This window comes from Crinia signifera, chromosome 1 (genome assembly GCF_055691185.1).
Source record: "Crinia signifera chromosome 1, ASM5569118v1, whole genome shotgun sequence".
Taxonomy (NCBI): domain Eukaryota; kingdom Metazoa; phylum Chordata; class Amphibia; order Anura; family Myobatrachidae; genus Crinia; species Crinia signifera.
In genome coordinates this window covers 304,938,720-305,010,808 of record NC_139217.1, presented here as the reverse complement: position 1 = coordinate 305,010,808, position 72,089 = coordinate 304,938,720, and the positions used below count along the sequence as shown (strand labels likewise).

At 45.7% G+C, this 72,089-nt stretch overlaps 1 protein-coding gene and 1 pseudogene across 1 annotated transcript in view; both read left to right on the top strand.

Annotated features, from left to right (window-relative positions):
- The first annotated feature begins 36,898 nt into the window (after positions 1 to 36,898).
- Positions 36,899 to 40,921, top strand: LOC146075526 (dual specificity testis-specific protein kinase 2 pseudogene; annotated as a pseudogene).
- Positions 40,922 to 58,279: 17,358 nt separating this feature from the next.
- ZFAND5 (zinc finger AN1-type containing 5) overlaps positions 58,280 to 72,089 on the top strand; it is a 15,020-nt gene continuing 1,210 nt past the window's right edge. The window contains exons 1-6 of the mRNA XM_083186096.1: positions 58,280 to 58,672; positions 62,674 to 62,830; positions 68,358 to 68,469; positions 68,942 to 69,039; positions 70,921 to 71,046; positions 71,247 to 72,089. The exon at positions 71,247 to 72,089 is cut by the window's right edge and continues 1,210 nt beyond it. Coding sequence (XP_083042222.1) covers positions 62,683 to 62,830; positions 68,358 to 68,469; positions 68,942 to 69,039; positions 70,921 to 71,046; positions 71,247 to 71,395 — 633 coding nt within the window. The 5' untranslated portion in view covers positions 58,280 to 58,672; positions 62,674 to 62,682 and the 3' untranslated portion in view covers positions 71,396 to 72,089. The remainder of the gene's footprint in view (positions 58,673 to 62,673; positions 62,831 to 68,357; positions 68,470 to 68,941; positions 69,040 to 70,920; positions 71,047 to 71,246) is intronic.

The following is a 72,089-nucleotide window of genomic DNA, read 5'->3' as shown; positions in this document are numbered from 1 at the left end:
TATAGCGCAGCAGATTCGTCTACAGTGTCTTATATATTTCAAATGTAACATGCCAACACATGTTAGCCACGCCCCCAATTCATTTCCGGGGGGGGGGGGGGGGGCGCGAAATATGCCCTTGCTCCGGGCACCATGGCACCTAGCTACACCGCTGCAAGTGCCAATCTAATCAAGCTCCCCCGGGGAGCAGCCGGGGAAGCTCAGGGGGAAGTCGGGGGCGACTTGTCCTAAGGACAAGTCGCCCTTGTGTATGGGGGCCTAAACAGCTCCATCTCTGGAGTCCCAGCCTGATGTTGATCGACATCAGCCAAATCCGATTGTTCACAATGTCCAGTCTGCAGGTGAGATATCACACTGTTACACAAACACATTGCACATTTCACACATGGCTGGCCCCACCACAGTAGCCTGTGCCAATGCATGCATAATGCATGAGCAACACCTCACCATTCCAACTAAGGTATCATAGCCCACCATACAGCAATCTGCATAGCATACTTACCACTGTTATCTCATTTGTAGGACCTTCACAACCGATACCAGAACCCACGGATCTCATGCAAAATATGGACGACATGAGTGAAATCATCCTAGAGATGGTGCCATCGTTGGAACCTGCACAAAACCAATCACACCCAGTCAATGAGGCCCCCTGTATGCAGTCACATAGGCAGCAGCCCCCAATCATTGCAGCCACCAACGCTCCCACTAGTGCGGAGGAGTTGGCGCAATCCATTCATCTTTTCAAGGTGAAACAAATATCTTTTATGGAGGTGCAGACCACCCAACTAGAAACCATTAAGGGGTATGTGCGTAACATAGCTCTGCAAATTAGACGAATTTCCCAAAGTGTGCGGGCTAATGTAGGGACACAAATTCGTCTTGTCTCCACATTAGACACACGCTTATCAGAAGTTGGCCAAGCCATTCAGGGCCAAACTACTAATTTTAGAGCACTAAATGCCAATATGGTTGAACAGACCCAAGCTATTAATGGCCAAACAACTGCGTTGATGTCCCTACAAACGCAACTCAGCCTCAGTGCAACTAGTTTGTTAGGTCAGCACCAAACCACATCTACGCAAAGTAGTAGTGTGTCCTCCACACCCATGAGTGGGTCCCCCACTACTCCTCCACGGCGTAGTATCCGTACTAGGGGTGGTGGTGCCACCAGTGGTAAGGGTGCTAATACCCCAGCGCTAGCCAAAAATTATTAATGTTGTGTGCATTTACATGTGTATCATGTGCTGTTTTTTTTCATTCACTCATGCATGTTCATGTGAAATTTTTATATGGTATGGGCTATGCCTAAATGTTTCAGCAAGTAAAAATTATTTGCATCCAGCAAACTTGTTGTCATTCTTTACAAATGATTACCCACACTGTTCTTTTATGTAGTGTCAAATAGTGCCATTTTAGCAGACACGGGGCTTTGGGTTGTGTGTGCTTATTTGTCATGGAATTGTCCGGAAATAGTGAAATTTGAGGGGGATAAGCATTGAGAATTGCATACTGTACGTAGGCGCCACTTGTTTTGGAAAATTTCAACCACATCAGATCAATGATCCATGTCACCTCCATCAAGTAAGCCTATGTTAATTAGCATTTGCAAACATTTGTAGAAACAGAAAAGTACAGTACTTACTTGACATTGTTATAGGTGTTATCATGTTGCCAGGCATAAAGTATGCTGTGGTATTGCAGCTTGCAGGTGTTGCCCATTATTGTGCTGTTACAGGTGTCCTAATTAGTTTTTTTTTTTTTTAAATCACTTTCTGGAATGTATGGTTTTCTGAATAATTTGGATAATGGATATTGGGATAAGGGATACTCAACCGGTATTATGTAGTCATTTAATAGTAAATTGCAGTGATAGCTGTCATCTATTTGGCAAAAGAAGTGTAGGTAACTTGGTATCTGGACTCAGTAGGTCGACACCTATGAATGGTCGACATACCCATGGTCGACATACCCATGGTCAACAGGGTCCTCGGGTCGACACATGCTTTAGGTTGACCATGGGAAGGTCAACAATCAAAAAGTCGACACAAGTTTATCACTTTTCTTTAGCCAACATGTGCCGACAGGCAGAGACAGATTAAGGTCGAAATGGGCCTGGAGCTGAAAATAATCAAGGGCCTATTATGCGCAATAATAGGGGTTGCGGCCAGCACCTAATAATGTGGGAGGCGTGACCAGTGATCTGGTTGGGTGGTCTGCTCATGGGTGTGTCTCTATTTGTGTAAATACTTTCAAATAATTATATATGCCTGGAAAAGGCAGGGGGCTGGCATAAGAAAAATGCAGGGAGATATATTGGTGGGTGCACTCCAAAGGTGCACCCGCAGGATGCCGATGTCCTAAAATACTAGCGGGGTGAGGCGGCACTCCAGTCATAAATAAAATACTGAAAACCGAAACTTGGTAGACAATATGTCAGCACCTTTTATGTGGTAACCTAAGTTTACCACACCATATACCCCTTTTACAAATCATGCAACACAATAGTAACCCCTTATACTGTACTTGCTTCTTACACATTATGCCACATGGAATGAGACAAAATTCACACAGATTGAGCAAAAATTCACACTATGGCACACAGATTGAGTCAAAATTCACGTTATGCCACACAGATTAAGGCAAAATTCACATTTGGCCACATGGATTGAGCCAAAATACACACTATACCAGGCATGTCCAAACAGTGGCCCTCCAGCTGTTGTGAAACTACATGTCCCAGCATGCCTGTGGCAATACATGATGGGACTTGTAGTTTCACAGCTGGAGGGCCATAGTTTGGACATGCCTGCACTATACCAAACAGATTGAGCAATAATGCACAATATGCTTCATAAATAGGGGCATTGCACGCCAAAGGCGCACATTAAAAATTTACACCATAATGCGCATTACATGTTAAGCCTCACACCATAATCTCCTTTAAGTATTATGCCAAACACCATAATGCCTATTAAAAATTGTGCTACATAAGTGTTGCTTACCTACATGTTCATTGCCAGGGGTTCCATGTTCATTGCCAGGGGTTCCATGCTCATTGCCAGGGGTTCCATGCTCGTTGCCATGTGTGATTACATGCTCATTGCCAAGGGGGAATACATGTTCGCGGTAACTGGGGGACAGTCGCCGCCGGGCAGAAATGACAGCCATTAACAGCCGGGGGGCTGCCCGGCTGTATTCAGAGCACTGCATGTCTTGGCTATTTGAAATAATACCTCTTTCATACCAGAAAATGCAGGGAATATGGTCCCAGGATCATGCAGGGACATTCTCGGACAGGCCCCTTTTACACCAGCCTAGTCCCTGCATTTTCTGCCCCCCTTTAAACAATCAGCTATAATTTTGGAACCAGCTAACCCATTTACATGTAGCCTTCAAATGATTTTGGTCCCGTGAAACTGGGCCGTTTGGTTCCAGAGAAATCTGTCCTCAAACAACATGAACAGCCATGAAATTACATTTCAGAAATGAAAAAATAAAAATAGTTTTACCTGCAATATCTCTAGAACCAATGAACCCATATGGACCAGGTATCAGATTGAAGGCCCAGCGATTTGGGTTCGAATGAAATCAACCTCGAGTTTCTGTGATGCCGGAGGGGGAACTGGCAGCCGGGGGGGGAACCGGGTGGAGGTCGAAATTAGCGGGTCCCATGTTATCCTTTGGGGAAAACCTTCCAGGTTTGCCTGGCGGTATCTCCGGTTCCCGGGGGGCTAGCGACGCGGGGCTGGACTCGTTGGAAAGCGCTGATCCTCAGCTACAAAATGGGCCTATTTGGAGAGTGGGCCTCGAGCTATAGCTCCATCAGGCCCATTGTTAATCCGGCTCTGCCGACAGGCGGTATTTAATGCCCTGCCATCCACTAGGGCGTGGTGGGAGAATAAAAGGTGGTGCACTTAGATGGTGTCCATGTCAACTGTGTCGACACTTGGAACAAAAAAATACGGAATAAAATTCATGTCAACCTTTTTACCGTTGACCTTCCCATGGTCTACCTAAAGCTTGTGTTGACCTTAGGACCCTATCGACCATTGGTACGTCCACCTATTCACTGTCAACCATTGGGTGTCGACCTAGATATGGTTGACCTAATATACCATAACCAGTAACTTAAGGTGTAGGAAAATCTTTATTGGAATGTGGTAAAGTGTAGTTAGCTTTAATTGTTTTCTGATTGTTTCAGGCAAGGAGACCAGTAATAACAACATAAACATGTTTGGTAAATTTAGTTCCACTTTAAAAATAAAAAATAAATATTTTGCTTATTTAATATATTAAAATTGTGAATCATTCAAAATGGGAGCAGGGCCCTGTGTACTGAAATAAATGTGTGTTGCTGGAACATTATCATTTTTAAATTTAGATGGAACTTTCTATTTGGAGCCAGTTTAAAGTTTATTTACATATCAACAAGAGTATGATCTCAGGCCACAGATTTGAAAGTGCTCATGAACACACCTGGTTTTGTACTCTGTAAAGCCTGCTTTCTGCTGCAGTGCACTGTAGATAATGTATTGCCCTAGAGTCAGGGCTGCTCCAAATAACACAATGCAGCTTTATTCTGCTGGTTTAAAGTGTCCTTTCATTACAAGGCATTGCTTGAGACTGACAACAGGAGGTGATTAGGCCATTTCTCGGGCGTGTTGACCTTGTTGGAACATGAATGAATACAAAATAAATATCCCAAACTCCTTTTTTTCCTTCTGCTACTTGCTCTCACACTGAAGGTGCCCACACACTAGAACGATTAATCGTCCGATTTCATTGTTTTTGCTCGTTTGGACGATTAATCGTTCGATTTGTGTGTGCACATCGTTCAGTATTTTTTATACTTACCTTCCGATGCGCGTCCCCGTGTGTCTTCTGCGGCGTCGGCTCATCTTCCCTTCTTCTGACCAATTTCTGGTCATGTGTTGGGGGCGTGGCTTGGACGCGGCATGTAAAGCCGGAAGCTGTGTTCCCCCGGCAGCTGACAGCCCGACACGTGCCAGAGCCGGCGGGGACCGAGCAGGAGAAGCGCCAGGTGAATCCCCGGCAAGAGAGGTAGCAGGGAAGGCAGTTGCGGGACCCAGCAGGAGACACAGCGGGAACTGAGCACAGGAGCACGGAGCACAGCAGGGCATATCTGGCGCACTGTGGGGGTCATATGTTTGGCATTGGGGGCATATCTGTGGCACTGGGGGAATATCTTTGGCACTGTGGGGGCATATGTTTGGCACTGTGGGGGCATATGTTTGGCACTGTGGGGGCATATCTGTGGCACTGTGGGCATATCTGTGGCACTGGAGGCATATCTGTGGCACTGTGGGGGCATATCTGTGGCACTGGGGGCATATCTGTATATCTGTGGCACTGTGGGGGCATATATTTTTAGACTGTGGGGGCATATATTTGGCATTGTGGGGGCATATCTGTGGCACTGTGGGGGCATATCTGTGGCACTGTGGGGGCATATCTGTGGCACTGTGGAGAGCTCCAGAAATGGACATTCTTGGACATCATACAAAGCAGGTTCATTGTGACAGAGCAGAATGTGCACTGAGCTGTCAATACCTTCTACATAGCCCAGCCCATTACCTTCTACATAGCCCAGCCCATTATTATAATTTTTCTGAAATCTTAAGATAAATCTTTTGTCAAAATGTACTCTTTTGAACGAAATCTTTTGTGTTGGGCAGATGGGGAGTTCAAGGGAAATCTTAAGATCACAGATCTTTCTAGTGTGTGGGCACCTTGAAACATTGGGGGTATTTAGACCCTGACAGCTGTTACGAGCTGCCTCCGGAGGGTCGGTGTCATTCATGTTCTGTTTGGAGTTATATGTTCTCTCTGGCTCAGCACTCTGGGTTTTGCTGATCCACCTTGCCTGGTTTTCCTGCATACCTTAGCCTGTAGGTGTGGCTGTCTCCTAAACGACTTGGTATTTAGGTATGCTCCCAGCACTGAGAACCTAACGGTTATAGTCCTGGTATAGTCTTGTTAAAGTCCTTGGTATTCCTGTGTTACTCTTAGTATTCTGCTGTTTACTGGTTATTTCCATGTTTCTAGACATTCGCAGATTCCTAGCAAACAACTACCTGTGTATACATACCTGCCGTGTGGGATTAGTGGCTCTGAGGTCACAATAGAAGCGCTAATCTTGTTAAAACCTATTCACACAGATAAATAGATATTTAACTGAGCAGGGATTGCTGCTTCTAAAGGTGTGTACATGGGGGAGATATATTGCTCAGCAATATATTGCTCAGTGTCTCCTTTTCATCAGCGACCAGAGATGGTCGCTGATGAAAGGGAACCTCTGCCGGGGGAGCCCCAGAGGGAATCAGCTGGTTGCAGGAGCAAGCCCCTTCGACCAGCGTTTATAACGGGGCGGAAAACGGGAGCGAGCACTCTGCAATTTATCGCTGGGGCACACTACCATCACTGGCATTATGGTCGCCAGCGACCATATTGCCAGCGATATCAGCCCATATTGCTGCCGTGTGTACACAGCTTTACACAGGGTGTGTACCCTTAAATTGCAAAGAATGGAGACTGTGACAGTGACAAAAAATTGTAGATATCACTTTAAGAAGCGCAGTCCTACTCAGTAAATTATTCGCACAATATGGACACCAATCATATATTATATTTATTAACTTTTCACTTTTGTATTTATATCTATTTTTATTTTTATTTTATTATTTTTTTTTGTATATATCTTTTTTGTATATGTATTTTTATTTAAACATTTTTATATTTATTTTTATATTTGTTTTTATTTTTTTATGTTAAATTAACATTATAGTTAATTTCAGTTTTTCATTTATCTTTATATTGTATTTTTATTTTATTTGTATTAATTTTTTGATATATGTGTATTGCTATACATTTATATGTTGGAATGAAATCAATTAAGAGGTTTATTAGGTAAATACTATCAAGGCTTGTGGTGTTACTAAAGGAGGCGAGTGCAATAAAAAGCAAAAAACAGAATGAGTTAAATATGGCCGCGGATAACCAGAAAGAGGCTTGGTTTTGAGAGGATTATGACGTCGTAATGACCGCGGGTGTTACATATACCAAAATGAGGCTTGACACACAAAAAAGAAATTGGCCGTGGAAATCTATAAATATAAGGAAACGAGAATGAGGCTTGGACCGCAAACACGGAAGTGCGGTTTAAACTAGAAGCGCGAATGATCGCAGTATAAAAGACACTCACAGAGGTACTGGGGCTTTAACTGAGGAAGCCGCCGAGTTGTGGCACAGACGGAGAAACGCGTTTTTAGTAGAGATGAGCGGGTCCGCATCTCTGGGATCCGACAGATCCGAACATCGCGATCCGAGTCAGGATCCGAGCCGGCTCGGGAGTTCCCGCCTGAATTCCGGACCGAAAACGAGGCAAAACGTCATCATCATGCTGTCGGATTCTCGCGGGATTGGGATGTTATATAAGACACACGCGCGCCCCGCCATCTTCACTCCATTATAGGAGAGGGAAGAGGGTGGGTGGGAGATCTGTGCTCCGTCCTCTCTGCTCTTTGCTCCGTGCTCCGTGCCCTGTGCTGTGATTTATTTTGTGTGATTTTTTATTTTGTTGTACTGTAAACTAGGTGCTGCAGTGCTCACACGCAGGGGCTGCAGTGCTGCTGACTGGACACTCAGTGTACAGGGGCTGCAGTGTCCATAATACAAGGGGCTGTGTCCAGTGTGTCAGGGGCTGTGTCCAGTGTACAGGGGCTGTGTCCAGTGTAAAGGGGCTGTGTCCAGTGTAAAGGGGCTGTGTCCACTGTCCAGGGGCTGTGTCCACTGTCCAGGGGCTGTGTCCAGGGGCTGTGTCCATTGTCCAGGGGCTGTGTCCATTGTCCAGGGACTGTGTCCAGGGTGACGGCTGTATCCAGTGTCCTGTGTAATGGGCTGTGTCCCATGTGATGGACTGTATCTAGTGTCCAGTGTGACGGCCTATATCCAGTGTCCATTGTGACGGTCTATATCCAGTGTCCAGTGTGACGGGCTATATCCAGTGTCCAGTGTAACGGGCTGTGTCCAGTGTAAAGTAAGAGAAATAAATAAAAGTAATAAATAAAATAAAAACACATTATTAAACTGCCACCCTGTCTGCCCCTGCAGTGCCTCTCTGCTTCCAAGATGTGCCAGGTAGGAAGTGTAAGGTCCACATTTATTGTGATGCCCACTGCTGTCGCTTAGCTTAGTCATCCAGCTACATAGGTATAACCTTTTGGCCCAACTACAGTAAATGAAAACAATTTTGTGAGCTGTGAAGTGATCAAAATTGACTATAAATGAGTGGAAACTAATGTTATTGAGGTCAATAATACTTTAGGGGCAAAAACAGGCCCAAATTCTGTTATTTTAGCCATTTTTAGCATTTTTTCATAAAAATCCAGATCCAAAACCAAAACCCGCAAGGGTGGTTTTGCCAAAACCAATCCAGATCCAAAAGAGGAAGGGAGATCCAGATCCAAAACCAAAACCCGAAAAAGTGGCCGCCACACATCTCTAGTTTTTAGTGAGAGCCTCTGTTACTAGATCCTGTGGACGAACTGTTCTGAACAAGCTTCTGTAAGGAAAACGCCCTGAGGTCTGCCCACAGCACTACATTTGCACCTTGGAATTATCCTGAGTACATTTCCGGTAAATAGTGAAGAGACTGACCTAATAAGACAAACAAAAAGGCGCAAAATCTTGACAGCTAATTGGATTTACAACTATGCGGGACTGGTAACTATAATATTGCCATTGCCTCTTGAGGAACTTTTCAGTAATTCAAAGCCTCATATATCTATCTAGCCAACAAGCCGCAATTAGCCTCTATTAATTCATTAATGGTACTTGTTTCCTAGCAGGGAGCCCGTCGGGTCCCATTGCATACCTTAACGCGTCCTCCGACCTTTTCATACCCCCACTACCCACGTCAGCGCAGAGTTGATTTTATATTATGTGGCGAGCCCAAAGCGTGGCAAGCGCAGTGAGCCCCGCGAGTGGACGCGTAATACGTCTGAAGTAATGTGCTTCCCCTCGTGGGGCTCGCTGCGCTCGCTACGCTTTGGGCTCGGTGGCTCACTGCGCTCGCCACACTACATAAAATCATCTCCACGCCGACGTGGATAGTGGGGGTATGAAAAGGTCGGAGAACGCGTACCACCGCCCCTCGCAGGCTCGCTGCGCTCGCCACGCTTGGGGGGCATACAATGAAAAATGGGGTCTGGGGGGCATTTAACATTGGGGCCAATGTAAAATCGGGTCTCAGGGACCATTTAACATTGGTTCCAATGTAAAAAATCCGGTCGGTCGGGTCGATCGCATCGCATGCGATTTGGTTGCATGTGATGCGCTCGACCCGATTTTTGCGACCCGATTTCATACAATTAAAATCTGTGGCGCCGTGCTAGGAAACAAGTACCTAATTAATTTTTATTATATATGTTGTATGTCTTGTTTGTCCATTTATTGTGCACTTTGAAAAATTGAAGCTTCATATGAATTGTTTTTTAATAAATATAATATATGATTGATGTCCATATTGTATGAATAATTTACTGAGTACTGTATTGCGCTTCTTAAAGTGATAGCTACAATTTTTTGTCGCTATCACAGTCTCCATACCTGCCGTCTTAGTCTGCAAGGTTGCATATTTTAGTTCACGTTTATGCTCAGAGCCTAGTTTATATTTTGTTTGTCTAGTTAGTTTTTTCCTCTCACTAGTACTCTGAATCAGTTGGGACTTTGTCACTGCGAAAGACCAGGTGGCATGGGACTACAGGGTGGAGCTAGTCTGCCCTGGAACGGCGGCTATTGGTGGTGAAACCCAGTGCTTAACCCCTTCCCGACATATGACGTACATATGGCTTGAAAGAGAGCAGGTAATGGCTGTATATTACAGCCAGGTACCTGCTCTCATGGCCACGAGCGGCGAGTTCGCCGATCGTGGCCGTTTAACCCTTTAAGCATCGCGGGCAAAGCGCCCGCAGTGCTTTAATAGCTGATCGGAGGGGGGGCGCCCCCCTCCGGCACCGATCGGGGCCCCCCGCGGCGAGATCGGAGGGTGCCGATCGGTTGCCATGGTAGCCAGGGGTCTAATGTAGACCCCTGTGCTGGCCATGTCAGCATTCCTATTACATCCTGCCTGAGGCAGGATGTAATAGGAAGTGCTGAAAATCACTATGTTCAGCCATAGAGCTCTATGGCTGAACCTAGTACAGGCGATCGCGCCCCCTAGTGGTCAAGTACACTAGGGGGCCTTGTAGTAAAAGTAAAAAAAAAAAAAAAATATTAAAAGTTCAAATCCCCCCCTTTCCCCATTTCACAAATAAAAATAAATAAAAAAAAAAAAATACACATATTTGGTATCGCCGCATTCCTAAAAGTCCGATCTATTAAAATATAACATTAGTTATCCCGCACGGTTAAAGGCGTAAACGGAAAATAATTCCCAACGCCAAAACTACGTTTTTTGGTCGCATCGCCTACCCAAAAAAATGTAACGTCGCACATATCCCATAATGGTATTAATTAAAAATTACACTTCAGCCCGCAAAAAATGAGCCCTCACCCAGGTTCGTAGGTGGAAAAATAAAAAAGTTATAAGCCGCAGAACATGGCGACGCGACGCAAATTAGAAAAACCGTAAAATTTTCTATTTTTTTTTTAGTGCTAAAACGTAACGAAAACTATATAAGTTTGGTATCACCGGAATCGTAACGACCCATAGAATAAAGATAACCCATCATTTTAAACGAACTATGAACTCCAAAAAAACCGTAACCAGCGCAAAATTGTGGAATGGCGTTTTTTTTTTTTTTACCCCACATTGAATTATTTCCTGATTCCCCAGAATATTATACGGTATAGTAAATGGTACCATTAAAAAGTACAACTTGTCCCGCAAAAAAAAAGCCCTCATGTGTCTATATAGCCGGAAAATTAAAAAAGTTACGCTTATTTGAACGCAAGGAGGAAAAAAAAAATTAACAAAAAAGGCCTCGTCGGGAAGGGGTTAAAGTGGTCCAAGGGAGGTGGTGGAACTCACCCCTCTACACCCACCCTTGCGGACCGCACCCCTAGCACCTCCCACTTGGCAGAAGCCACACCCCTAACGCCACCCTTACATGGTACCAAGGGTATTCAGTTGCGGGGCGGGGGGCAGGTATTCGGGGGTGGTGAGAGACACTGACTACACTGTGTACGGCTGACGGTGGTAGCTTTACACAGTCTGCTGGGCTGCCACCTGTCAGGAGCTTAGTGCTGACTATGCTGCTGATGAGAGGATGAATCAATGCTGAGAGGAAGACAGTGAGTCACGCTGTCTGCCTCTCAGCATCATCCTTCCTCTCATCAGCTGCAATTCTCATTGGCAGCAGGCTGCAGCATTCTAGAGACTGTGACAGTCTGTCATTGTAGGGAGTGGGCAGGCTGCAGGGCGACACTCAAAGCCGGCCCTAAACAATTTGATGCCCTAGGCAAGATTTTGGCTGGTGCCCCTGGCGCTACTTCCACCACTAACCCAGCACAGCTCCCATCACCCAGTAGTACAGATCACAGCAGCAGCCAGCAACCACCCATCACCCACCACCCACAGTCCTGTGCCGGCTACAGCAATGGCACCCCCATCCGCATATTTTAAAAATGGGCTGCAGGCTGGTGGTTTAGGCTTAGATGGTGGGGTATGAGGTTTAAGGTTAGGCACTACCAGGTAAGGGGTTAGGTACTAGCAGGGAGGGTTAGGTTGTGGGGAAGGTTAGGGTTAGGTACTAGCAGGGAAGGTTAGGCTGTGGGGTGGGGGAGGTTCGGCTGTGTGGGGGCGAGGTTAGGTACTAGCAGGGATGGTTAGGCTGTGGGGGAAGGTTAGGGATAGTTACTATCAGGGAGTGTTCGGCTGCAGGGGGGAAGGTTAGTTACTAGAGACTGTAGAGGGAAGCAATTGTGTCTGCAGTATATGTAAATGACTTGTATATTAGTTATAAAAAATCTGCACCCTAACCCCCCTTTTCTTTGGAAACCTCTGTGGCAAAATAACTAACCTTATTTTCCCTGCTTGCTTGAGAAGCTCCTCTGGTCTCCGGGTGTCCCCTCCCAGTGTCCAATCTATATTACACATACAGTGCTGCGATGTCCCTGACGTTTAGAGACGTGGGAAGCCATACACCTCTACTGTAAATTGCTGCCTGGTCCCTGCATCCCTTTCAGATCTTCTGGGGACCTGTCTACCAATCTGACACTAATAAGGTGGCTGGGCTGAAAAGGGTACCTTCCGTGCAGTTAATTTTTTCTAACGGGGCACACAGAGCTGTGAGGCTGTTATCAGGAGAAGAGATGGACCCAAACAGAGGCACTTAGAGGGAAGGAAAGGGAAGCAGCAGCTCCGCGGCACAGTGTCACATCAGCCGCTTTCCTGCAAACACATATTTTACACTGGGTGCAGGGCAGATCTGTAACTGGCATCTGGGAGACAGATGGACCCTGCGCGGCTTCAGTAACTATACTTGCCGGACACGTGGCCCAAAAAAACAATCAAATTATTGCAGCCTGGGGGGCAGGTGGAACCCTGTCCAGCCGCCACTGCTGCAAAACCCTTACACATATTAATGCCTTTGCTGCCTACTCACCCCAGCCTCCTCTGTGTTTGTCCAGCAGGAGCAGGGCTGGACCTCCGTACACTTTCCCTCATGACAGCTGCGTCCCATAATGAGGTGCGCACCATTGACGATGATGTGGTGCGACGTCAGCATGCCCGGCAGTAGCATTGGGTGACACTGGGCGGGCTGCGGAGGCGGGCAGTGCTCTAATACGGCTTAATACAGCCTGAGCCAGCCGCCTGTTGGTCCGCTGGACTCGCTGGGGAAAGTCTTAATGATATTGTGGGCAGGCATGGTGAAGCTGAAGGAGGCGGAACTGAGTTCCGGCTTCAATATGAACTGCCGGAACTCAGTTCCGCCCCGTTCCGGCCCACTTTAACCCCTGGTGAAACCTAAGACTTGCACAGGTGCCAGTTGAATCAGGGTATAGTGATAGAGTCAGGGTCAGGTTATAGGTGCTCTGTGGCTACACCATTTTGGCCACAGAGGCACATTTCTGGCTTTAAACCCGAGTGCACCACAGAGTATCCTAACAACAGCATTTTAGGCATTACTCATTTCTCCTCATTTGGCTGAGGGGTTGCTCAATTAAACTCCTCTGGACCCCCTGCTGTAATTAATGTAAAACACAACCTCTTCTCTCCCCAACTTCACTTTTTTAACACACCACTGCTCTGGTAGAACTACAAGTCTCAGCATGGCAGACCCTCTTATTATATTTAGAATCAGGGTGTGCAGTCCAAGCTTCCCCCCACATCTTCCTGTGAGAGGATAGCAGTGTCAGAATTTGGCATGATGTTCAACAGTCAGTAGATCGACAGTTAAATATGAGTATGAAGTGCCCATCAGAAAATGTAGCAAAAGGGACCAAAGCTTTAGAGGACATGGCCAACAATTAGAGAGGACCAAAAAAGAACCATGTGTGTGTCAAGATTACCCACTTTGATTGGAAGGAGGGCTAATCTGATGCTGCTTTCACACTGCCAATATATTTTGGTCAGCTATAAATGTGTCATAAAGCACTAAAGCTTATACAAAATGTAAATTTTGACAATAACATACAGTTGTGCTCATAAGTTTACATACCCTAGCAGAATTTGTGATTTTCTGGCCATTTGTCAGAGAATATGAATGATAACTCACAAACTTTTCTTTCACTCATGGTTAGTGGTTGGGTGAAGCCATTTATTGTCAAAGAACTGTGTTTACTCTTTTTAAATCATAAATACAACAGAAACTACCCAAATAACCCTGATGAAAAGTTTACATACCCTTGAGATTTTGGACTGATAACATGCACACAAGTTGACGCAAACGGGTTTGAATGGCTACTAAAGGCAGCCATCCTCACGTGTTATCTGTTTGCTTGTAATCAGTGTGTATGTGTGTGTGTGTGTGTGTGTGTGTGTGTGTGTGTGTGTGAAAGGTCAGTGAGTTTCTGGTCTCCTGAAAGACCCTTGCATTTTTTATCCAGTGCTATTGACGTGTCTGGATAAAGAGTAATGGGGAAAGCAAAAGAATTGTCAAAGGATCTGCGGGAAAAGGTAATTGAACTGTATAAATCAGGAAAGGGATATAAAAAGATATCCAAGCAATTGAGAATGCCAATCAGCAGTGTTCAAACTCTAATTAAGAAATGGAAAATGAGGGATTCTGTGGAAACCAAATCACGGTCAGGTAGACCAACAAAAATTTCAGCCACAACTGCCAGGAAAATTGTTCGGGATGGAAAAATCCACAAATAACTTCAGCTGAAATACAGGACTCTCTGAAAAAAAGTGGTGTGGTTGTTTCAAGATGCACAATAAGGAGGCATTTGAAGAAAAATGGGCTGCATGGTCGAGTCGCCAGAAGAAAGACATTTCTACGCAAATGCCACAAAGCATCCCGCTTACAATACTCCAAACAGCACAGAGACAAGCCTCAAAACTTCTGGAACAAAGTCATTTGGAGTGATGAGACCAAAATTTTACTTTTTGGCCACAACCATAAACGTTACTTTTGTAGAGGAGTCAACAAGTCCTATGATGAAAGGTACACCATTCCTACTGTGAAACACGGAGGTGGATTGCTGATGTTTTGGGGATGTGTGAGCTACAAAGGTACTGGAAACTTGGTAAAAATTTATGGCAAAATGAATGCAGCATGTTATCAAACAATACTGGAGGACTATTTGCACTCATCAGCCAAGAGGCTGCGCATGGGACGTACTTGAACATTCCAACATGACAGTGATCCAAAACACAAGGCCAAGTCGAATAAAGTGAAGGTTCTGTAGTGGCCATCTCAGTCTCCTGACCTCAATATCATTGATCAACTCTGGGGAGATCTCAAACTGGAGGCTTTTTGCCAAGAAGAATGGGCAGCTTTACCATCTGAGAAAATAAAGAGCCACGTCCACAACTACCCCAAAAGATATCATTCATTTTAAAGGGGGCAATACACGGTATTAAAAACTGGGGTATGTAAACTTTTGATCAGGGTCATTTAGGTAGTTTCTGTTGTCATTATGATTTAAAAAGAGTAAACACAGTTGTTTGACAATAAATGGCTTTACCCAACCATTAACCATGAGTGAAAGAAAATGTTGTTAGTTATCATTCATATTCTGTGACAAAGAACCAGAAAATCACAAATTCTGCTAGGGTATGTAAACTTATGAGCACAACTGTATATGAAAATAAATAGGAACAAATGCATCCACATATGTGCTCATGGCCACTACAGTTACACAGATCATTGTTGTCCATGTGCTTGGAGTAAAACAAACAAACCCCTCAAATCTTTGGTGCAGCACTTCATATTAATTGTATTAACCCTTTAAGTGCCAAGGTTGCAGTGAGAGATCCTCAGAATACTCGCTAAAATATTTTGAGACAGCAATGTTGGGTTTCAAAGAGTTAATATATATGCTAAATGTATTTGACCAGATTGTTATATTTGCTTTATGTTATATAGTACAGGTTCAATTCACTAGAAGAAACAAGAACTGTGGGACAAATGCTTCTCATCGGTTTTCAAAACACTTCATATTGAGCTACCCTCCAAGCCAACTTAGGTCAGGTAGTAAAGGGTAACTTGTCTCTTGGTTGTACGGGTTATTCATAATGTCTACAGAATCAAAGACAACCGATTAGTGAAAATTCATTCACTGACTGAACAGAGCAAGCCACCCTCTCAGGAGAGAGCCTTTACCCAAAGGGGTAAGATTGGTGAAGAGCAACTTCAAAGCACTTCAATTCTCAGAAACAGAAAATGCTCAGGAATAATAACATTTCAAAATAAGTGTTTTTCATTTCTAAGCTTCTTCTAAGTGTGCATTAAAACACAGATGAAACAGTATGAAACAGAAAAATATATAAAATGTTGCTTCAATAAGCAGTCAACTTAAATTCTGATTTTAGCAAATCTATGTTTATTAATACAATTAATATGTGTTTGCATTATAGGTTTCAAGGTTAAAATTACACATGAATGGTATACATTCTTTATGGTTAGTACATCTTAATTTGTTTGTGAGCATCATCTAGCAAAAAATATTATGATATTTGTCCAGAATTTGTCCTAAATATGAGTCATTTTAGGAAGACTGATTTTGATATTTATGCACATTTGAATGTTTAAATTGACCTATATTTTCAGATTTGTCTTCATGTATGAGAAAAACAAAGAGAACAATACAAAATACATGTATGTGTTCTTTGCACTAATTTTGTGTGCACATGAAAGTGGAAGAAATGTGGATATAAACATCTAGAGATAACTCTCTATCAAACCCAGAGGTCAGCATCCCTGTGACTGGATGGGACCTCGCTGCCTGCGCCAACCAATCACAGACTGGGTTCGGGTTTCCTGGGTCCTCACCAATAGGAGATTCCCTCTTACCATCAGTAACCACCTGTTACTGATTCCACCTACTGTGCAGTGGGCAGGTATGTTGTTGCTACCACAAGCATTCTACCATGTGGCACCTGGGAACACATTACTGCTCAGGCTCCTACGACTGACACTTGAATACTACTTACTGCTGTGCATGCATGGAGACGCTGATACACCTCCTGATGTGTTGGTTGTTCCCCACTGTCCACTGGCCATTGACCAGAGCGGAGATCCAGAGCAGAGATGCTGGGTTCACTCCAGTTAGTTTATTTGTATTCCTGCTGGTTGCAAGATGAATGCAGTTGTCTTGAAGGCAAATGGGGATTTCCAATTAGCTCGCATGTCGATGTCTGTATCTCTTGATACCTTCCAACATGGCCGATTCCAGGAGGGACAAAATGCTCTGTTCGTGGACTTCCTTGCCAGTGGCAGTTGCAGATGAAAGGCTGGAGCCACACCAACTGCCAGAGAGTCCCAGTCTGTGGTGTTTGGCAGATTATTGAATTGGTGTAGCTCCCCTAATTAATATTTTGGACTTTGCTACAGCCCCACATCGGCAGCTGCCACTGGCAAGGAAGTCCAGAAATAAAGTCTGTCACTGCTGGAATGGGTCATGTTGGGAGGTATGGATAATACATGGGATCAGGGACTTATTTATGATCCCATGTGTTTTGATGCAATCTGCCATTTTTGCCCATTAAAACAGACTCTAACTGGATACCTCTAACAAAAACCTAACAATACTGTCTACTCCTGTATGTCTCTGTTTAGCAGATAATTAGCAATATAACATCCTATGTGACATTGTCCAATGAACTGTCTCCAAAACACCTTTCTCATAAGTATACATACATTTTAAAAGTAAAATGCTACAACCATTTACAGTATTTTACTCCTAGTGGCGATTCATCAATTCAAAATATGGTGAATGCTCTACAAGTTTAACATTAGTACCTCTTAAGATCAGTGGTCATTATACCCCCCTACAATGGTGGTCTGCACATAATCCAACATTGATTGGGATAGTAAAGTGTCCGGAGTTCAGCGGTAGCGTAGCAATGCACTCGCCATGCAAGGGTAAGAGTTACACTAATTGGGCATCCACGTGTTCAGGTGACTACGTTGACTCCAAATAAACCTGAAAAATTAATGTTGACATTTTCATGTGTCTACTATCTCTATGTCGGCCATTTGCTCTTATTGACCTTTTGTCAATGTTGATCTTATTCATATAGACCTTTTGTCAATGTCAGTATTGTGTATGTCAACCTTTTGTCACTGTTGACTTTTGGTGTCAACCTAAGGACTCTCTAACTAGTGTGAGATCTTGCAAAAAAGAAGGGAGGGGGGGAAGGGAGAGGCCGAGGGCACTGGGCTATAATGACGGGGGGTGAGAAGGCATACTCCAGTCAATGTGATAAAGTATAAGTTATATAATAAACTTGTGGAGGTGCTCCCAGGGAGTGGGGTAATTGCAGTCAAAAAGTTTAGATATCCAAGGGAGGATATCAGAAAAAGACTCCCGGGTGGGGCACAGCCTTCTAATGAAAATAAGTAACTGTTAATACAAGCTTTATTAGTTAAAACATGGCCCTAGTTATGGGTCAAGAGAAGACAAAAAGTAAAGACAAACAGATAACACTTATGGACAAAAATACGTGAGAAAGTAGTGAAATATTATTTCAGAGTAAGTCTGTCTGGGGATTCGGCGGAGGAAACACTCCAATAAATCACAGTGTGTACATATACACGTATGGAATCCTACTAGACAGTGGTAAGCCTCAAATACCAATCAATATTGGGAATAAGTGTCAGATTAAGCTTAATAAAGTTTGTAATCGTATTCCTGTAGGTGACAGTCTGGACTGGATGGGTCTGAGTTGCTGGCAGTATAGTGTAGATATAGAGACACCTGAGTATGGGTATGCTTAGGGAGTCGCTGCTGCCTGTGCATGTGACGTAAATCAGTGAATGCGCAGTTGAGCGGACTCCAAGAGCGTCACAGGTGTCAGAATATAGATGAGGGAGTTTCTGCTGTTTCCAGGGGTGACCTGTCTGGCTCTGTTATACGATGTACAGCGCAGAGTCGGATCCAGGGTCCCCCAGAAATGAGAGAACCCTGAATAGAAATAAGGTATAAGGTACCCCTTCACCCTATCCCTGGTGTTTGCTGCTATCTTCTGTGTACAGAAAATATGTAGTGAACAGAAGTTGAGCGATACCACCAGGGTGGTGAAGTGTAGAAGGAAGTAAAGTTTGCACTTCAATGGGTGGTAGCACGGTTGCTTGTGCAGGACAAAAATAAGAGCAGAAGTAGTTTTATGAGGAAAAGGATGTCCAGTGACCTTAGACTGATGGTCAGTAATACAATAACGGTTGCAGGTGACTGCAGATTTTGTCTTTACTTAATCAGTTAGTTAATATCACTTAGGGTTATGTAGGGTGATGGTAACTTGGGTGAATATAGCTAAAATTGGCAAAGATTAGCAATCACAGTAAATACCAATTATTAGTGGGCTAGGGTCGCCAGTAACGCTATCACAGCTACTCAGGACAGCTGATTTGAAATATTGGTAACGTCCCTTACACAATATAATAATAGGAATACAGATGCTAAATTAGCAGAGGGTGTAGAAACCAGCAATTGTAAGTTTAATGAGAGAACATGCCAGTTATCAATTCCAACAAAGTGTGCGATACCTGTAACAGTTAGTTAGTGCTCAATGTATCATATTTGACCTGTGATTAGTTACACTGAGAAAATGTAACAGAAAACAGGTAAATGCAAAGCTAGATTCAGCGCAGGAGACACAAATGGTTACAATGTTATTAACAGTGCTAGGATTAGAGCATGCAGAAAGGTGATTACCACATATCTTCCTGGTATGATGTCCTGTGGTGTTGTATAAGTGATAATTTAACAACCACCAGTGATTAAGGCAAGCACAGATTCTGCAATATGAACAAGCTGGAAATGATGTGTGAGATCTTGGCTCCAATACAGGTAGGCTCAAATGAAATAGGTTGCAGCAAGTCAGGGTTTTATTAATAAGCAAATTAACACGAGGCTTATCAGCAGCACATTAAGTCCAAAACAAAACCAGCTTTTCTTCAGCAGCACTAATTAAACTTATTTCCATTCAATTTGAACAGCTTCAGAACAGGCAGGCATAGACCAAGGCACTCACCCTGTCTCTGTATTAACAGGTCCCAGACAGACCCTAGCAGTCTCTCTCTCTCTCAGGGGCGTAACTATAGCACCACAGCCCCCGCGACCGCGGGGGGGCGCTATGCATGTGCGGGCGCCGGGTGCTGCAGTGCTATAGTTACGTTACACCCCGCCGCCCGCCGCACCAACCCCCCCATCCCCAGTCTTTACCTGTGTTTAGTATGCGCTGGTCCGGTCCCGGTTCCCTTCTTCTGCTGAGGACCACCACAAAATGGCCGCCCCCATATAGCACACAGTTCTCTGAAACTGTCTGCTGTATGGGGGCGGACATTTTGTGGTGGTCCTCATAGCAGAAGAAGGGAGCCGGGACCAGCGCATACTGACTGAACCTAGGTAAGACTGCGGGGGTTGGTGCGGCGGGCGGAGGGGCGGGTGAGTGGCTGGGCGCCCTCCCTTAAACGGCGGGGGGGCGCCCAAAATGTAGTTACGCCACTGCTCTCTCTCTCTCTCTCTCTCTCTCTCTCTCTGGCTTGCTTTCTTCAACACACACAGTCCTAACACTGCTTACAGGCAGCTTCCCCTATTAATCAACTCCAGAACTGCACCGGAACTCCCAGCTCAGGAGATGATTAATCTGGTGTGTAGTATGGGAATGCCTAGTAGAAAACCAACAAAAGCATACCAAAACCCAGACTGTACCACCCATTTCAACCCTGTCTGGGATTTATACCACTGAGATCAGCAGTCTCAGTGGCACATACCGGCCATCAAGCAATTTTCCTGCTGACTTCCTACACTAGACATTGTAGACCTTTTTAATCTGGAACCAATTTGCCCTGTTTTTAATCTGGCAATGGCCAGCTGTGAGGCTAAACAATATGCAACTTTTTAAGGGCGCATTATAGGCATGTGATTTAAACATATATACTATAAGGTCTACATGAGTTCCAGTATGCTGGAGACTTCAAAAGCTTAACATATATAACGTAGAGGAGATCAAGACAGAGCAATACAATAGAAACAATCAAATATATTAAATGTATTAATAGAGTTTAGTAATACCCCGTTTGCTCTGCCTGAAATATCCTGGGGTTTTGGCATGGGAGAGCGCAAAACCTGGGATTACAGACAGTGTAAACGCTCCCAGTTGAAATGACACCGGTTGATCGACCTCGCATTGTAGTGAGCAATGTTAAACCTGGGTTAATGTGACCCAGGACTGCAGTGAAATAGCAAGTGCCGGAAGATCCTCTCATCTCCCAGTGCCGGCTCAGGACCCGCATCTGCTGACATCATCCACATGGCATTATGCCCGGTGGGGACAGCAGTGAAAAAGGGGTTACAGGCCTGGTCTCACCTAGCATGCAGCCGCATCCAAAATTTCGGGTGGGACCCTGATTTCTAGTGTAAAGCTAGATAATGCAGTATTTACTACACAATGTGTGTGCTCGGCCACATTGCCTGTGGGGCAGATGGATTTGGCAAGTGCATATACCCTTGCTGATGCAGGCAGTGATGACTTTCCACATGCAGGGCCAGTAGAGCATGACACTGACTACTTGCAGGAGCAGCCACCCCCTTACTTGCTTTTCACAGTCAGGGCCTACAAAATTTCTAAATGCCCATAGAACACAGATGATTACAGATGCATGGAACAGTCTCCCAGCTGTTAGCAACAAAGATATTGTTGTAGTTGTAGTAGTAGTAATAGTAGTAGTAATAATAATAATAAATTCCCCAAAAAAAACAATCACCTTAAATCTAAAACTATAAAACACCATCTTACCAAAACAAAATAATCCCAAAAAAGACAAAAAAGTGCAGAGGTATTTGGACCTGTATGTCCTTTTTTTTTAAGTAAAATTTTATTAGGTGTGTTCAATGCAAGGCGAGGGGGTTCCCCCAAACAGCAAGGCTCGCAGCTAATGCAGGGTGCCCACTGCATTTAGGCACAAGCCCTGCTGTTTTAGTGGCCGCATATGCAGATTCCCCCTCGCTGTAATTTTATAGACTTTGTTATACTGTATAACTTAAATCACAGCTACTGTAGAAGCAGCTTCTCCACTTTATCTCACTCACTCGCAGCCTTGATATATCTCCACTTCGGTGTCGTTGTGATTAGATCCAACTTTTTATCCACTTCAGCAAGCACTGCAGATTGTAATTTCCATCAAGAATCCTCCTGGCCTAGTGGAAGCAAGTTCTACTGGAGGAACTCCCACTATTTGGTATGTAAGAGGTGGCTGGTGAGTAATCTATATTTTCTAAATTTTACAATTTTACAACACTAAGTTATATCACATGAGTTACACTTTTTATTAGGGATGTGCACCGGCCACTTTTCGTGTTTTGGGTTTTGGGTTCTGATTACCTTCAGGTTTTGGGTTCTAATGGGTTTTGCCAAAACACCCCCTAAACGTTTTGTGTTTGGATTTATGGGTTTTGGGTTCTGATTTAAAAAAAAAAAAAGCATAAAAACATGCAAAAAATCGCAGAATTTGGGTTTATTTTGCTCCTACGCTATTATTGACCTCAATAACATTCATTTCCACTCATTACCAGTCTATTCTGAACACCTCACACTTCACAATATTGTTTTTAGGGCAAAAGTTTGCACCGAGGTAGCTGGATAACTATGATAAGCCACACTAGTGTGCTGCACAAACACGTGGCTCATGTAAGAGTGGCACTGCAGCGGCAGACAGGATGGCAGTTTAAAAAACTAGGCCCCAAAAAGACCCCATATCTGGCTTGATTGTGCACTGTTTACCATGTGCAGCCAAGGGCATTTCGTACAGCACAGAGTTTGTCTGCAAGTGTGTAACTGTTTCGATCATTTTAACATCCAACAAGACTGATTTGAGACTGATTTGACTCTGGCTTGATTGTGTGATTATGATTATTATTAATTAATGTAATCTGATTGTTTAATTTTGTGATTATTATTCATTTATTAGCAGTCGTCTCTAAAATCATTGCCTAATGGGTGGAGGGGAGGGTGCTAATCTATTTTAAGGTGGCAGATGGAAGAGTTCCTCCACCTCTCTAGGACCCATGGGTTGGAGATGTATCGCTTTTCAGCAACCAGTGTCTTACTACCTAACCATACATGTATGGGTAAGCAGCCAACAAGACCCCTATCTGGTATGTGAGGGCTATCTGGCTGCTACTTCTCTCACTCGATTGATCGCTAGGGTGGATTCAGCTATCTGGCTCGCAAGGCGGGTGTTTCCTTTCCTCCCTCACCGCTTCACATGCATCAGGTTCAGCCCCGCTCCTCTGCCTATGTTGTAGATAGCCGTGTAAGCTTCAATGGCCTTTTGCTGCTCCTCCATCCTCTGCAGCATATTAGAGGGTGGAGTTCCAGCGCGTCACCACTTCTTGTTTAAGCTGATGGCAGGGCAGGGCAGGATGGCAGCCTCTATTCAGGGCAGGCAGCACTAGTGGACTATATATAATTAAATTAATTAAATATGAATGTAGCAGCCTAGTAGGTAAAGAAACTACTAGGTAGGAAGGCAGTAGCACTGCCAGTGGTCACCACAAAAGGTATTAACACAGCACCCGTAGCAGACTACTATATGTACCAGCAGAATTTATAATAATTAATTTTATTAGGTACTGGTTGGCACTCAGTGGCACACATCAGTGCACCAGCAGCATGGAATTATTTTTTACAGTTCCACGCAGCACTGCAGGACAGGTATTATTTTTTTATTAAATTATATATAGCAGCCTAGTATGTACTAGGTAGGTACACTTAAGGCCCCCATACACTAGGGCGACTTGTCCTTAGGACAAGTCGCCCCCGACTTCCCCCTGAGCTTCCCCGGCTGCTCCCCGGGGGAGCTTGATTAGATTGGCACTTAATGTGCCATTTTTTACATGTGATAAATCGTCTCGATTTATCACATGTAAAAAACCCGGGGAGCAGGGGGGGGGGCTACAGAGGTGGGAGCAGGGGGGCTGGGTACGCTGCGGGGGACACGTCTGTGTCCCCCGCTGCTGGGGACGCTGCGGGGGACCGCGTCTGTGCGGCGAGGCGGTAGAGGGAGCAGGGGGGCTGGGGACGCTGCGGGGGACACGTCTGTGTCCCCCGCTGCTGGGGACGCTGCGGGGGACAGCGTCTGTGCGGCGAGGCGGTAGAGGGAGCAGGGGGGGCTGGGGACGCTGCAGGGGACACAGGCGGCATAGAGCCGGGCAGGGGGAGCCGGCGGGAGCTGTCAGTGCTAGAAAAAAAAAGCCTATACAATGAATGGGCAGCCTGTGATTGGCTGAGCGCTCTCTCAGCCAATTGCTGACTGGCTGAGAGAGCGCTCAGCCAATCACAGGCCGCCCATGCATTGTATGGGCTTTTTTTTTTTTATTCAATACTGACAGCTCCCGCCGGCTCCCCCTGCCCGGCTCTATGCCGCCTGTGTCCCCCGCAGCGTCCCCAGCCCCCCCTGCTCCCTCTACCGCCTCGCCGCCCCACTAGGTCCCAAGTCGGGTGGTCGGACGTGCAGCAGGTCCGACCACCCGACGCAGATCCGATGCGCACGGGACCGCGCATCGGATCTGAGGGGACATCAAAACTAGCCGATTTTGGTCCGATTTCGGCCAGATCCGACTGATCTGGCTGAAATCTGACCAAAATCGGCTAGTGTATGTGGGCCTTTAGGCAGTAGCACTGCCAGTGGCAACAGTGGACTGAGTAAATAATACTGGCAGCCTCTATTCAGTGCAGTCAGCTCCAGTGGACTATATATAATTAAATTAATTAAATATTAATATAGCAGCCTAGTAGGTCGAGAAACTACTAGGTAGGTAGGCGGTAGCACTGCCTGTGGCCACCACAAAAGGTAGTTACAGCAGTAGCAGACTATTATGCACCAGCAGAATTTATAATAATTAATTATATATGTTATATATATTATTGTAGTAGGTACTGGTTGGCAGTGGCACACGTCAGTGCACCAGCAGCATTGAATTATTTATTACAGTTCCACGCAGCACTGTAGGACAGGTATTATTTTTAATTAAATTATATATAGCAGCCTAGTAGGTAGGAAGTACTACTAGGTTGGTACACTTAGGCAGTAGCACTGCCAGTGGCCTGAGTAAATAATACTGGCAGCCTCTATTCAGTGCAGGCAGCACCAGTGGACTATATATATATAATTCATTATTAATATAATATATAATATTAGGTACAGCACAACACCATAGGTAGACCCCAGCACAGAGGAGACAGTAGTACTACAAGTACACAGTTAGACTGTCCTCCTTGCTAGGGTGATCCCACCCTAAGCAGAGAGGAGAACAGAGTACACAGCAGCACTGAGGGAGACAGCCCCAGCGAATAAAATATTGCATTCAAGGTCAAGCTCAAGCTCAAGTTTAAGCCCCAGCAGCAGCACCAACAGACCCTCTCCCAGCCCACTACTAGACTGGAGTGAAGATGGTGGGCGCGGGAGCCGCTATTTAAAGCCTCGCGAAATCCGGCGCCAGGCGATGACGTTTTGCCCATGCGACCGGACCCGAGTCAGGTGGGAATCTCCGAGCGCTGCTCGGGACCGTGCTCGGATTGATGACGTTCGTGGGGGCTCGGATTTCCGGAATTCGAGTCCGCACATCTCTACTTTTTATTGACTTATATTTACAGGCACTGCAAAATCCAACATACTGTAATATATGTATGATTAAATGAAAACAGTATTCCTCATTATCATACAGAGATTGCATATCACTAACAGTTATCATCAACTGCCAGCCTTGCATGACCTACATCTGCTCCCGAGGACTGACCTAATTATGTTTAATCAAAACCTAGATACTAAAATAAAATGCTGTAACATATAAGTTGAAATAAAATTACAGTGAGGCTAGTGCCCAATTACAGGGGCATAAGTTCAAAGCAGATAACTTGAGGTGAATTAGACAATGGTATGCCCCCAAGTGTGCACACACATCCTCATATGCACATGCACAGACACACAAATAGTGACATGCAAACATAGCCAGATACAGAGTTAGTCACATTTACACACAACGGCACATACACACTTATAGCCAGGGTCAATCTACCATTAGAAAGCTTTAGGCAGCTACCTAAGGTGATGAGATCAGGGGGTACCACTGAGTCTACCTATAACAAGATTAAGGATGTCTATAAGTAAGACATCCTTGTAAAGAGTTTAACTAATGGGCAGTGGTGTAGCTAGGTGCCACGGCGCCCGGAGCAAGGGCATGTTTCACGCCCCCCCAATATGTAGTAGGTGAGGCTCCTGCTCAGTGAAAAGTGGGCACGGACCAACGTTATACCACACACCGTAATGCCCATTGCACATTTTAGTGAACTTTGTAATTCCAATTACACATAAGCCCACACATGATGCCCATGACATACTATATAACACTCCGCAATGCCCATAACATACTATATAACACTCCGCAATGCCCATAACATACTATATAACACTCCGCAATGCCCATAACATACTATATAACACTCCGCAATGCCAATGACATACTATATAACACTCCGCAATGCCCATGACATACTATATAACACTCCGCAATGCCCATCACATACTATATAACACACAGCAATGCCCATGGCATACTATATAATGCTCCGCAATGCCCATGACATACTATATAACACTCCGCAATGCCCATGACATACTATATAACACCGTAATGCCCATTACATACTATATAACACTCCGCAATGCCCATGACATACTATATAACACTCCGCAATGCCCGTGACATACTATATAACACACAGCAATGCCCATGGCACACTATAGAACACTCCGCAATGCCCATGACATACTATATAACACTCCGCAATGCACATGACATACTATATAACACTCTGCAATGCCCATGTCATACTATATAACACCGTAATGCCCATTACATACTATATAACACTCTGCAACGCCCATGACATACTATATAACACACCGCAATGCCCATTACATACTATATAACACTCCGCAATGCCCATGACATACTATATAACACTCTGTAATGCCCATGACATACTATATAACACTCTGCAATGCCCATGTCATACTATATAACACCGTAATGCCCATTACATACTATATAACACTCCGCAATGCCCATTACACATTTGACACAAAAGTGCCACTTACCTACATGCTCAATGCCAGGGGCTTCATGCTCAATGCCAAGGTGCTTCATGCTCAATGCCAAGGGGCTTCATGCTCAATGCCAAGGGGCTTCATGCTCAATGCAGAGGGTCTTCATGCTCAATGCCAAGGTGCTTCATACAGTCACTAATCCCACATGGATGCGCTGCTGCCCTCCACATACAAAGTATTCGCATTGGTGGGGGGTGAGCAGCATATAACTTATATGAAGTTCGCATTCATAAATGAAAATAGGCGGCTATGGTTATAAACAGACTGCTGCAGGATCCCCTGTCAGTGATAACGGCTGCTCACACTCTGCGGCAGTCTGTTTATAACCATAGCCGCCTATTTTCATTCATGAATGTGGACTCCATATACCGTTTTTAGCTAATGCCGGGTGAGGGAACACACAGTGATGGTCGGGCGGCCAGGGCTGAGGGCTGTGGGGTCAGGAGCGGCCGCTGCTGCGGCGTGATGACCATTGACCTGCAATATGAAAATGACGCGGCGGGGAGGCGCACAGTGATTGACAGGGAGGCAGCGCGCTCAGGTGCACAAAAAAGGCCATCCGTCCTGTCCTGTCCTGTGCACCCATCCCCCCGCTGTGTCCGGGTGAGAGCCGTGCTGGCTGCTTTGTAAAATTCACATCTCCCGCTGGCTGGACCGCTAGCTAATAGGCGCTCGCGGTCCAGCAGCCACCAGTTGATTGGCTGCTGGACCGCAAGCGCCCATTGGCTAGCGGTCCAGCATGAGACGTGAAATTTACATAGCAGCGCGTCTCTAGTCTCTCCCGGACACAGCGGGAATGGGAGCGGGGGAATGGGGGAGCGGGGGAGAGGGCGAACGAGCTGGCGGTGCCGGTGCCAGCACAGCTCCGGCGCCATGCTATCTACCGGCGCCTGGAGCAAGTGCTCCATCGGCTCCGCCCTCGCTACGCCTCTGCTAATGGGTAAATACATGTGGTGACTGTCGGACTTCTAAGGTACCACCTTCACACTTTAACTTGAGTGGCTGTGTGATAAATTCATATATATGTGCATGTAGTGATTTATAGGCATACAATGCCATACTAGTTATTATTAATATAAGATATATTGTGCTATAAACATATGCTATCCCCACAGGGGACATTGTCTGAGAAATGAACAATTCCCAGCAGTCTCTGCAACTGTTGAAGAGGTCAGGAGTTGGTCACATGACCAGGGTCAGGAAAGACAGTTGAGAGTGAGGAACAGTTGTGCTGTGCAGTCTGTGAGGGGAAGATGGAGAGTCCCTGAGGAGATTTGTAAAAGGCAGAGCTACACAGCAGGCAGGGCGGATAGCGGTGCTGACAGGCGGTCTCTGAGGTGGAGAATCAGCAGTGACGCAGCATCCGGAGGGCAGTCCCGGCCAGAGTCAAAGGAGAATACTAATCCGCAGTCATAAGAGAGGTGTGGTGAGTCCCGCCCTGACACCCATATATAGCAAAGGAGGGGAATGGCTAACTATCTAATAGTATCAAGCTGCAGGAATTGATATTCAGGGAGCCAGCACAGTTTTCTATGCGTGATATACCTAGTGCTATACTGCTGGAACATCACACAGCCAGGGGCGGAACTACCGCCGGTGCAGACGGTGCACTGCACCGGGGCCCAAGGCATTAAAGGGGCCCACTGGCCAGCGCTGCCATGTGCCTGAAATTTTTTTTTTTTTTTTTTAATGTGCAGCGCATGTCCACGGGCCCCGGTCTCAGTTAAACTCAGTGGTGCCCCTACCATACCCCCCTCTGCCGAGCTCAGCTGACCTGGCTGCTGCCATGCCGGACATCCTAGCGCAGCAGCGCTGCTGGTTGCCGCACTTCCGGGTTCGGCATTCAGCACTATGGAGCTCAGGGACAGGCTGGACAGGTCCACGGCTGAGGAGGGCACCGTCACCATCACTGCCCCGCTTTCCTCCCAAGCCGGGCTGAAGGCTGTCAGTACAGCGGCGTGGCTGTGATCATTCCCGGCTGCTCTCACTGTCATAGCTGGACAGCTGTGCCTTTTTTGAGCTCCTCAGCTGCTCAAGGAGGTGGAGCTGATCGTCTCTGACGGTGAGAGCGGCCGGGATCCATATGACAGAAGGCAGCGTTTGTGATCTTTTGCTGCCACTGCCGAGGGGACTGCTGTGGGGGGACAATCAAATTGCTGGATGACCTCACGAGGCGCTGCCGCACCCAGGGCCTGCCCAGTGGGTAAAGGCGCCATTAGCCTGACGAAGCTGCCGCTCTGCATCAGTCCACCTGCCAGCTGTCCTGCGCTATCCTCCCATGGTCCCCAGCCCGGCACATAGCGCTCACTGCAGCTTCTATTGCACCCGCACCTTGCAGCGCTCAGCTCGAAGAGGAAGGCCAAGAAGGTGCGCTTCTACCGCAATGGGGACCGCTACTTCAAGAGGCTGCCCTACGCCGCGGAGCGCTTCAGGCCCTTTGACGGGCTGCTGATGTAGCTGACCCGCTCCCTGTGACAATGTCAGTCTCCCAAAGGGTGCGCTGCATCTACACGCTGGATGGCACCTGGAAGATCACCAGCCTGGAGGAGCTGCAGGAGGGTAAGGTCACAGCCTGACTACTAGCACCACTTACTCACTAGAATAATAATATCTATATTGTGATGTACATAATATGCTGTGTCTGCAGAATAACCTCTAATCACTTATCATTCCTGCATATCCAATCAGGTGCCCAGCTGAAGGTGTTCTCTCAGCAAAATGGCTATGCCTTGGCTTTAGAGTTGTAAGCATTAGTAGTCTGGCACTTGCTTCTGGCAGGAGTGTGTGACAGGCCAGGGAGGGAATACAGTATGCATGGCCACATGATTCTTTGGATTCCAGTGAATTTACTAGCTGCATGGGATACATAAGATAGCTAGTCATACACACACACCGCAGCCTATAACCCTAACCATACACACACACACACACCCTGCACCCTATAACCCTAACCATACACACACCTCACAGCCTATAACCCTAACCATACACACACACACACACCGCAGCCTATGACCCTAACCATACACACACACACACACCGCAGCATATAACCCTAACCATACACACACACACACCGCAGCCTATAACCCTAACCATACACACACACACACCCCCTGCAGCCTATAACCCTAACCATACACACACACCCCGCAGCCTATAACCCTAACTATACACACACCCTGCAGCCTATAGTGCTAACCATACACACACCCCGCAGCTTATAACCCTAACCATACACACAAACCTTGCAGCCTACAACCTAACCATTCACACATCCCACAGCCTATTATGTGGCCACGACCCTTCCCCACAAAGCCATGTCCCAAATTTTTGTCGCCCACCTTTGGTGCACATTGTTCCTATTTCGAGTATCTATGGGGCCCAAAGCATATTATAGCACCTGGGCCCACAACCTGCTTGTTCCGTCTCTGCACACAGCCTTAGCCGAGGAACAGTACATTTGTATACAGGACAGTATTTATACAGCACCGCAAAGACTTCAGGCAGAGAGTTAAACTATGATCCAACTAAAGTGAGGATTACCTCATAAAACGTCCAGACTAATTTACATTGAGGATCCTGCATTTGAGTAAACAGATCATACACCTAAAGGGTTTCACCGCTAGCTAGTAGCTACACATACCGGTCAGCTAGTGCCCGACAACAGTAACTGTCACCGTAGCAACCTACTCCAGCAACGTCCAGTACTAAGGGAGCAGAGTCGCTTCAGAAAATTGTCTACTGGTACTTGTTTCCTATCTGGGCGCCCAGGTTTTCTACGTACGGCACCGTACTGAAATCGGATCGCATCGCATCGTACACATACACGATATTGAACGATGCGATGCGATGCGATGCGATGCGATCCGATTTCCCATAGGAAACAATGTTAAATGGCTCAATTTAGCCAAATTATCATAGGAACAATAGTAAATGGGCCAAAAACACCCCTGAACATTGAAATGTCCCCCCAAAAGTAGTTGACGCCACCCCGCCATCAACGTGAACCCGAAGCGTGGCGAGCGCAGCGAGCCCGCGAGGGGCGGCGGTACGCGTCCTCCGACCTTTTCATGCCCTACTATCCACTAGGGCGTGGAGTGAGAATAGAATAGTGTGGCGAGCGCAGCGAGCCACCGAGCCCGAAGCGTGGCGAGCGCAGCGAGCCCCGCGAGGGGACGCGGATACCTTCACAGTTATACGCGTCCCCTCGCGGGCTTCCCAGGTGTCCATGGCGACGCGGACACCTGGGAAGCCCGCAAAGGGACGCGTTTACCTGTGAAGGTATCCGCGTCCCCTCGCGGGGCTCGCTGCGCTCGCCACGCTTCGGGCTCGGTGGCTCGCTGCGCTCGCCACACTATTCTATTCTCACTCCACGCCCTAGTGGATAGTAGGGCATGAAAAGGTCGGAGGACGCGTACCGCCGCCCCTCGCGGGCTCGCTGCGCTCGCCACGCTTCGGGTTCACGTTGATGGTGGGGTGGCGTCAACTACTTTTGGGGGGACATTTCAATGTTCAGGGGTGTTTTTGGCCCATTTACTATTGTTCCTATGATAATTTGGCTAAATTGAGCCATTTAACATTGTTTCCTATGGGAAATCGAATCGGATCGCATCGCATCGCATCGCATCGTTCAATATCGTGTATGTGTACGATGCGATGCGATCAGATTTCACTACGGAGAATAGCATGGTGCTCAATTAACTTAGTGGGCGCCCAGATAGGAAACAAGTACCTGTCTACTTTCACTGCAGTATATGGTGAGACTGATACGCAGGCAAGTGTTGAAAGAAAGATTTATTAAAGACAGAGCGACATATAGCACAGCCAGGAGAGCTCTGAATATTGGAAACATTATTGTATGTTTCGTGGGCATTCTACTAAGGAACTGAGCTGTCCGTGCAGCGAACATAGAATAGTGCAGTTCAGTCATCTACATTACTGATATAAGGAAATATTCAGCAGTGACAGCATTCACATAGAAGGAGTTACTTGAATGGATACATTATTACTATTTGCAGACATTGCCTGATAATCTCTGAGTTTATACTATTGGATTACAAATACGCTGTGGTAAAATATTCTCAGCGTGAGACTCTAACATCTGCAGGATAAAAAGACATACTACTCTTAATAAGCGCTTAAAGGAAAAGTACAGTAACTGCAGTTACACAAAAGACACAACAAGACTAGGGTAATGTTTAATAATTATTGCGCAATAATACATGCCAGTACCCGATAGAAAAGAGATCTCTAATATTTACTGTAATGGCTATATGAATATTGGATATTGCATTTAGTATATGTAAATGGTAAGTGAAATTGCATTAAACTTGTTTGCATTGTAGCAAGAAGGTAGGGTTAGTCATATATTTATGTGTAGAGTAAAGAAGCGCAGGAGTGGAGGATTACAGTGAAGGATCAACATCCGCTGTTCCAGTGTAATAAAAATTGTAATTTCTTGTTGTTATTTATATTGTAACTATTGAACGGACAATAGTGAAACACATTATACTTGTTTCTGTAAATAATAAACTTGTTTGCTATTGATAAAGAATTGTCTTCATGTGAAGTACTGAACACCTGTCCTAAGAACAGAGAAACCGATTCACCGAAGTGGATACTTACCCATGATAGATTTCACAGCTGGAAAAGGGTTATTGGTGGCAGTGTGGGGTTGGGGGGGACAGTAGATTAAAGTTTTGCCTAGGGTCATGAGAAACCTTACTCTGGCCTTGCACAGACCCACATATACAGTACAAACAGCCACATGCAAACATAGCCACATATGCAGACAGCCAATTATGTACACACAGTAACATACTGTATGCACAGTCACATAAACACATACAGCCACATATACACTGTAACATATACAAAGGCATCAAAAATTGTGTGGCTAGTATCACACCCCCACCCCACCCCCTGCAATCTCCTGGGCTGCCCACAACCAAATACAGTGTTTCACAGTGAAACAGTGGGGCAGATGTATTAAGCCTGATGAAGATATAACGCACCAGCCAATCAACTCCTAACTATCAGCTACAGGCTGAGTTTGAAAAATGACAATTATAAGTTGATTGGGTAGTGCAGCGGTTCTCAAACTGTGGGTCCTGACCCCAAAGTGGGTCCTGACCTTCTCAGCATGGGGTCGCGATTCTATGTTGCTGACCATCAGGCTAATGATTTTTCTCATCTCAGTCAGTAATTCAAGGAGTCTGAAAAATCTGTTGAATTGTTTGTTATTTTAGACTCACGTTATTTTGTGCCTCCACAATGCTGCCAGCTATCTGCTGATCACACAGGTGATGGGATGACCTTCTGCAGTAACTTGCTGGGGTCCCGTAATCAGTTTTATTGTCTGATGGAGTCCTGTAATCAATTTTATTGTCTGATGGGGTCCCAGAACAAAATATTTTGAGGACCTCTGGGTTAGTGCATTATCATCTACCATTTTTTCACTTCACCAGGATTAATGATTTGCGGGGTGCAGGGTGGGATCATCATTGATGCAGCTGTCTCTGAAACCCCTCCCCCTCCCCCTCCCCCAACACCAGGTCACGACTTCATTTGAGTTTCTTTAATATTTGCTCAGCCCCTTTAAGAGTTTAACTAATGGGTAAATATTTGTTTCCAAATCCTTACAATGTATTACTTAATCGGTCACCTGCTTTACAGCTTAACATTTCTTAAACAGATCAGCAGATTGTCAACAGATGAACATGAGAGTTTTGTGATACAAGAGCAGTGATATTTACTTTACTTTCTAAAGAGGCCATATCAGAGGTTGATGTTTGAAAAATATACAGATCAACCAGAAGATATGACCATTTTTTGTTTTAAAAAGTGAGTGGACTATCTTCTTTTTAAATCTTTGGGCCTGCTTCAGAGGTGTATAGGCCCCCATACATTAGGCCGACTTGTCCTTAGGACAAGTCGGACCCAATACTCCTGTGAGCCGCCCGGCAGCTCCCCGGGAGGCTCAAATACAATTTGGCACTTGATGAGCCAAATTTTACATGTGATAAATCGCTTGCGATTTATCACATGTACGGGGAGCTGCAGCGGGCGGTGAGGGGCATGGGGGCCGGTGGTGATCAGGGGCAGCAGTGGGGCGGGCAGCGGGGGTACTGAGTGCTGACCTGGGGGCGGTGTGGTCAGCAGCAGGGCTCATCAGGGGGACGCCGGAGCGGGGAGCGTGTCCTGACGCTGTAACTAGCCGGCAGCGCCTGTGTGTGATGATCTGGCCGGGCGCTGTGATCATTCACATATATCATTCATTCAGCAGCGCTGCGGGACGGACGGGGCCGGGCAGTGGCGGGTATTATATTTTTAAAACACCTGTCAAATGACTAGCCGTTCTCTGATTGGCTGAGAGCTCTCAGCCAACGGTCAGTCATTGGCTGAGAGCTCTCAGCCAATCAGAGAACGGCTAGTCATTTGACAGGTGTTTTAAAAATATAATACCCGCCACTGTCCGGCCCCGTCCGTCCCGCAGCGCTGCTGAATGAATGATATATGTGAATGATCACAGCGCCCGGCCAGATCATCACACACAGGCGCCGCCGGCTAGTTACAGCGTCAGGACACGCTCCCCTCTCCGGCGTCCCCCTGATGAGCCCTGCTGCTGACCACACCGCCCCCAGGTCAGCACTCACCGCCAGCTAAAGGTCCCAAGTCGGGTGGTCGGACGTGCAGCAGGTCCGACCACCCGACGCAGATCCGATGCGCACGGGACCGCGCATCGGATCTGAGGGGACATCAAAAGTAGCCGATTTTGGTCCGATTTCGCCCAGATCCGACTGATCTGGCCTAAATCGGACCAAAATCGGCTAGTGTATGGGGGCCTTATGCCAATGCAGTTGGGACTGTGTCCTTAAATGCACTGGCACAGCGAATATTCCGCAACCACTGGAATATGTATAGCGATACTATTATCTGTGTTCTAAACCACCTTTTTCCATACAAACATGCCCCATCTGCAACATCAGTCACCAACTGGTCACACCATGAAACTTCTGAGCAACTGTATGGCTGCTTAGACTGTGCAGCGGAACTAAGCAGCTGGGGCCAATGCTGCACTAAGCTCCTAAGTCTGCTACACTTACAGTATTGTAAGCAAATTTCTTCAATAGAAAGTGCCCAATACATAAATAGAGTTGTGACACTGCCTTGGTAGAATGTGACAACAATCGTGACCCGGTGGATTGGGTAGGTTGAAAGAATCAAGGGTACTTATGTATTATCAGGGTGCCCGATTAGCATACGTACACTAGCGTAGGGAAATCGCATCACATGTCCCGTTTTAGTGCTGTGCAATGCGATTTTCATATGCAATGAGATTTAGGCACCCCCCCCCCCCCACCCCGACGAGTGGCGACCGCTCACCACACTATATAAAATCAACTCCACACTGACGTGGATAGTGGGGTATGAAAAGGTCGGGAGGACGTGTTCCGTCGCCACTCGCCACACTTCAGGGTGGCGTGGACAGTGGAGGGGTGCCTAAATCTCATTGCATCTCATAGAAGTGTATAGAAAAGTAAATGGTATCGCACCCTATAAAATCACATGCAATTTTGCGTGCGATGCGATCTGCCCACGGCAAGAGAGCAGTGAATAAATTACATAGGAAAATCGCATCACACGGCACTAAAAGACATGCGATGTGATGCGATTTTCTTACGCAGAATAGCCCACTAAGCAAATTGCTTAGTGGGCGCCCTGCTACTATATAAGTACCGAATCAAGTTCACTGCAATAGGTGGAGGCCCCACAATGTTGTTGCCCATGGGCATTCACTAGAACTGGTCCTGCTCCAGACCCAATAATCACACAGTTTAAAAAAAAAAAAATCCATTTTATTAGACTGGAACACTTTCTAAATTAAATCTTAAGTAATACAGGCATAATTCCATCTAAACCTGGGCATTCACTATGGCGATTTCTTGCAGCAGTGTATGCCCAGTTGACCACCTGCGAGCTGCCCAGGACCTTCTCGGATGTGAGGGTTGCATGCGATCCATCACATGCAGTCCTTTAACTTGTGATGAATCGCATGTGACCCCTTTTCCCCACCCGGCCTACCGCCGGGAGGTCCAAGCTTAGACCTGCATGCCAATCGGACCTCCGACTTAGATCCGATGTGCACAGGACTGTTAGCCCAGATCGAGTTAGTGTATGGAGCCTTAGCATTACACACCATAATATGGGGCCAATTTAGAGCCATTTGTTTGGGTACAAATTCTGCCCCATGTCCGATGGTGGGGGGTTTGTCGCTGAGTCATTCCCTCAGGAGGGGAGGGAAGGAGGTGGACAGAAGCTGTTGTATGGGAATGGCCAATGTTTTATGGGTATCCCCAGGGAGGGTCAATGCTTGCTCAGGGACACCAGCGCCCGCCCCCTTTTCAGTGATCTGCCATGGAAATAAAAGTCAGTTTAGAATGACTTTTATTCACAAAGGGGAGAGAAATCTTTTGATGGTTGCCTACCATCGAATGATTTCTTTCCCCTTCGGCCGAATGGGAGGGGATGTGCTCTTGCACACATTCCCTCACATGCTAGTGAGGGGATAGTGGTGGCAAGGGTGGGGGGGGGGGCGTTTGGCGCGGTGAAGATGGGGGCTAAAATGGACTCTGCACATGGGCCTCCTCCTCTATAGAAGAGCCTCTGCTCGCTCCCCTCCTTATCTATGTCACAAGATAACAATACATAAAGTTAAACACGGTTTTATCACCAAGTTAGCATTATATACATCATATTTAGGATTAGAGACCTTATTCAGATCTGATCGCAGTACAAATTTTGTTCTCAACATGGGCAAAACCATGTGCACTGCAGGTGGGGCAGATGTAACGTGCAGAGAGAGAGCGGGATGGGCGTGATGTCACTTCAGAGCCTCCCAGGTCCTGCACTTGGTTGGTGCTCGGGAGGAGCGAACATAGTGGCCACGGGGTAGCGCTGTGGGGTCTCCCACTCCCCCACCCATCAGCAGCCACTCACACATTTAGTAACCACCTGAAACCCCGATTCCTGCTGATCCTAAAATGTGAGCGTAACTCTTTTACATTCCCAGCCAGACTACTGAGGGAACAATGAATTGGAACAAACCGAACTCGATTGTCGGCTTCCCCCCTCACATAGAGCTTATTGACGATGGCCTTGGAGGAGAGGGTGGGATTGCTCATATGGGGAAAGTCTACTCTACCTCCTACAATGCCCTCATCAGTGCCTTCTCCAAACTCATGTGGCTTGATGACCTCACATGCGAAAAGATTGGCTCTGGCTTCTTCTCCGAAGTTTTTAAGGTGCCAAGTGATGGCCCTCAAAATTAACATGCTAAGCAGTAACCGTGCCAACATGCTGAAGGAGGTGCAGATCATGAACCACCTGTCCCACCCCAATATACTGAGGTTTATGGGAGTCTGTGTCCACCAGGGGCGGCTGCATGCACTCACAGAGTACTTTAATAGGGGAAATTTGTAACAGCTTCTAGACCGCAACCAGCATCACTCCATGGGGATCTTCTACCGAGACCTCACATCAAAGAACTGGTGGCAGATTTCGGACTTGCTGAAAAAATTCCAGATTACAGTCAAGGAAACGAGAAGCTTGCTGTGGTGGGGTCTCCCTTCGAGACAAACCTTACGAGAAAGCTGACATGTTCTACTACGGAATCATCTTGTGTGAGATAATCGCTCAGATACAGGCAGACCCAGACTATTTGCCCCGTACGGAGAACTTTGTGTTGGACTATGACACTTTCCAGCACATGGTCGGGAACTGTCCTCCCGACTTTCTTCAGCTGGCGTTTAACTGCTGCAATATGGACCCGTCCTTTGTGCACATTGTGAAGCAGCTGGAGGATATTTTAAATCGTTTGAAGAAAGAAGAGTCAGAAAATGAGCAAAGGGCTAATAGCCCTGAGGCTACAGAGACTAAGGGGGAAATTTACTAATATGAAAAACAAAGTCGTGTTCCGGAGGGGGATTTACAAAGCAGTCATATACAACTGCTTTGTAACCCTCCGATGTCGTAGGAATTCGTATTAGCTGGCCGTATATACGGCCGCTAATACGTATTTTTCTGGCAGTCTGCACGGATCAGTCAGATCCGTGCAGGCAGCAGTGTGTAAAAAAAAATAGAAAAAAAGAAATAAATATTTTAAAAAAAAACGGCGTGGGGTCCCCCCCACAGCTGTAACCAGCACCAGGCTGAAAGAGCCGAGGCCGGTAATTAAAAATCAGGGAACCTGACAAATAGGGGTTCCCCGATTTTTAACAACCAGCTCCAGGTCCAGGGCTGGTTCCCAAAATACGGGGGACAAAATGACTAGGGGTCCCCCGTATTTTAAGAACCAGCCCCAGGCCAAACCAGCCAGCAGGGTAATGCCACAGCCGGGGGGAGACTTTTTATACAAGTCCCCCCGGCCAAAGCATTAACCCCCTGACCGGTCAGCCTGGCCAGGGGCCCTGGGGGAGAGGGGACCCCCCCCAATAAAGGCCCCCCCCTCCAGGACTTACCTGACCAGGCTGAAGTCTGGTGCTGTCCCCGGTGGCCCTGTGCGGTGGCCACCGGGCTGATCTTGGTGTAAAAAAATAGAAAAATAAACTATTGTTTTAAACTGTGGAATCTATGAGTCCCAGCAAGCCTCCCCTGCAAGCTGGGACTTGGAGAACCACAAGTCCCAGCCTGCGGGGCATTAAAGGGCCCGCTGGGTCTTGTAGTTCCACAGTAAAAAAAAATGGTACTCTTTACCTAGAACGGCGCCCACGATGTCCATCGCGGTCATCGGGGGTAAAAAATCGCGGGCATCGCGGCCATCGCATGCACTAAAAAAACGGGTGCGACGCGATGCCCGCGATGCCCGCGATTTGCCATAGGGAACAATGTTAAAAGTGTGATTGGACGCGATTTGAGTGTTCAATGCCTCAATGCCCGCGATTTTACCATAGGAAACAATGTTAAATGGGCCACAGAGCCCTAATAGTCTGAAATGGCCCCCACAATTGTTAACGCCACCCCACGATCAACGTGAACCCGAAGCGTGGCGAGCGCAGCGAGCCCGCGAGGGGCGCGGTACGCGTCCTCCGACCTTTTCATACCCCCACTATCCACGTCGGCGTGGAGTTGAGAATAGAATAGTGTGGCGAGCACAGCGAGCCACCGAGCCCGAAGCGTGGCGAGCGCAGCGAGCCCCGCGAGGGGACGTGGATACCTGTGAAGCCCGCGTAGGGCCGCGTATACCTGTGAAGGTATCGCGGGGCTCGCTGCGCTCGCCACGCTTCGGGCTCGGTGGCTCGCTGCGCTCGCCACACTATTCTATTCTCAACTCCACGCCGACGTGGATAGTGGGGGTATGAAAAGGTCGGAGGATGCGTACCGCCGCCCCTCGCGGGCTCACTGCGCTCGCCACACTTCGGGTTCACGTTGATCGTGGGGTGGCGTTAACAATTGTAGGGGGCCATTTCAGACTATTAGGGCTCTGTGGCCCATTTAACATTGTTTCCTATGGTAAAATCGCGGGTATTGAGGCATTGAACACTCAAATCGCGTCCAATCACACTTTTAACATTGTTCCCTATGGGAAATCGCGGGCGTCGCACCCGTTTTTTAGTGCATGCGATGGCCGCGATGCCCGCGATGGGCGCCGTGCTAGGTAAAGAGTACCAAAAAAATAGTTAAATAAATACACACTGACACCTGAAAAATAAAAGTTTAATACATACATTACACACACACTGATACTTACCTATCTTGATCCCGTAGGTAGGTCCAAGAGTCTTGATCCGGTGCCTTTTCCTGGTTCCGGATCCAAGTCGGCATTCTTCACCATGTTGATCTTCATGTCGGCGTCCGGGGTCCGAAGAAATCCATGGTGGACCTGTGGAAGGAAATTCTACTCACCCAGGTCCTCCATGGAAGTTCTTCTGGCTTGATCCGACGTAGTCCAGGGCTTCTTCCTTCTTCTTCCATCTTCTTGCTTCTTCTTCAAGCTGCCGGCGACTCCGGCAGCTCCCCGACTGTCAGAGCCGCAGAGATCCTTCCTCCTCGGCATCTGTACTGAATGAATTCTGGCCAATCAGGAGCCAGGAAAGTCGGCTCCTGATTGGCCAGAATTCATTCTGAGTACAGACGCCTAGTCATTTTGTCCCCCGTATTTTGGGAACCAGCCCCGGACCTGGAGCCCGGGGCTGGTTGTTAAAAATCGGGGGACCCCTATATGTCGGGTTCCCTGATTTTTAATTACCGGCCCCGGCTCTTTCAGCCTGGTGCTGGTTACAGCTGTGGGGGGGACCCCACGCTGTTTTTTTTATATTTATTTATTTTTTCTATTTTTTTTACACTGAAGCCTGCACGGATCTGACTGATCCGTGCAGGCTTAAAGCAAATACGACAGGAAAATCACGGTGTATTTTCCTGTCGTATTTTCGTGCCTGTTTTACACCAATTAGCAGTCGTATTATCAATATGGCTGCTTAGTAAATCAGGAACCACCATTCTTTTAAATGGTGATTCCTGTCGTATTCTATCGATGGTGTAGACATTCGTATTTGTAAATACAAATACGAATGTGCCATCTTTAGGAATACGAATTGATGTATTTTCGGGATAGTAAATCCCGAAAATACAAATGTGTAAAAAATAGGTGTATTTCTGCCTACGGATACACCTATTTTTTACGAATCCATATTAGTACATTTCCCCCTAAACCCCTTACTAAAGGGGCCAGCGGGAAGAGCCAAGGGGTCAAGCGTCTAATCGCTACACCACAGGATGATAAAACGTCACACTTTCTAGCTTTTCAGTCAGCTGTCTATGCACAGAAAAGTGTGCAGAAGATCAATGTGCAAGACCCCTTCTATACTCCCAGCAAAGGGGCACTGCACAAAGTTAACTCCTTTAATGCAAGGGAGGACTTGAAGGGAGGAAAGATAAAATAATTCAACATGCCCAGCAAATCAGTCATCTCCCATGTCTTTGACTTGCATTCGCCCAAGATGGCTGGGGTCCCTGGGCTTTTACGGCAGCAGTACAGCCAGGACACTGTGGATAACAGCTCTATCCCTAGAAGACACAGCAGAACAGCTACCTTACGCAGAACAGCAATGACGTGAGGGCAAAACTCCTCTGTAACATCAGAAATTCCCCCGTATAAGCTGTGTTTGCTAACCTTGGAACCCATGCAGGCAAATGACGAAGACATGGACTGCACGGACGAAACCGGAGCCCTGGAAGAAAGTAGCTACTGTTCCCCCTGTGTAGAGAAGAACAAGTTAGATGAGTATTGTAATCAGCTTCTGGTCGGCAATGAGAAGCCCATCCTGTGTTCTCAGAGCACAGCTCACTGCCTCGCTGTGGATGACCATTCCTTGGCGCTATCCCCTAGTTCCGAGACCATGGAAATAGAGGATGAATTAAAGCCATTCCGAGTTGTCTGTCAGTTGCAGCTCCCCACCAGCATCTGCCGGGTAATGATACAGACAATAAAGACTGTCTTTGACCCTTTGTCTGGCCGCAGGATCATGCAGGGAGTGGTGAAAATGTGATGCCCTTGCTTGACGTTATACGCAGTTTATTTAATGGAATTAAAGTACGGGAAGCTTTCCTTGTGGGATTATCCCATTGTCCAGGTTCCTTACAAGCTGTAATACCTGCTATTCTCAGGGCAGCCGAGAGGAATGCTGGGCCCGGTAAAATTTTGGAGGCGTGACCTAAGTGTGGGGATATGGGCACCTCCCACACTTAGGCCATGCCCCCAAAATATTTAGAGGAGGGTGAAAGAAAACTCTAAAAACTGTAATCTCAGCAGCAGCACACACCTACAGCATGGGCTGTGCTGACAGCAGGCTCAGCATGACCTCTCATGCTGTCAGTGAGACACTCTGAGCCTGCTGTCAGCAGAGCACATGCTGTAGAAGTGTGTGCCACTGTTGCTACCCGGGAGGGACGGAGGGGGAAAGGAGGGATTGGACCAGGGGCCCCTCCAGCAAGCCTGGGCCCGGGTAATTAGTACTATAAAAGTCTGCTGCTTCAACAATTAATCAAAAGGGACCTGTCAAACCCGCTTGATATATTATTAAAGCAACAGATCCCACACAAAATAATTTCACTCCATTATAAATATTTATACCAATCAGTACATTATGCCAAGATAAAAACAGGCATAACAAAATGGAAGGAAAACTTTCCTCAAATAACGGTAGAAAAACTCTTCCAAACGCTGGAGGACTCAGAACTATACCTGCCATAATGTACACAGAAATGTTCTATTTCATCAAACATACCTATCTCCAAAAATAAGTTTTAATATGGGACTATCGGGAGATTATAAATGTATAAAATGTAAAAGACCGAGGGCGGACCTGTTTCACTGCCTGTGGGAGTGTACATACATCAAAAAATTCTGGACCGAAGTATGGCAATTTGCCATTAAATTAGCAAGTAATCCCTTCCCAATAACCCCGGAATGGGCAATTTTTGGACTAATAAGGAAAGAAATTAAGATAATGAAAGGTCCAAAAAAATTGATGCTAGCCATTACAGCAGCAGCAAGAAAAAGCATACTCTACATGTGGATAGACAGGTCAACCCCCACAATGAAAATGTTTAAAAATAAATGATTTTATTTGTTTCGGATGGAGTGGATAGAGGCTACATTCCAAAAAGAAAAAAGGGTCAAGAACCTATTCGAAATATTGGAAAGTTTCATAAAAACTGGTATGAATCAAGAACAGCATTACAAGAAGACCAGTCTAATTAAATAACCTATTGTATGACTGACCAATTGATTGGGTAAAATAGCAAAGGGCGTAAAGGGAGGAGGAGGTTAAATTATACAAGGGACCAGACCACATAATAGGAATAAGAAAGATGTTAACTCTTTGAGGTCCGCATCAAAACAAGAGGCCTATATTTCAAAAACTGTGGGGTCTCATTTAAAAAAAAAAATATTGATTGTTGTTGGTTGTTGTTAATATTATACTCCGTGAATAAAAAATGCAAAGAATTTTTTTTCCTTTGCTTTTTTTGTGGTGCGGACCTCAAAGGGTTAAGGACTAAGTTAGACCTATTGTTCTTGCATTTGAGAAATGTATAAAAGTTATAAAGGATGTGTGATATATGTGAACTGTAAAATAAAAAAAAAACTGATTACTAATGCTTCAAAAATGAATAAATAAAGAATTTTAAAGAAGAAAAATGGCCCATGTGATGGCCTTGCAGATCAAAGGTGGCCAGGCCTGGGTGGTGTACTGAAGGACAGGAAGAATCTCATTCTGCAGCATGAGTGTTTTCCCTTCGATGGTACAGTCCAAGTTTGTCTCATAGTTGCCAGTCTTTTATCCCAGTACTTCAGGGCCGCTCTCCACCAAACCAGACATCCATTATTTTTATGAGGTCTGGCTTAATGGCAAACAGGAATGGAGCGGAGGATGACAAGTGGCAGTTTCTGAAGAGCAAAGCCTCTGACTTTGCAAAGTTGACCGTTGCCCCAAAGCTCAAGCCCCATGTACAGTGAACACTTGGGGCCAAATGTAATGGGTTGAGAGTTTCAGAAAGTGAGAGATTTTGGGAGCGTTCTCTCATATTTTTAAAGCAGCAATCAATTATACTGCAAAACCAGGTTGATTTTGCCATGTAATTGATTGCTGCTTTAAAAAACATGGGAAAACTCTCCCAAAATCTCTCACTTTCTAAAACTCTCAACCCATTACATTTGGCCCCAAGTGTTCACTGTACATGGGGCTTGAGCTTTGGGGCAACGGTCAACTTTGCAAAGTCAGAGGCTTTGCTCTTCAGAAACTGCCACTTGTCATCCTCAACCTCAACCATTTGGCCCCTGGTCTGAATTTGAAGCGGTGATCATTCTGATATCTGAATTTTGCCTGATGGATACAGCAAAGAGCTTTATAGCACAAACAAAAGAAAGAGGTGAAAAAGGGCAGCCTTGTCTTACCCTGGACAATACTGGAAACAAGTCAGTCTTCCAGCCATTAACCAATACTGAGCTGTGAATGTCAAGGTACAATACATACAAACAAAACAATTCACCAAGATCGAATCTATACAGCACCTTAACCGTCAATTCATGGGAGATACGGTCAAAGGCCTTTTTCTGATCAAGGACCTTATTCTGGTTGGTGCGGTCAGACTGCCGTGTGTACGAACCCTCCGACCAAATCCGGCATTTTTTCTGCAGCCTTGATTCCGCCCACAGAACATCCGCACACGGACGGAGCGAACATCCGACAATGGGGAGTGGTGTGCATATGAGCGTGCGCTGCCATGCACGGATGATTCTTAACCTTAGCGATCGGAGACAGTGCGCTGCTCCAATCGTAAGCGGAAGCTTACGGTTGGATACGCGTCACTTGTATGGAGCAGCAATTATACGGATAATTGGGAAATTGCAAGAAGGCCACTTCAAAAGGAATTCCCTTTGAAGTTGGCTTCTAACAATTTCCCAATTATTCTAAGTGTGATGTTTGAATTGCTTATTATTACCTCATTAGTCTCCCTTAATTTACATTACATGTGTCTTTATTGTGTACTAATGTTCAACTTTAATCACTATCTATGTGTCCCCCCCCCAATGTTTTTTTTTTATGTTTTTGGTGTTCGTTTGCATGCTGTAAATAATGTGAATACTTAATATGTTCCTATTTATTTATAGGTCTTGCTACCATAATGATATGTGTGATGTTTTACTGCACCAACAACGAACATGCATGCATTTACATTATGTTTTATTTAACCCTACAACCCACATATTCATTCGTTACCCTTCACTTTAAATTACACATATATGTTACATTACACATGTGTACATGTACCTATGTCCACCTGCACTCTGAAACACTAACAGGTTACTATAAAAACCACAGACAGCTTCTAACTTTGCATGTACTTTTATTTACAAAAATAAAACAATATTAGAAAAAAAAAAAATTAGGCCATGCAGTTAGCAAAGGATCATGGCAATGTAGAGGCATGCCCACTGCAGCTCTGCCACTGTGTGGGCCAAGTCCTCCTGGTGCTGTTGAATTTCAGTTGGGAAGTAAAAAAAATGATTTTATATTTTTATAAATTAAACACAAATTATTGGTCACTTTTTAATGAATACTAAGCTATAAGTGAAATGTGTAGCCAACGCACAGTTTAAAAGAGCATTGAAGATGGACCTGCTGTGAAGATGTTCAAAACTACACACAAACATATCACATGACTTCAAATAACTACCCTTTGTCTTTTTAGCTGAATGTACTGTATGCGACATTACATTGGCGAGGTTTGTGCTATGTGTAACTATGATGTTTTAACAGTTGATCCTTGTCAAACTGTAGGACACTGGTGTCAAACTCATGGGCCTACAGCTGTTGGTGAAATGCATGCCCCCACATGGCCTGCCACAGTATTAACAACCCAATATCTAAATGTATGTAGCGGGTCATGTTGGGAATGCAGTTCCACAAGAGCTGGAGGTCCATGAGTTTATTACCACTGCTCTAGGATCTTGCACTGGATGTAATGTGTGTCAATCACTGAAGGGGTGAGGCATGGGCACACTCCAAACCAACAACCGAGGGACCCATTGTTCCTGGAGGAGGAAACCCCACAGGTCATGGTGGGACTGGAGTGATTAGGAGGAACTAACAATGTTTTGGAGTTCACATATGTGGCTGTAGTGAATGTTAATGGGTATGTCAACATTAGGCATATTGTTTACTTACGTCTGCCGCCAACATTCCTCATTTGAGGTGATGTAGGTAGTCTGGTTGGGGATGGGGGACCAAGGAAGGATGGGAGTAGGGATGAAGGTAGTGGGGTGTGTTGGGGACTGGTAAGGGCTGGGGGTGGGGAGTAGTAGGGGGGTTGGAAATGGGGTGGGGGTTGAGGAGTTGGTGGGGGCAGGGGAGTGGGTGGGGGCAGGGGATGGGGTGGGGGTAGGGGAGGGGGAGATGGGGTGGGCACCAGCAGGTGCAGCTGCCAAGTTTTCCTCTTCCTCCTCCTCCTGCTGGTGAGCTTGTCTTGCCCTGATGCATGCCATGGCGCATGCTGCAATGTCAATGTTGATTGAAGTGTCAGAAGGTGGTGGAATATGAAAAGGGGGGGGGGGGGGAATTATTCATGCAACATACTCAATCTTGCAGGATTGTGTATTCTAAATTTTTAAATTCATTCTACTAATGGTACAAAAAACACACACCTGCATACACATATACATATACACACACATACGCATACACACACATATACATATACACATACACACATACATAAGCACTTCAACATTAGCAAATAAATGCAAATCAAAACAAGATTAAAATATACTTACAGTGCCTCACATAGTGGGGAATCCTTCCCAGGAGGTCTGGCTGCTGCTTCCTGAGGTCGGACCATCGCCGCTCCAGCTGAGCGATGGTCCGCGAGATGCCCGTGCGGACGAGGATCCTGCGGCCGGCCGCAGCGTAAGCCTGCCGCTTTGCAGCATTGCTAACATAGGGGCCCATGGGCCCCAGGCGCTGGTCCATAGCGGACACCAGCAACTCCCTATGAGAGAAGGATGGCACCCTATGGGAAGTCATATTGGCAATGGCACAGCAAATCATTGCAGGTACATATATAAGTTATGCTGTTCTCTGATTGGTTGAAAGTACTCTTATTTAGTATAAACTTTATTAATCCATTCTGTATTAACAATATGTGTACGTTTTAATTTACGCAACCAGATAAAAACACTACACAGGCATACACATGCTTACACACCTTCCATGTAGTGTGCGTATAATGTTTTGGTGTCCATTTCGGTAAAGAGTGCTTTGACATCGCAAAATAAATATCATTGTAACAGTAATGCACAAAACCACATATACGAAAGCTTTCAATACATTGGGATTTAGGAACTTCAGCACAGTGGGACATGGAGTAAACATAAAACTAAAGGGGTGTACATACGGAGCAAATTTGTGCTATTTTCAAAGCAATCTGACTAGATTGCTTAGAAAGTAAGCACAGATCTCTTCGTGTGTATGCTCCGAGAGATTAAATATCTCTTGCTAACTAAGTCAGTGCATGCAGTCACAATCTAGTCACATTGCTTAGCAAATGACTGCAAATCTCTCTGTGTGTACAGAATGAGAGATACTGATCACAATCTCTCATTCTGAACAATTACCCTGACTTTTATTGCTTAAGCAAAATTGCTCAGCAAAATCGCTTAGCAAAATCACTTAGCACAAATTTCTGCATCTGTATGTGCTCCCCATGGGAGATCTTGACACCAGCAAAATTGCTTAGCAAAATAGCTTAGCAAAATTGCTTAGCACAGATCTCTACATGTGTATGCCCCTTTAGGCTGATTGTGTTGTCGAATATGCACGTGTGTTAAGGTTGCGTAATGTAAGCGTTACCTACGCCGTACTTTTGCCTGGAATCTGCTCATATTTACACTTTTTTTATAAAAAAGGGGGGGAAATGTGGCCTAAAGCTCACCAGCAGCATGCAAAACTTGCTGCTAACAAATTCTGGGTCAGACTTTGATGGGTCTGGCTCTGACCACGAGCTGATTTTGGCCAAACTTCAATCAATGACTGAAGCCATCCAGAGGAAGGAAGAGGAGCGGAGGAGGAGGAGAGAGAGCTGCAGGCAAATGATCCAGGAAGAACAAAGGTCAGGATCACAACCAGTCCCCGGGCCAAGTGCTCAGGCTCACGCAGGGCCAAGCAACCAGGCAGAACAAGATGTGCCATTACTAGGAACATCTGAGACCCAACAGGTGCATGCTGAGGTGACTGGTCGCCCCAGTAAACGGCCTGCATCATCTAGGAAGCGTGCTAGCCAGGATCCAAGCAAAGAAAAAAAAAAAGAACCCTTCATTTCATGAGCATGAATTGCAGATTTTGGTACCCCGAGCACGGGAATGGGAGTTAAGCACCACGAAGCTGACCCACTCTGTGAAGGACAAGATTTGGGGACAAATTATACAGATGAAATAAATAAGGTGGCACCACTGCAGAGGGATGAGAAGTCTGTTAAAAAAAAGGCAAGTGTGTGTTTCACCTGATATGTACTTATTTTACTAAATATGTAAACTTTGTATATACCAGTTACTATAAAGGTGTATTTGTTGATATTTTATTACTTCATTGACACATGTGAGCACATTTATAGAGTGGAGTGCTTGGCCAGAGGTGATTTAATTTTCAACTAATTTATTTACATTTCACCATCTGTGCTAATATAGGTGACACCTGCACCATTGGGGTGAGGTGAGGGCCGCATTGGAGTTCATGTGGAGTATGTGATGGTTCACCCATAATTGTGCTTCACAAATGTAGTACATGAAAAATGTGTCACAAGAATCCTCTTACTAAAACTTGCTCACATATGTTTTTGCCGTTACCCTTCAATAGAGGTAAGTATGTGATAGTGTGATGGTTTATTATTAATACAAAAATGTGTGACCTGCAAACTTATACTGATACATACCATACCAGCCACAATGATAAATTTACAATACTTATGCTGTGTGGTAGCAGAGGCCATGAGATATGTAGTAAGTAAACATACTTTTCTTGTTTTTAAGGTGGCAGGACTTCAAATCGGGCCTGAAGAGGAAGCTGAGTGATAGGCATATCCACAGCATCACCACGGGAGTGGGCCGATGCCATTAAACCTGGCGTTTACCTCCCTGAAGTACTCTGCCTTAGATGTCATCGATGAGGTAGAGATCAGGGGGGTATCTAACATGGATAGCGAGCTCCCGGGGGAGGTTTTTGCTGCTGAGTTAACAGGTAAATGTGGCAACTGCATTGTTGTTGTTAACATGTACATTGTTTATTGATGTGATGTGACCATGGCTTTTTTTTTATCATAGGTGGAGACTCCAGCATCGCCAGAAGCTTCCTCTTCAGGCCCACCACAACAGCAGGCTCACCCACAGGCTGAGCAGTACATTGCAAGCCGGCTGCTCAGTACAATCTTGCAGCAAGGGGTGGAGAGTGGCGAACGCAATGAGCGTCAAGTGGCATTGCTTGAAAAGGTGGTGGCTGCCATGACAAATATGTCTGAGCATTCCAGCCGCCAGAATGACATTCTGGCGGCTGCCATTAACAACCTTGCCCAGCAAACCAACTGCCAGAACGACATTCTGGCGGACCTTGCCACCACCACCACCAGGGTGCTTGTTGCGGGCCATGCAGCTATTCCATCTGCTGCCCCACCCCATGCTGGCAGAAGGGAGCCACCACCACCCCCTTCCTCAGCAGCTGAGCCTCCTCAGCCCACGGTCCGACAAGGACGAAGACCTGCTGCCCCCAAGTCCCCACCATCCAAGGGGAAAAAAAGGTAGGAAAAAAATGATGTGGTGCCACCTTATTGTCTTTGTCTGTGGTTTGCCCCCAAATCTTGTCCTTTGCTCTGGAGGGCCACTCCCTGTGTGCAAACTCTATGGATTCCCGTGTAAAGGGTACCAAAAATCTGTAATTCACAATCTAGAAATGTAGGGTATTTTTTTTATGTTGTGGATCCTGGCTAGCATAATTCCTGGATGATGCAGATCCGATGCTGGTGTGGCCTTTGAATTCATCATGCAGCTGTTGGGTCTCACATGTTTCATGTATTGGCACATTTTGTTCTGTCTGGTTGTATTTTTGTAATTTGTAAAAAAATATTACCCCCCCCCCCCCCCACACACACACACACACACACACAAAAAAAAAGTGCTGTGATGCTTAACAGCAATAAATAATTTTTACCAAAAACTTACATGAACATTTTTATGTGAATTTTTTGTGTGCAGTGGTGCAGTGTGTAACATCAATACTTTATTTGTGTGTATGTGTAACACACATCAATGAGTATGCTATTGAAGTGGATGAAGTGATGGCTTCATCATGGTTGCCTACCTGACCCTCTCCATGAGGGAGAAAATGTTCTGTTCCTGGACTTACCAGGTAATGTTTGATTGCCAGCACCTGTGGTGAGCTAGTTAATTGCTGAGAAAGGTGTTTCACTGCAGGTGATGTTAATCATACATTACCAGGTAAGTCCAGGAATAGAGCATTTTCTCCCTCATGGAGAGGGTCAGGTAGGCAACCATGGTGTTAATGATACCCTTTTTACACCGCCGAAAAATCCGGGTCAGTGGCGGGTCAGACCCGGATCTTCGGCGTTGTAAATGGGGTCAAGCCGTGTCCATTTACACGGGTCCTCTACCCAGGTCCTGACCTGGGTAGAACACGGTTAGGACCCTGTAGAGGCCGGTGTAAATGGTCCCGCTGCGGGTTGAGGCACCCGCAGAGGGTCTGTGCATGGCATGCAGTGCTGGGGAAGCTGTCCCCAGCTGCTGCGGGGGGGAGAGGGGGCGGGCGAGCTGTCAGGCTGCTGAGGGGGGAGACGGATGGGATGCTCACTGCTGCTGCAACAACTCACCCCTGCAGCCGCGGGGTCGGGAGTGGAGGCAGCGGGAATAAGCAGTGCATGTGGGCAGGGGACATCATCACCTGTAGCATAACATCATCAGCCCCCCAGCGCGGGGTCCAGCCTCCAGGCAGCGGGGTCCGGCAGTGCAGGCGGGCAGGGGGTCCATCCAGCGTATAGGAAGTCGCCGGCGGGGTCCCTCCAGTGTATGGGAAGTAACCTGCGAGCGTCCCTGCGGCGGCTGGGAACTGCCGCTACTAGTTCCCAGCCGCCGCAGGGACGCTCGCGGGTTACTTCCCCTACACTGGAGGGACCCCGCCGGCGACTTCCTATACGCTGGATGGACCCCCTGCCCGCCTGCACTGCCGGACCCCGCTGCCTGGAGGCTGGACCCCGCGCTGGGTGGCTGATGATGTGGTGCTACAGGTGATGATGTCCCCTGCCCACATGCACTGCTTATTCCCGCTGCCTCCACTCCTGACCCCACGGCTGCAGGGGGGAGTTGTTACAGCAGCAGCGAGCATCCCATCCGTCTCCCCCCTCAGCAGCCTGAAAGCTCACCCCCCCTGCCCTGCATTGCCGGACCCGCTGTAACCCGCACTGGGTTGGGGTAATGATGTAATGCTTCAGGGGGGTGATGATTTTCAGGGGGGGGTGTGTGATTAGATGCTGCAGGGGCAGTGATAATGGGCAGGGGGGTGAGGCTGCTTCAGGGGTGTGTGTGATTTGATGCTGCAGGGATGGTGATGCTGCTTCAGGGGGGTGATGCTGCTTCAGGGGGTGGTGATGTGCGGGGGTGATAATGTGCAGGTGGGGGTGCTGCTGCTAGGGGGTGATGATGTGAAGGGGGGGGTGATGTAATGCTGCAGGGAGGGCGGGTGATGATGTGCAGGGAAGGTTGTGTGGTGCTGCTGCTGCTGCAGGCCATTTCTAATGACAAGGCAGGGCTGACCCAGGTCCAGTGTAAATGGTGCAGACCCTGGTCTGACCCAGGTCGAATTGCTGTGTAAATGGGTTAGGAATCAGGGTCCGACCCTGGAAACATCCGTGTTCAAAGACCAGGGTCCGACCAGGGTTTTTGGTGTAAAAGGGGTATGAGACATTTGTAATACCACTTTTACACCAGAATACCGGATCGGACCCGGGAAATCGAACACGGGATATTGCTAGGGCATACCCTGCCTTAGACCCCATTTACATTGCACTTCAATCCGGGTTAATCCCGGGTAAGGCCCTTTCACACTGAAAACGGATCAGCCCTGTCTTTCCTTGCTGGTGTCATTAAAAATGGACCTTTGGGCTGTTTGAGATGAGGTCACAAGAAAGGGAAAAGGGAGGGGGTGGGTTCTGCTCACAGCAAAGATGGCAGACGGAGTGGCTGTGTTGCAGTTTGTGCTGTACTTTTCTGCAATAGAGAGTTTGAAGCAGCTTCTCACCCTGTGCTACTTGCTTCGCACTTGGAGTAGGATAGCACAATTCTTGGCTGAGAGGTCTAGATCTCGGCACCAATATGACATGATGGCTCAGATCAGGCTTGGGGTCAGCCAAAGTGGAAAACACTGCACAGGCAGTGTGTGCTGCAGCAGATGAGACTGTGGAGTCAGCTTGTAGCGTGGTAGCGCGGTAACGCTGCTGCTGCGCTGCTACATGTGCCCTGTGCGGGTCTCCAGCTGATGACATCATCTGCCAGAGCCGCAGAAGCTCCAATCAGGTCTTTGCGCCCCTCTACCCACCAAATAACCCGGATAATGGCCGTTTACACTGCCCTGAGCCCCGGATAAGCCCCGTGTCCGACCCTGAACATTTGCCGGGTCAGATTCCCGGGGAACAGTACCCGTGTTATTTTTTTTCAGCCCATTTACACCATGCCCTGCCCCGGACTGGAGCGGCAATATCCCGGGTCCAAAGTCTGGTGTAAAAGGGGTATTAGAGGAATACATGTGTCCTCCCTTCCCAAACAACAGTGATGGATGTTGATAGTGAGTGGTAGAGGTCAAGATGGGGGATTCCACCAAGCATGTAAAAATGGATAGTGTGAAACCGTCACCTAATAAGGTTACAAATTCTATGTTGCAGAGTGGTGGGCAGATGTATGAAACCTTCACCAGAGATAGGTGTTGTAAATCATGTTCTACATGGCATCTTACATACAGAGTGTGAAAAATACAGTTAGGAGCAGATTGGCTACTTAAACAACATTGTCCAAGTTCTCAATTTGTAAGATTGTTTAACAGATTGTGTGCATGAGCAGGACAAATTTATAATACATTGCAAGTACAAAATGTCATACAAAAACACATTGTTGCTGTTAGACGTGATAGAGGTGTAAAAATAAATAATGTGAAGTGTATGTTTGTGTTGCATTGAGAAAGTTGGACACATTTCGACTGAATTGTGTATCCTGTTGAACTAACATGACAGGCACACTTGCATTAAGGGTGTAAATGGTTAAAAGAGACTCAATTCCACATATTCCAACATGTGTATTTGGACTAATAAATACTAGACAAAATCCTACCTTGAAATGGTGACAAGTGTAGAAAGTGAACTTTCCAATGTATTTCAGGGCCGTGTATGGCTTGCAGGTACTCAAATGAGTTATTTCACTAAATAGCCTGCAGCATTTGTTAATATTGGGTTAAGGTATATGTAATTTAGGTGTGTTTCGTATTAATTAGCAGACCCAATGTGGCCGTACTAAGGCGGAAGGTTTAAGAGTGGTATGGAGCACTCTTTGGCGACTGTTTTGGTGCAGAAATGTCCTGAGTGCTCTTGGAGAGAGGTGGATGCCCCTCCGTACAGTTTTAGTACACGCCCCCGTGTACGCTCAGGTATACGCCCAGTTTTGCCCACTTTTCTGGCCTCTCCCCTAAAAACGCCCACATTACGCCCATTTTGACCATGTGCGTGCGGACAGGAGATTTTGATCAGAAAGGTCCGTTCGCAAGCAGAGTGTTGTCGTCGCGCATGCGCATAGCGAACGGTATGCATGCACAGAAGAAGAAAACAGCGTTCTGTCCGAACGCGGACAGAACAGCACCAACCAGAATAACCCCTCCGAGTGAGATCAAAGCAGTGTGCATATTATGATCTTTCACATAATGGACCATGTCCCTGAGGAGGGTAAGGCTGTCTGCGATTCTGTGACCAGAAATGCCGCAGTCTTGGTCCGGAAGAACAATCTGTCCAATGACAGCCTTTAGCCAGTTGGTGAGGATCTTGTAGCCCACATTCAGGAGAGATTTCAGGTCACACCTTATTTTTATACAAATTTGTGATCATTCCTTTCCTCAGCAAATGGTGTTATGCTTCTGGAAGATATTCTGGATTCAGGCATGAACCCACAGCCAGGAACGCTGTTTAGAATGGCCACCGCAACTCCTACACTCTATCAGTTGACCCCCTCTGATAGATGGCTGAAACCTGCATGATCTAAGACTTCACCTATAATCGCCACATTTGAAGGGGCGAGTTAGGCCCGCCCCAACTCCGGTGCAACCAGCGATCATCAGAGAAGATGGCCAAGAGGTAAACTAACTAAAAGGGCCTACTTGGGAGAACAACTACCTACCGCCACCTGGCCAGATAACTGGGACCATAGCAACCCAGTCGCAGACAACTGATACCAGACTAACAGCAAACCGCAAAACAACCACAGACAACACAGCAAACCACAAGAACCAGCAGACTCGCAACAGCACCCAGAAGCGAGAAAGAGATACCCTTTGGATGGTGCGGCCAGTGGGAAAGTTCCCAGGAAGATAACAGATGAGAACAGAACCAGGGCTCCAAAGGAGCACTTACATAACCAGAACTTAGCAGCTTGAGCACGCAGACCAGATGCTGACTGAAAGACAGGAGCAGGCAGGGGCAGGTGATTACCAAGAAGTGGAAAGTATCACCGGCGAGGAAAAGCAGGCACACATCCCTTAAAAGGGATGCGTGGCCAATCAGCAGCTGCCCTGTGTTCCAGCCCCCCTTCCCCACCCTAATTGTGGACTGTGGTGCAGGGCACGCTGTCTGGCATCCGCTGGTTACCCGGCAACCTCCAAACAGACTGCTGGAATTGGCCATACGCCGATGGGCAGAAGTGATGCAAACCAGACTGGCAGAAGTAATGCGGGATGACCGGGCGTCTCCCCTGGTTGCCAGGGACGTGGCACCAGAATGTGGTAGTGCAGAAGTGCATCCGCCAGAGCCCCTGTGTGGCGATTAGAGCCGCTGCTGCCCACGCTGTCAGAGTGGCTGACTAATGGGGCATTTTGCCCTCCATCACCCTCTCCTCATACAGCTTAATGAGGTCCGGGCCACTGAGATCCCACAGTGCTACAAAACTGGGAGACAGTCACTGCCCAGGGTCCTGCCCTGCCTAAAAGATTTAGCAGCATAGAGCACCTCCCCCAATGTCAATGGAGCATCCATATCCAATCTACCTGCAGGATCAATAGTTAGTGATACCTGACAGGAACTTATCAGCCTCATTGTTGTCGGTCGTCTTAAGGTGCCCACACACTAGAAAGATCTGCGATCATAAGATGTGCGCATAAATTAGCCTTCAAATCTGTTGTCCGATCGTGACAAAAGATTTCAGGCAAGCGCACATCTTTACCAAAGATTTTTCTTAAGATCCCGTGTGCGTTCCTATGGATCTTTTGTTAAATCTTCTGATCTTTTGTGCAGCACGTAAGATCAGAAGATTTAGCAAAAGATCCACGGGAGCGAGCATCGGCCGATTTTCGACCGATTTTCGACCGATTATCGGTAAATATCGGCCGATATATCGGCCGATTTATCGAAAATCGTCCAATCGGCCCAAAAATCGTTCTAGTGTGTGGGCACCTTTAGGGTAATAGAGGTCACTGCAGTAGTATCTCACAACTTTCATCACACCCTCCTTAAAAGGGCTAGGTGTTTGAAATGCTAAACGATATGTGTGGAACTGAGAGATCGAGCACATATTAGTACACACATGGCCGTGCTGCCAGTGCGCGTTTCGCTTCCCGCTTTATCAGGGGGAAGCAAAACGCGCGCCGGCAGCACGGCCGTGTGTTTGTAAGGGCTCTAATTTGAAAATTGTATTTATGTATATGTTGATGTTTGGCCAGTTCAGTATCCAGTAACAGCGGCCACTCTTAACCAGAGCTGGTACCGCTGTCATGCTGAACAATACACCCACCTCACTGACACACGGTGTCTGGCTGCATGCTTAGCTTGGACGGCAGCGAGATTACATTAGAGGTTTTCTTACCCTGTAAACGCACAGTACCGCATGTAGTATTGCCAGCATGTCAGTTTAGAAAAGGTGGATGCAAGATCTACCAGTGTGTATACACTATAATTAAACTTTTAATGTGTTGATACCCATAAAAACATACCACGCTTATTCCAATCGACACAGTGTCAGAATACTGTATGTTAACAATTGCTGCATGCAGAGCTCCGGTGGTAGCGAGACTATAATAGAGGTTACTGTACCCCATAAATGTATGGAATCGGTACATTTGTCAGACCACACTTAGGTCTACAGTCATTAGGTCGACCCCACTAGGTCGACTGGCAGGAAGGTCGACCTGACTTAAGGTCGACATGGGCCAAGGTCGACATGACTTAAGGTCGAATTTGCATAAAGGTCGACATGAGGAAGGTCGACTGGTCATAAGGTCGACATGGGTTTTTCACTGTTTTTTTTACCCGTATGTCAACACAGTCGACATGGACACATTTAACAATGTGAATTGGACGCTCGCAATGCTTCGGGCACGGTGGCTCGCTTCGCCCGCCACAGCTTTAATAACCTCCTCCACGCCCTAGTGGATGGTAGGGCATGAAATACCGCCTGTCGGCACATGTCGGCTCAAAAAACAGTGAAAAACCCAAGTCGACCTTATGACCAGTCGACCTTCCTCATGTCGACCTTTATGCAAATTCGACCTTAAGTCATGTCGACCTTGGCCCATGTCGACCTTAAGTCAGGTTGACCTTTCTGCCAGTCGACCTAGTGGGGTCGACCTAATGAATGTAGACCTAAGTTCATTCTAATAGATGACCGCTTCCCAAATGTATTATATCGCCCACGGAATTGCCAACATGTCAGACTAAAAGTGTTATCCAAAGGATCAATCTTCATGGTATCCACACATAAATTGTATAGAACTGTATAGATACACACGTCACTGGTAAATACATGCACATGTCCTGTCTCTTACAGACAGCCTTTGCATGAAACAGTTTCTAGGCATCTAAGAATTCCTTAATGAATGCAACAGAATCACTTTCACTAAGGTGACTGCATCTTTCTAAAACAGTAACTGTTGCCAAACTAGAACTATTGAAATGCAACATTGTGACAAGAATATAGAGACAATAAAAACACACAAAAGTCCTCACAAGTGCTGTTTTTAAACACAAATTATTTTTCACCTTGTTTGTCATTTATTTGTATGTTTCTTTTATATTTCGCAGATTTACAAATATTAAATTAAAGGCTATATTTTATCATTATTTCTCTCAGGTGCACCACACCACGACACACTTTCTCTTTCTTTGTGTATACTCTTTTTGAATAGGGCAGCTGTCCACAAAGTGTAAGAAAAGGGATTCAGGTTTTGCCACTTTCACTGCCTCCCAGTACCTCTTACAGATAGCAATAGAGGTGAAGGTGATGTAGAAGGATCCCCTTCAGGTAGTTCTGGACGGTGAGTTTTTCAGCCTTCGAGAATCCTTGGTAGAGGATCATCTTCTTGACGAAGGTCTTGACTATCATGTCCGGCATCCATCCATCTACCTCCTTCAGCTTCATCACCATGGTGGGAGGCCTTGGAGCGGTCCTGGACGGGCACCGTTGGCAGTGTAGCTGCAGGGGCAGTGGAGCTGGACACGGTCAATCCGGTCAGATGTTCGGCAGGGTCCTTTTCCCTCGCTTCCTGGTTTTCTTCATGGTGTGGGGAGCCAGCATGGAGGCTGGAGCTGTGGCAACGGGAGCCTTCCTTTTCAGTCCCTCGGCGCAGGAGGTGGAGTCAAGAGTCAATGTCCTCCCCGTTGAGAAGAGGAGCAGAGGAAGTCACTTCAGAGGGCAGCGCAACACAAATCTAACCCTCCAAGGTGGCTAGGGAAGTGATGTACTACTTCGAAGGGCAGAGCAATGCAGGTTTAGCCCTTCAAGGAGGCTGGGGAGCATTGCAAGCTTTGAGTAGGGGGGCAGAGCAAAACGTCTGACCCTCCGAGGTGGCTCTGGAGCATTGCAAGGCTTCAAGAGGGCAGAGCAAAACAGTCTGACCCTCCCAGGTCTAGCATCTTCCATTTCTTCTGAGACTCAAGCATGGGTTTGCAGTTTGAGATGCTTTCAGCTCAAAAGCCGCCCAGTTTGTATAGCGGCCCAGTGATGAGAGGTCAGCGCTGATGCGTGCTCCCACCTCATCACCAGCTGACGCTGCTCATCTGCTATGGAAAGCCATCCACCACCGGGAAAATTGTTTTGTGTGTAGTGTACTACTGATCGATTTTCATCCCAGCAATTTTCCCCTTCATCGCTGTGCATACACGTTGGGCAAAAGCACCCAGTGTGTATGCACCTTAAGTGCCACTTTAATTTTTTTACCTCAAACCCTGAATGCCCTAAGACCCATACATGCTCTTGGAAAACAAATTACATATACTTGTACAATAGCACATACAGTACACAGCCCATAACAGAACAGTTCGTAGCTGATGGTTTATCTCTCTCCAAGGCCTCGTACATAGAGCTCTTTGTTACCTAATACCAACAACACTGATTAATGTAGCAACACGGACAATTAAAGTGACTATAATCCTCAAACAAACAAAGCACCGCCTGCTACCTCCGCCAGGGCTAATGCATGACACTGCACTTTGCCCGTCCAGCCTTGCACAGGGGGGAGGCCGGACAGGAAGCGGCTACAATACAGAAAGCAGACAGAGAGGGACGGTGTAGTAGCAGCAGCAGCAGCAGCAACCACCCTCCTACTAGCTGTCGGGCAGCTGCGGGGAGACAGCTGGCCACCATGACTAAGCTGTGACGCTGCGCTGCCATGTTGCAAGACTCAGAACGTGCATTATGACTGAGGCCCTACGCCACCCTGGGGCACACACTCAGCAGCTTGCGGATTGGCTGCGGCCAGAGTGTGTGGGTGGGGACCTAGCTGGCCCCGCCTCCGGCGCTGTATAGACACATCGTTCCCCACACACACGCAGCGGACACTCAGGGGGAGAGAGGCGATCATCGCACGCGTGGCGCTGCCGGGACACGGGCGGCTCTCCGTGGCAGCATAGCCTGCTGGCTCAAACGGAAGAGGACGGGTCACACGGCGTCGGAAGGATATAAGGTCACTCTCGCTGCCATCATCACCATACCCCACAGACAAAGGAGAGGGCAGAGCGGACCCGTGAAAGGAGGACGTATCCCGCTACCCCGGCTGCTGCCCGAACATGTAAGCGCCGGTGTAGAGGGGGGCAATATGTGACGTCTGTCTGTGTGCGTGTGCTGGCAGCACGGGGAGCGCCTTATATGGCGACATAGCCTGGCTGAGCGGGCGGGGGAGGGGGAGCTGAGCGCTTCTCACTACGAGCGGAGGAATAATACCCCCTCAGCCCCCACCCACCGCTCAGTGGGGCAGCGCCGCTCTTCCGTTGACTCTTTGTTGTCTTGTTTCTCATATGCAGTAACGGTGCTCTGCCCTATGGTCTGTGCCCCCTCCCCATTTGCCCTCTTGCCCCGGCCAGGCTGCCGTACAATGACTCAGTGCTTTAGCTCAGGCTGCAGCACATACCCAGGCCGCGGTGCCTGGGGGAGGAAGACACCAGTGGGAGGGGGGTGACTAGGGGAGGGGATAACGACATCTTCAGAGCTCCAGCCCCTAGTGCCCGTGTTATTATTCTCCTGCCCGGGGCTTCCTGTCTCCATGGTGTAGCCGGTTCTGCCTCCTTTGTCTCCAGCCTCAGGCTCCTCCTCCTTCTCCTCTTTGTGTCCAGATCCTGCTAGTTCAGGACGTGTGCCCATATAGTGCCCTCACCCTAGCTTACCCCTACTGCTTCTCTATTGTCGATGTTCTCTACTACCCAGATCCATGATGGCTGCAGTAGCCGGGCCTGCTACATGCAGAGGACGGCCTCCCTGTTTGGCACTCTATCCTACTATGATGTGGAAATGTTTTCCTCTTGGCCTATGAACAGCTGGCAGCTCTTATTCCCAATTCCATACATGCAATGCCCTCCCCCGTACATTAGGCACCTAGTGTTTTCTACTCTAAATAGAACAGCGCTGGAGTGTGTCTTTGGCAATATGTTGTCCTAAGGCTACTTGTGTAATCCAGATACTTTGTGTCCAAGAAACTTGAGTCATATCACTGACTCATGGGCTACAAACACCTTTTGATCAGTTTATTTTATCATACTGAAGTGATCCAGTTTGCCAGAGGGTTGGCACGTCCCCGCTCGTGTCCTTATTCTGTGTAACTTGTTCTGCCAGTTCTTGTGATGTCTAAGGTCAGGGAGGCTGTCCTACAGTTGGGTGACGTCAGGTGCCTGCAAAACAATGGTGCTTATTGTTATTGTTTTTGTAACACCCAAGTATTTATTATGCAATAAATTGATACCTATTGGCAATTTTTCTCTTTCTGTTCCCCTTCTGAGCAATTTTAAGAGATTCTAAAACAAGATTGAAAAGAAAATGCATAATTGTATTAAGGCAAATATAACAACGGTTCAGTGAAGTGTACCATTAACCATTTGTGCAGTGCCAGTAAGAATGCATTGATTTGAAGTGTGACTTTGTAGCTCAGAGGGAGAGGCAAAGTGTTATGCCTACAGTTTTATGCTGTTTGTTTGTTGCAAGATTGTAAGCTTGCAGCAGGACCCTCTTACCTCCAGTCTGTATGTTACCCAATTTTGTTTTATCACTTTCCACAATTCTAAAGCACAACAGAATCTGCTGTGCTATATAATAATCTGTAAATATTTAAAATAAGTACCCCACCATTAAAGTGATGGGGACCTCTGTTGGCAATCTGTGGTACAGTTAGCATAGTTCCTTATCCTTGCTGTGTAGGAGTTAGCAGCATCTGAGATATAAATAGCAGCTGATTTCAGAGGCCCCTGTTGACGAGGTTGTGTGTGTCTGAGCCTGCAGATCAGCCAGCCTGTCATATTACAGTCTTGTGACAGGCGGAAGCCTATGTACCCACCCACGTGACCTACACTTCTGAGAAATATTAAAGCGTGATATGTTGTTGCAAGCTGTTTTCCACTGACCGTGGACTGATGCAAGTTATTTTAGACCCTAAACAATATTGAGGCATGTTCTTGGGCTGTTATTAAATACCTGCTCCAATAATGTGGTGGGGTTCCACATGACTTGTGATACAAAATATGATGTGGTAGAGCTTCAGTTTGTGCTACATTTTCATGTAAAGAAATACTGTTTTTAAAATTGCACACTATTTCTACATAACAGTGTTTTTCAGAAGTTTTTTTATTTTATATTATGGAATATTATAATCTGAAGTATGTAAACTGGTGACAAATGCACTTTTTAAAGGGAGCAGTTGCTCATAGCATCCAATCAGCATCTATCAAGAACATACTATGACATGAAAGGTAGAATCTAGTTGCTATGGACAACCTTGCTAGTAATCCTTTTAGCGACAAGTGAAAATTGTTAAGCAAGCATTTTTATTCATCATAATGACTTGTAATGTTTACCTTATGCAGGAAATATAAACTTATTTTAGATATTTTTTATTTGTGAGTGCCGCTGGCATTTTTAGTGGATAATTTGAACCTCACAGATGTTGGCACTGAAAGGGTTAAAGCCTCCATACTTTATGCCAATTTTCAGGTGATATTGGCCCAAATTGCATGTGTGACCTGATTCGATGTGCGCATTGGTTCCGAGCCGGAGGTCGGACGTGCTGCCGTCTGACCTCCGACTCTGCCCCCTCCTGGCGGGTAGTATGTTAAAAAATCGCATGTCATACTGCCATTCGGCAGCTTATGGGTGATCGGATGTTTTCAACCATTTACAAGATACAAGCACTTTAGAAGATAAAAACCAACATCTAGTTGCTGTAAGAAACAGCAGTTGCCACCTCTCCCATTTCCATCAGTTTGAAATACTTGACTTTGTTGGCTGTTTCCGTAACACCCTACGTGGCTATATAACACGTACTGGTGCTTATTATAAAGGTAACCCATATGTTTTAGAAGCTCATATATGAATTATTCCCTGGTTTATTATGAGTCGCTTTTCTTCAGAATGGCTTCCTTTTGGGGAGTTCCCTTCCCATTATACTAAGGAAGAAAGGACACAGGATTTTCAATAGTTGCCTTAACAGACAGGCTATTTACAAAGCTGTGATTTTCCCAGAGGGACATTTTATTTCATCAGGTCATAGTAATCGGCTCTGCCCTATAGTATGGCAGATTGCAGGGGGTACATCATTGTACCACATTACGCTTACTTACACTACACCTACATAAGCATTCTGACTTTATTATCAACTTGTACATCTTTTCCTGTTTCTTTTGTGTGTGAGAATCTGTCTGGGGGTTAAAATGATTCACCATACAACTCATTGTGATGGTTGTCTGATCTTTGCAAAATAGAAATGGCGTACTGCTTCTTGCATGCAATAATATTGCAGGTCTCAACATTCCTTCCAATGGGATGTGGTCGGAATCCCGACCGCCGCAATGCCGGCACTTTCTCCCTCTATGGGTGTCCACAAAACCCATAGAGGGAGAATAAAATAGTGTGCAGAGCGTAGCCTTGTCGGCATTTCGGCGGTCAGTATTTTGACCACCGGGATTCCGACTGCCGGGATTTCATACTGAATCCCTTCCAATGCTAAGGTATTAGATAAATAAGCATGTTGGGGAGGTTTAGTTAGCAGATGTGCATGGGTCCCAGTTACACTGGAAGGGATTCGCAGGGTCTGCCTGAGCAGCTGACAGAGCTGGTTTTGCATACAATTTGGCTATCCATGCATGTTGAAAAGAAATAAAATGTTGCTGAAACTTTTGTGTACTTAAGAAAGGTATATGGTCATTAGGTCAACAACTGAAGGTTGACCCATGAAATGGGGAGACAGGGTTTCAAGGTTGACAGTCAAAAGATCAACGTGAGCTTTTTAACATGTGCTGACAGGCAGTATTTAATGTCCTACCATCCACTAGGCCATGGAGGGAGAATAGACTAGTGTGCAGAGAGCTATTTGAGGGGACAGGGTACACTTTGACAGTGTCCATGTTGGCATTTAGAACAATCCTATGACCCATACCCCTTAAGAAAAACCCATCCTTCCTTCATTACAGCTGTGTATTTAATCTAGTTTCCTTACTATTCGCTTAGTGTCATATTTTATATACAGGTCAGGCAAATGATTTTGACCACTTTCCATAACTATTGCTAATTATTTTCTGGTTCTGTTTACAGCATAGAAAGATGGCTCAGGAAACCAACCAGACTCCAGGACCTATGCTGTGTAACACAGGATGTGGCTTTTATGGAAATCCCAGGACAAGTGGAATGTGCTCAGTGTGCTATAAAGAACATCTTCAAAGGCAGAACAGTGGCAGAATCAGCCCAATGGGTAAGTTGTCTTTATAAGTTAGGCTGCCAGTACACATACTTGAAATGATGACACTATTGTGGCAGAATTCTTGTTTCCTGTTGTGCACGAATGTGTTTAGTCAGCGTATGAAATAATACATTGTACTCTGTAGATAATTCTACATAGGTTGAAGTGCTTTCTTATTTAGACCATTTGCTTGTGTGGTATGTATGCTAACCTATGGCATCGCCTATCCACAATGTGAGATACCAGCCTGAGCTTCCTGCCAAGCCTGCTTTTGCATTCTAGTGCCATAGTGTTGTGTTATCTGGTGCACATTACACTTTTCATTCAGGCATTCTTCTTCATTTCTTTGGTCTCTCCATAAAGATTGTTCCAAGTGTACTACTTTTGCTGTAAAATGTGCACATGGCTCCTATCTACGGGGCTTATTCAGAGGTGATTGCTATAGTGTGAATTTGCAAGCCAATCCATTATCAATCAACTGTGAATGTGAGGCCAAAGAGCGCCAAAAATCAGCAGTTTATTTTTCCGCAATCCTCTCACAACTGAAAAGAAGCCTTCATTTGGGGGATGGTAACCGGATGTTTTCTGGAAATGTCCGAAAACACGCAGGCATTTTAATGGAGCATGTGTGACATTCGCTCTAGCCTCAATCAGCCTCTCTGTGTCGCAGAGTTGTGGAAGGGTGGAGCACGTGCACTTGCACAGATTGGAAAAATCTTTGATGGTGGGTGAGTTGCAAATGGATTTGCAGATGGCCTGCGACCAGGGATCCTTTTGCAGACTTGTACGGGGTGGGATTTCTCTGTCTGGGTTGTGGCTATCTGATATTAGTCTGCAAAATCGCACAGCAGTGATCAGGTCTGAATAGTGCTCCATAGCTCATTGGAGAAAACTTCTAATTTCAGTATTGTAGTGTGTCCATTGAGTTTTTGGTCCTGTGTAACTTTGTAACAACTATTGCTGGTTTATTTTCATAGAAGCATTTCTTATTTTTGGTGCAATGAAGGGGTTGAGTTGTTTGAAAGCAATCTAATATTTGTTAGTAGTTTGCATTGCCTGCCACCAACCATTTTTTTTTTTCGACGTTAAGATTCTCACATGTGAACTGGCCTTCCATTTGCTAAGTTAGTTATTTCATGAAAAAAAATGGAGAAACTTGTACATTGGATGAAACAATATTTTAAGCCGTGTGATACGCTTTACAACCAAGTCAATTGCAAAACAGCTCCTATGATCCAAAGCCTGTATATAAAATTGACCTGTGTTGGCCCCATAATTCTTAATGCCTGCGTTTATAGTTTGCCCAGTATACATGGAACCTGTGGCAGTGGAGCTGGCTAAGCACATCGGCTGTAGGGGAAACTCCAGCATATGGTTTAGAAATGTCTGTAATGTAAATAGTGTCTCATTCTATCTCTTCCTCCACTGTGGTAATCCACTTTTAATTTTATTTTATAACTTTCTTTTTTTCGAACTGCAGCTTCTTTCAGTGATGTGGGATAACAGAAAAAAGACAAACTAAGATCTCACATACTATCAAACTGAACATTGTACTGCTGATGTACTACGTTTCCATATGTAGAAAGAAATACTGTAATATGGCAGAGCTTGGCTGAACAGAGGGCCAACTCATTATGTAATTATTTATATAGAATGTTTATCTGGCAACCACTTCTGGATTTGAAAACAAGAGTTACAGTGCACCCGGAAAGTATTCACAGTGCGCCACCTTTTCCACAATTTGTTACAGCCTTATTCCAAAATGGAATACATTTTTTTTTTTTTCTCCCCTTTTTTCTCCCCTCAAAATTCTACATATAATACCACATAATGAAACTGGAAAGTGTTCAGGAGATTTTTGCAAATTTGTTCGAAGTCACATTTACATAAGTATTCACAGCCTTTGTTCAATACATTTGACCCAATTACAGTCTCAAGTCTTTTTGAATATGGTGCCACAAGCTTGGCATACCTATCTTTGGGCAGTTTCGCCCATTCCCCTTTGCAGCACCTCTTAAGCTCCATCAAAGTTGTTCAATTGAATTAAAGTCTCGCCCACTTAAGGACATTCAGAGTTGTCCTGAAGTCACTCCTTTGATATCTTGGCTGTATGCTTAGAGTTGTTCTGCTGAAAGATGAGCCGTCGCCCCAGTCTGAAGTCAAGAGCGCCCTAAAGCAGTTTTTCATCCAGGATGTCTCTGTACATTGCTGCATTCATCTTTCCCTCTATCCTGACTAGTGTCCCAGTTCCTGCTGCTGAAAAACATCCCTAGAGCATGATGCTCCCACCGCCATGCGTCATTGTAGGGGTTGGGGTATTTATTTATTAACAGGCCTGGTGATGAGCGATACCTAGATTTGACACCAAAGCGTTCAATCTTTATCTCCTCAGACTAGAGAATTGTGTTTCTCATGGCCTGTGAGTACTTCTGGTGCATTTTAGCAAACTCCAGACGGGTCGCTATGTGCTTTTTTTACTAAAAGACTGACTTCTGTCTGGCCACTCTACCATACAGGCCTGATTGGTGAATTGCTGCAGAGATGGTTGACCTTCTGGAAGGTCTGTCTCTCTCTCCTCTTACAGTGACCATTGGGTTCTTGGTTGCCTCCCCGATTAGGGCCCTTCTCCCCAGATTGCTCAGTTTACACTGCCGGACAGCTTTTAGGAGGAGTTCTGGTGGTTCCAAACTTCTTCCATTAACGGATGATGGAGGCCACTGTGCCAAGACCTTCAAAGCAGCATATATTTTTCTATACCCTTCACCAGATTTGTTCCTTGAGACAATTCTGTCTTGGAAGTCTACAGACAATTCCTTGGACTTCATTCTTGGTTTGTGCTCTGACATGCATTGTCAAGTGTGTGGCCTTATATAGACAGGTGTGTGTGCAGCTTTCCAAATTATATCCAATCAACTGAACTTACCACAGGTGGACTCCCAATTAAGCTGTAGAAACATCCCCATGATCAGTGGAAACAGGATATCCCTGAGCTATATAAAAATTCACATGAACATAAAACTTATGTTCATGTGAATTTTTTTTAATACATTCGCAAAACTCATTTTGCTCATTCCATTTTGGAATAGGGCTGTAACATAACAAAATGTGGAAACATTGAAGTGTAAATACTTTCTGGATGCACTGTACAGTACTAATCTGGAAACTTGTAATGTGTACATATAAAACATTCTGTTTATTGTGATGTATGTGGTGCTTGTGTGGGTTCCAACCTCATCCCATATAATACATGTTTTGAAGAGACCTTTTTTTTTTAGTAATTGCAGGAGCGAAGAACAGCATTCATATATTGTGCAGAACTCAAATTTTATACATTTATTGTTCGTGGGGTTATAATTGTTTTATATGCCTGTTTTCTCATTGGAGAGAGGAAAAAAAAGGCATAATTCAACCCTATTTTTGTGCTGATTATGGCTGCTCAAATCTGGTTTAGCTGTGTATAAAAAAAGGGGTAAACTCTCCCACAGTGCAGGGCGTGGTGTGTAATGCGCTATTTGGGTACAAAAAATGCCAAATTTTGCCTTATTTCAAATTGCCTGCACAGGAAGCTGTGAGCAGATACGCCATAATTTGCAGCTGAGTGCCCAACTAGGGAAACCATTGAGTTACTCCAGGTACTACCAAGTGGCTGCCGGCATGTTAAATAATTGAATTCCTCCTATTAAGTCACACATTACATAAATGTTTTTAGAGGGCGTGCTTGGATTTCTTTATTACAGAACTGTTCATACACCTATTCCCAAATTTGCCAATTAGCCCTGTTTTTAGTGCGTAACAGACTTATCCATTTGTCAGCGAGGACTAACTATGTCCTTCCCAACCCTCTGAGGTGTAATTATGCATCTGGAAACTTTCAATTCGCTTAGTCTGTAATTTATCACCATCGATATCTGTCTTCGCCATAGTTTGGAAGCCGGGGTTTCTGGCACATGGAATATGTGATGTGTGTGTTTTGTGACCAAATTGTCCCCATTCAGAAGATGGAGGGAGATCACCTGCAACCATTTTAATGGATATCTGGATCATGCATGCCGTACTTGTGTTAATCCAAAAGGGGCTGAAGCATTGTGCATTGCTATGCTTAATGTGACTTTATGTTGAGGAGCCCAAACGCGGTCCCCAAGGCACCCAAACAGTCCAGGTTTTAAGTATATCTATGCTTTTCCACCAGTGACTTCAATAGTACCTCAGTTTGATTTAGCAGTCTAAGGTGCTATTTTAAACCTGTAGCGTTGGTGTGCCTTGGAAACCTTTACAGTACATGTATTCCATTCAGACCCAAGTAACATGTTTTTGGCTGATACTCTAATCCAGTGGTTTTCAACCTCGGTCCTCAGGGACCTCCAACGGTGCACGGTTTCCAGGTCACCTCACAGGTGCACTAATTACTCACTGGCACATTTTAAAAGATCACCGGTGGATTTTATCACCTGTGAGGAGACCTACAAAACATGCACTGTTGTGTGTCCGAGGTTGAGAATCACTGCTCTAATCAACCTGTTTACTGCATATTTTTCACTATCTGTATTGGTCTGTCACTGGATGTCTTTCTGCCGGTTCCTCTTGGATGTCATTTCGCCACTTTTAACTTTAATATTTCTAAAACTGAATTAATATTTCCACCAACCTTTACTAGTTGGGTGCCTGATGACTGCCCGACAATTGGGATCCCTACAGTCAGTATACCGACATCGGAATCCCAATTGCCAGTGCTCTGACAGGGTGGATCCCGACTGACTGGAGCTATTCTTCCTTGTGGGGGTCCACGAGGGAGAATAGAACCTGTGGCGAGCCACTGTGCCCCCACCCCTGTCGGAACACCGGCAGTTGTGGTTCCAATGACTGTTTATTGACTGTCGGGATTCCAAATGTCGGGCAGTCATTCAGCAGCATGGCCTTCGATCCGAGATAGTAGAAATAGACTGCTATGAATGCAAAAAAAAAGCGGGGGCACAGGAATCGCTAACTTGTGGATTCCTCCAGGCGCCTCATGTCATATGGTGCAAAAAGGATAGGTGTATGAGGATATATCTGTACAGAAGTTCTGATTCTTGCACCAAATTCTCTACATAAAACCATAGAAACACACTAAAATAGTGAGCTTCACAGATATGCGTTACTTCTGTATGTTTTAGATTGTGGTCATTTTATAATTTCTCTAACCCTTTCCTGATGTGGCCAGTGTAAATTGCTAATGTCACCAGGTTGACACTATTGTTTATAGAGTTTAATGATTGTGCATACATAAGCTAATGACTTTAGTTATTGTTTGTTTGAAGAGACACATGGTTTTGTGTTAACTGAATGGGGCTAGTGTTCTGGATTGGGTGATATTCATTTGAATGCTCTAAATGCAAAAAGCATGGAACTGTATGCAGGTCTAGTCAATGCATTACGATGTACAAACTATACGTTTGGATACGTTAATGAGCAAATGGCAGAGAAGACATGTGTGAGGAAACTGCTGGTAGGATTTTCTAGCATTGAGGTGACAAATGTGCTCTGTTTTTTTATTATCCAGGAGCAGCTAGTGGTTCAAGTAGTCCTACCGCAGAAGCTGCAGCAATACAAAGAGTAGAAACTGCACTAAACAACTGTGAAAGTGATACTGGCAGCCAATCTGACAAAGCAAGGTAAATGGAAACTACAAGTTTATTCTCCAGTGCTACAACCTGGTGATGGCTTCTGTGTGCTACGTAACTATCTTATCTACAATGCATTTAGCTGTGTTCATCAAATGATGGCCATGTTCAGTTCATAGAGCAACATGTCTTCTGTACTCTTTGACTGTACATGGCATGCCTATAGAGAGTAGCCTGCATTCCAAGGTAATAGAGATCCAATGGTCTAACATGCATTCCATTATACTAAGCACTTCTAATTATACAACATGTAATATATCTCTATTACAAGTTGTATAGTAGTCGCCCCCCAGTATAATATAATTTTGGTTAACTACATCGGTCAGTGAATTTTTGATAATCTATATGCATTAAATACCCAATATTGCATCACAAAGCTAACCGCTTTGAATAAAAATTATGACAGTTGGTGTGTTCTGTGAACAGGAATTCATTGTAGAATGTCCGGTTTCTGTTTTTCTAGAAATGGGGCTGCCTTGCCTGTAACTCAGCAAATGACAGAAATGAGTATTTCAAGAGAAGACCATGTGACCTCTCCAAAAACAGAAACCTCAGAGCCAGGTATGTTGCACTTTCAATGGTTGTATGTAAACAGTCTTATCTTTTGTACAGTCTTGTTTTAAAGGGTCCTAATATTATAATCATGGTGTGTCCCTGCATAATAAGATTTAGTAACTGGTGCCACTGAAATATAAACCACGGCAGTGTATCTAAAACCCGCCTACATTGGAAGCCTGCAAATATATTGGTACTGCAGGGTTCTTTGTTCCACTTTGTTTACATAAATAACCGTACGATGGCTCTCCAATTTACCAGTGTCTTCAAAGTGTTAAGGGACCTACTACACGGGCCAATTGTGCTGAGTGAATGATTCTTTATCACTCCGCATAGCGATGTGTGCTGAAAGATCTGTCAGGGAGAACACTGGCCCTGATGGGCGATCTGACTAGATTGTGTCCTGCATGCAGGATATTAATTGCCTGGCGATAGCACTGTGCATCGCTATCACTATGGCCTTTGCACACAGAGCAATGTAGGGTTACTTTCTAAGCAATCTAGTCAGATCGCTTCTAAAATGGGCTGAAATCGCCCGTGTGTAGGCACCATTAGTAAAAAAAAAATGCCCTCAAATAATAAAAAAAAGTAAGATATTATCCAGCGGTAAGGAATTGAATAGAGTATATTTTAATATTTGCAGCATAGTACACTGTAGACTACTCTAGCTGCTGAGATTCCTTACATAATAGAATATAGTCTCCCATTGCAGAAGAAACCGGACGCAGCAGCTCCTGATTTTGCTATTTAAAGCAATGCCCTTGGAGTTCTGTCTTTACTTTGGAGCCTATAATGTTGCAAATAAGTGGATCACACACAGCTAGAATCCTCTAGTTCTGCCTTCTGCACTTACACTTTAAAGCAGGGGTCAGTGAACTTTTTTTTTATTTTTTTATTTGACCCGCTGATTGACCCTCTGGGGGAGAAACAACTTTTCTGCTTACTTTACTGTTGGTATAAAAGAAAAGGCTTTTCATTGAAGTGGGCAGCGGCAGGTCTCCAGCATCCAAACAAAATTTCCCAGTCTTGATGCTTCTGCCCAACACGCCAGGAGCAGTAATGGCGGTCATCACTCGTCCTGTCCCACCATACTTTGCACTCTGCCTGTGCATATTTGTGCAAGCACAGAGTAGAGTGACGTCTTGTTGGGCAGCCGCTGATTACATACTTATTATGCCTATGTAATAAGTGGCTGCTAGGCGAGCGAAATGAGGGAAGCAGACCGGGTAGGGACGCTCGCACTGTCGAGACACAGCTGGGCATGCCTATATCTATATTATAGATTCATAGGCATGCCCGGCTGTGCCTCGGCAGTCTGACTGTCCATTGGCCCAGAATTTTGTTTTTAACCCATTTGGGGGTAAATTTACCCAAGTTCCCCAACCCCTGCTTTAGATCCCTACTTATAATGCTGTGGTAGTAAGTGTCCTACCTGTCCTAATGCAGTGCAATTACATTTGGTAATAATAATTAAATAAAAACAATGATTAGTCATGACATGAATATATGTACAATTGTAAATGTAGTAACATTTAGGGAGGAATACCATTAGCTGTAGTGTCTAGCTAATTGGTAATAGCTTCAGGTTTCACACCTGACACTGTTCAATGAAATGTGGTGAACACGGTTAATGCACAATAACCAACTGATTGTGCTTTTTTATGCTTAATCAATGGGTTTCCCTGTATTGAACTCCAGAGGGGTGCCTTTTATTGCAGCATTTGTAGGGTAATCTCATTTACAGAAGTTGTTGCGTAATACTTTAACAGTGTGGTAATAGCATTTACATTCCTTTGATGGTAATCTTATTAGGTTGCACCAGTTTTCAATACTATCTCAGATTTTCAGTGACCCTGCATGAATGTTATGTTTTTGTACTCCCTTCAGTTGTGACCCAGCCAAGTCCATCAGTATCACAGCCAAGCACATCCCAAAATGAGGAAAAGGCACCAGAGCTCCCAAAACCAAAGAAGAACCGGTGTTTTATGTGCCGGAAGAAGATTGGTCTTACAGGTAATTATTCTATTTTGTCACTTTATGTAATAGTGCAGAAAAAGCGTATAGCCACATGTATCTTTAAACACTTACAGAAAAATAAAATGAAAGCAAATCTGTACAACCCGCTCATTCCATTGATATCTGTTATCTGGAACAATAAGTATGACCGTCCTGTTAGATGTAACCTCTAATGGCATGTATGCTTTCTTCTGCAGGGTTTGACTGCCGTTGTGGGAATCTGTTTTGTGGACTTCACCGTTACTCTGACAAGCACAATTGCCCGTATGACTATAAAGCAGAGGCTGCAGCAAAAATAAGGAAAGAAAACCCTGTTGTTGTGGCAGAAAAAATTCAAAGAATATAAACCGCAATTTTGTGAAGACTGAATTTCTTTTTTTTTTTTCTTTTTTTTTTTTTTTTGGTTCTGATTTTAATATATCCTAGGGAAACATTTAAGAGCAGTTGCATGTTCATTTTTGTTTTTTTCCTGATATCCAGAGTTTTTCTTCCTTTTTTTTATTTTAGTATGTTTGATTGTGTTTCAGGCTAAGTTGGATGAATAGATGATACAGCCCTCTTCCATTTTTGTGTTCCTGGGTTCTCAGAACATGGACTGATCAGCACTGGCCTACACCCTTTTATTTGAATGCATATCCGACTGGGGGAATTACCTAGTGAATGTGCCAAAATGTAGGCTTAAAATCTGCATGCCTGCAACAGATATTGTGCTTGTAGTACAGACGTTGAGAAACAAATGACTAGTAACATGCCTGTAAAATGATCCTCATTTTCCAGAAAGTCACCATAACAAACTGCATCCTTCTTCCCTCCCAGTCAGTGCTGAGTGACCCATATCCTGAGTGCCACTCTTCTTGCACCATTAGAATGGAAATATTATTTTGCATGGTAAAAGTGTCTACACCGGTAATTCAGATGTCTTTTCAGGTTTGTCCTTTTCGTCTACAAGTATCTTTTCCCGCATTGCCTTGTTTTAACACTTCATAAGGGTGAGCATTTTTCCTGGATTTGGATTGCCATGTCCACTCTATGGCATTCAG